This window comes from Phascolarctos cinereus, unplaced genomic scaffold, assembly GCF_003287225.1.
Source record: "Phascolarctos cinereus isolate Bilbo 61053 unplaced genomic scaffold, phaCin_HiC Scaffold_5;HRSCAF=322, whole genome shotgun sequence".
Taxonomy (NCBI): domain Eukaryota; kingdom Metazoa; phylum Chordata; class Mammalia; order Diprotodontia; family Phascolarctidae; genus Phascolarctos; species Phascolarctos cinereus.
In genome coordinates this window covers 327342582-327414670 of record NW_027555958.1, presented here as the reverse complement: position 1 = coordinate 327414670, position 72089 = coordinate 327342582, and the positions used below count along the sequence as shown (strand labels likewise).

The 72089-nt window shown below is 36.9% G+C and overlaps 1 protein-coding gene and 1 pseudogene across 1 annotated transcript; both read left to right on the top strand.

Moving 5' to 3' along the window:
- The first annotated feature begins 25008 nt into the window (after positions 1-25008).
- On the top strand, positions 25009-25955 carry LOC110201886 (olfactory receptor 6K3-like). The gene is given in 2 exon segments (XM_020977756.1): positions 25009-25324; positions 25327-25955. Coding segments are annotated over 2 exon segments (945 nt in total).
- A 25298-nt stretch (positions 25956-51253) lies between these two features.
- Positions 51254-52659, top strand: LOC110201835 (olfactory receptor 6K3-like; annotated as a pseudogene).
- Positions 52660-72089: the final 19430 nt, after the last annotated feature.

Below are 72089 nucleotides of genomic sequence, written 5' to 3'. Positions count from 1 at the left end.
AGAGATGTAGGCTGGATCAGAAGTCATTGAACTTTGACCCAATGGCCAAATGTAGCCCACAGTTTGCTTCTGTACCACAATGAACAAAAAAAATGGCTTTTACATTTTTAAATATAATAAATCTTTCTTTAATACTGTAAAATCACTCTTAGTTTTCAGCCTATACAAAAGCAGGCAGCTGATTGGAATTCATCTCCAGGCTTGGGTCAGATGACAGTACAGATAGATGGATTCAGAGATAACTGAATTGACAGACTTAAAAAGTATTTAATCATCAATTATGTAATATTAACTTGGAATGAGGTTTCCAGGAGTCATATGATCTTGAGATCTGTGATGTTTCACTTTTTTTTTTTTATCAATGACTTGGGTAGAGACACAGGTTTGCAGATTATGGAAAACTAGGAGGAATAACTGACATATTGGTTGAAAGGATCAGTAATTATGATGATAACTAGCATTTACATATCACTCTAAGGTTTGCAAAGGACATATTATCTCATTTAATCCTTACAATAATCCTATGAGGTAGTTGCTACTTTTATCCTCATTTCATAGATGAGGAAACTGAGGCAAACAAAGGTAAAATGGCTTGCCTAGGGTCACACAGTGAGTAAGTGTCTGAGAGAAAATTTGAATTCTGCCCTCCTTGATTCTGAGTTCAGTGCTCTCTCTGCTATACCACCCCAAATATCTTGACAGGCTAAAATACTACTCTGTTGAATAAAATAAAATGCAAGAAGGACAAACATAAAGTCTGATATAGGAGTTCCAAAAATCAACCTTACATGTACAGGATTGGAAAGGTGTATCTATATAACGAATTATCTAAAAAAAAAAAATTGGGGATTTTGATGATCTGTAGATTTTTGTGTACTAGAGTTGCTAAAAAAATGTTAATGTGACTTTAGGCTGTATGAAACGAGTCATTATGTGCAATAGTAGAATGTGATAATCCTAGCCCTGCTCAGATTGTTTCCCAACATGGACAGTGTTATGTTCAGGTCTAAGTGACAAATTTTAGAAAAAACATTAAGCACAGTGCTTTGCATGTTCCGAGGCCTCATTAAATGTCCTTTATTCATTTATAAGTTGCAGTGTCCAGATGAATATAAACAGGATGGTAAAGCAACATTCAAGGACTGATTGAAGGAAATAAAGGCAAATATTTAGACTGCAAAATAGACAATGTAGGGTAGATGATCAATGCTTTCATGTATTTGAACGGTTATCACATGGAACACTGTCACAGGACTCATTTTGCTTGGGCCTATAAGATAGACTTCATGTAGGGAAAATCTCTCTAACAATTAGAGGTGTTCAAAATCAAAGAGTGGATGACCATTTGTCAAATATATCATAGAAGGGATTCTTAGGTAGGTATAGATATGTGTAGGCAGCCTCTCAGGTTTATTCTGACTCTGAGGTTCTTTGGTTCTATGACTCTGAATTAGAATTGTTGGAAAGTAGAATGGGTGGTCTTAGGAGTCACTGGAGTCTTTCACTAGAGGTCTTCAACAATGATTCAGTTACTACTTATCTCACACACTGTAATAAAGATTTCTGTTTAGATTGGGGTCAAAATAGATAACACTTTAAGTTTGTGCCAACTCCAGGAATCTCTTTTGTGTGCACTTTTTTGAAGGGAGTTAAGTTTGCCAAAGGATTAGAATTAGTGAAAAAAAGAAAATTTGCTTCTTTTTCTGAAAAATGAATAAATTTAATGAAGAACACTAAAAAAAATTAACCTTAGAAATAAAGCTTTGGAGTTCTGCTTCTGGGAGCCAAGATGTCAGAGTAAAAAGGTATTCACTCTCACCTTCTCCTATCAACCTCTGAAAACCATATCACCCCAGAAAAAAACCCTGGAACAGCTGAACTAGAAGAAAGATGGGAAACAGCAGTGCAGCAGCCCAGCAAATGGGTCTCCCAGTGCCTCAGCAAAAATAAAGGAAGCAGCACTACCAGGGGCCCCAGGCAGATAAGCATCCTGCAGCATTCATCTGAAAGGAGTTGAAGAAAGCAACCTAGAGTCTTCCTAAAGTCCCAGCCTTGCTGATTTCAACCCAACACCAGGCAAGCTGTCAGAACCCTACACCTGGACCTCCAAGTGCCTCAGTGAGGGCAGGGGAATCAGTGGAAACCAGCTTATAAAAGCACCAGGTGCCTCGGCACTCTACCTCAAAGGAATCTCCCAGTGCATTAGGAAAAATGAGGAAGGCAGCATTGCAAGGAGCCCCAGGCAGATAAACATCCTGCAGCACCCATCTAAAAGGAGCTGAAGAAAGCTAAAGGAAAGGAAAAGCAGTCAACCTAAAATTGCCTGAAACTTCCAGACTTGCTGATTCCAGCCCAATGTGAAGTAAGCTGCCAGAATCCTACAGCCTCCAATTGCCAACATAAGAGGCCCTAGCACAGAAAGCCAGTGACCAAGACCTAGGCTCCCAACACAAGAAGCTTGGGTGAGTGCCCTCTGTTCCCCAGCAGGAGAGCTCAATCTCTTTAAAGGCCAGGGAATAAAGAAACCATGAGTAAAAAGAAACGTACCAAAGATTCATATTATGAGAAGAGTGAAGATCAAGACAGAAATTCTGAAGAGGACAACAATGTCAACAAACCCACATCTGCAACAACGAAAGGGAATATGAACTGGGCTGAAGCCCAAAAAGTCTTCTTAGGAGAGCTCAAGAAGAGTTTTGAAAGTCAAATGAGAGAGAGGTAGAAGAGTCCTTAAAAAATACAATTGGCCAATTGGAAAAAAAGGACACTGAAGAAAACAAATCCCTTAAAAATACAATTGGCCAATTGGAGAATGAAGTACAAAAACTAACAGAAGAAAACAATCTGTTAAAAACTAGAAATTGGACAAATGGAAACTAATGACTCTATGAGAGAGCAAGAATCAGTAAAATAGAAACAAACAAATGAAAAAAAAATGGATGAAAACATAAAAATACCTCATCGGTAAAACAACGACCTGGAAAACTGATCCAGGAGAGACAATTTTAAAGTTATTGGACTACCTGAAAATCATGATGAAAAAAAGAGCCTGGACAGTATCTTTCAGGAAATCATAAAGGAAAACTGCCCTGAAGTCCTAGAACCAGAAGGTAAAATAACCATAGGAAGAATACACTGCTCACCACCTGAAAGAGATCCCAAGTTGGCAATGCCAAGGAATATAATAGCAAAACTCCAAAATTACCAGATGAAAGAGAAGCTGCTGCAAGCATCCAGAAAGAAACAATTCAAATACCATGGAACCACAGTCAGGATTACACAGGACCTTGCTGCTTCTACATTAAAAGACTGCAGAGTGTGGAACATGATATTCTATAAGTCAAAGGAGCTTGGATGGCAGCCAAGTATCAATTACCTTGCAAAAAGGAGTGCGATTTTTCAAGGGAGGAGGCAGATATTCAACGAAATAGGGGACTTCCAAATCTTCCTGATAAAAGACCAGAGCTGAACAAAAAATTTAATCTTCAAGTACAAGATTCAAGAAAGACATAAAAAGGTAAACGGGACAGAAAGATACAAAATATTGTTAATAAGGGCAGACTGTTTACATCCCTACAAGGGAAGATGACACTTGCAACTCTTGAGAACTGTATTGTTATTACACCATGTTAAAGGGATATGAAGAAAGGGAGGGGGTATTAGTTGACTTTGGTGTAATGATAAAAAAAAATCTAATCAAGTAGGTTAAATGGACTCAAGTAAGTGATCTTAGAAAATGTACTGAGAAAGGAGGAGGCAGACAAGGGTAAATTACATTACAGGAAAAGCAGAAAATCCTATTACAGCAGAGGCAAAGAAGGGAGAGGGGTGAGCATTGTTTGCACCTTACTCTCATCAGATTTGGTTCAAGAAGGGAGTAACATGATTAGGTATAGAAATCTAACTTGCCCGATAGGCATTAGGAGGGGAAAAGGGAAAGAAAAGGGAGGGGGGATAGAAGAGGGGGAAGAAGCAGTAAGGGTAAAGGGGAAGAAAAGGCAAAGGGATAATAGAAGGAAGGAGAGACTGAAGGAGGCACTGGTCAAAAGCAAAACACTAATATGGAGAGGGAAGAAGAAAGGAGAAAGAAAGGCATAAGCAGGGGGAAAAAAGGATGCAGAAAAAGACACAGATAGTAATCATAACTGTGAATGTGAATGGGATGAACTCTCCCATAAAACAGGAGCAGATAGTAGGATGGAGTTACAGGAAGAAAGAGACAGCAAAACTATACTAGTGGGGGACCTCAACCTCCCCCTCTCTGCACTAGATAAATTAACAACAAAATAAACAAGAAAAAAGTTAAGGAGGTGAATTGAACATTAGAAAAGTTAGGTATGATACACCTCTGGAGAAAACTAAATGGGGATAGAAAGGAATATACTTTTTTCTCAGCGGTATATGGCACAGACACAAAAATTGACCATGTACTAGGGCACAAAAGCCTCACAATCCAATGCAGAAAGGCAGAAATATTAAATGCATCCTTTTCAGATCATGATGCAATAAAAATTACATGTAATAAAGGGCCATGGAAAGATAGACTACAAAATAATTGGAAACTAAATAATCTAATCCTAAGAAATGATTGGGTCAAACAACAAATCATAGAAACAATCAATAATTTCATTCAAGAGAATGACAATAATGAGACAACATACCAAAACCTATGGGATGCAGGAAAGCAGTTCTTAGGGGAAGTTTTATATCTCTAAATGCTTACATAAATAAAATAGAAAAAGAGGAGATAATGAATTGGGCATACAACTAAAAAAACTAGAAAAAGAACAAATTAAAAATCCTCAACTAAACAAAATTAGAAATATTGAAAACCAAAGGAAAAATTAATAAAATTGAAATTAAGAAAACTATTGAACTAATAAATAAAACTAAGAGCTGGTTTTATAAAAAAAACCAAAAATAGATAAACCTTTGGTTAATTTAATTTAAAAAAAGAAAGAAGAAAACCAAATTACTAGTATCAAGAATGAAAAGGGTGAAGCTACCACCAAGGAAGAGGAAATTAAAATAATAATTAGGAATTATTTTGCCCAACTATATGCCAACAAATTTGACAATCTTAGTGAAATGGATACATATTTACAAAAATATAAATTGCCCAGATTAACAGAAGAGGAAGTAAAATACTTAAATAACCCCATCTCAGAAAAAGAAATTGAACAAGCCATTGATGAACTCCCTAGGAAAAAATCTCCAGGGCCAGATGGATTTACATGCAAATTCTATCAAACATTTAAAGAACAATTAATTCCAATACTATATAGACTATTTGGGAAAATAGGTGAAGAAGGAGTCTTACCAAATTCTTTTTATGATACAAATATGGTGCTGATACCTAAACCAGGAAGAGTCAAAATAGAGAAAGAAAATTATAGACCAATTTCTCTAATGAATATAGATGCAAAAATTTTAAACAAAATATTAGCAAATAGATTACAGCAACTTATCACAAGAATAATACACTATGACCAGGTAGGATTTATACCAGGAATGCAGGGTTGGTTCAATATTAGGAAAACTATCAGCATCATTGAGCATATCAACACCAAAACCAACAGAAACCACATGATCATCTCAATAGATGCAGAAAAAGCTTTTGATAAAATACAACACCCATTCCTATTAAAAACACTAGAAAGCATAGGTATAAATGGAGTCTTCCTTAAAATAATAAATAGCATATATCTAAAACCTTCAGCAAGCATTATATGTAATGGGGACAAGCTAGAAGCATTTCCAATAAGATCGGGGATGAAACAAGGATGTCCATTATCACCACTGTTATTCAATATTGTACTGGAAATTAGCTTTAGCAATAAGAGAAGAAAAAGAAATTGAAGGCATTAGAATAGGCAAAGAAGAAACAAAGCTATCACTCTTTGCAGATGACATGATGATATACTTAGAGAATCCTAGAGAATCAAGTAAAAAACTACTTGAAATAATAAACAACTTTAGCAAAGTTGCAGGCTATAAAACAAACCCACATAAATCACTGGCATTTCTATATATTACCAACAAAGCCCTACAGCAAAAGATAGAAAGAGAAAGTCTATTTCAACTTAATGTAGACATTATAAAATATTTAGGAGTCTATCTACTGAAATAAACCCAGGAACTCTACGAACACAATTATAAAACACTTCTCACACAAATAAAATCAGATCTAAATAATTGGAAAAACATCAGCTGCTCATGGGTAGGCCGAGCTAATATAATAAAAATGACAATCCTACCTAAGCTAATTTACTTATTCAGTGCCATACCAATCAAACTACAAAAAATTATTTTATAGAGTTAGAAAAAATAATAACAAGATTCATTTGGAAAAACAAAATGTCTAGAATATCAAAGGAACTAATGAAAAGAAATGCAAGAGAAGGTGACTTAGCAATTCCAGTTCTTAAATTGTATTATAAAGCATCAAAACTGCTTGGTACTGGCTAAGAAATAGAGTGGTGGATCAGTGGAATAGTTTAAATATGCATGACACAGTAGTCAATGGCTATAGTAATCTATTATTTGATAAACCCAAAGACCTCAACTTCTGGGATCAGAACCCACTCTTCAAAAAAAAAAAAACTGCTGGGAAAACTGGAAAAGAGTGTGGCAGAAACTAGGCATAGACCCAAATCTCACACCATATACCAAAATAAAGTTAAAATGGGTTCATGATTTAGATATAAGAGCTGATACTATAAACAAACTGGGAGAACAAGGAATAGTTTACCCATCAGATCTATGGAGAACAGAATTCATGACCAAATAGGAGATAGAGAACATTATGAAAAGTAAATGCAGTGTTGGTGGAGTTGTGAAATGATCCAACCATTTTGGAGAACAATTTGGAACTATGCCCAAAGGGCTGTAAAAACATGCATACCCTTTGACCTAGCAATAGCACTTCTAGTGATATATCCCAAAGAGATCATACAAATAGGAAAAGAACTCACATGTACAAAAATATTCAAAGCAGCTCTTTTTGTGGTGGCAAAGAATTGGAAACTGAGAGGATGCTCATCAGTTGGGGAATGGCTGAGCAAGTTGTGGTACATGCATGTAATGGAATACTATTGTGCTATAAGAAATGATGAACAGGCTGACTTCAGAAAAACCTGGAAAGACTTATATGATATGATGCTGAGTGAAGTGAGCAGAATCAAAAGAATGTTGTACAGAATAACAGCCACGTTGTGCGATGATTAATATTGATAAACTGAACCCTTCTCACCTATACGAGGATCTAAGACATCTCCAAAGGCCTCGTGATGGAAAACGTTATCTGCATCCAAAGATAGAACTATGGAAGTTGAATCGCTATCTTTTTTTTTCTCTTCTTTTGAGTTTTGTTTCCTCTTTCTGATGATTCCTTCTGTTGGTTTTAATTTTTACGTACAACTTCACTAATGTGAAAATATGTTTAATAGGAATGTAAATGTATAGCCTATGTCAGATTGTGTGCCATCTTGGGGAGGGTGGTAGGGAGGAAGGGAGAGAAAATTTTTAAGCTCCAAAGCATATGGAAGTGATTGTTGATAAATCAAAATAAATTAATAAAATAAATTAAAAAATAAAAGAAATAAGGCTTTGATCATAAATGGATTTAGTTACCCTTTTGTTGGGGATCCCAGTACTATATCCAAAAGATGTTACTAAAAATTTTTCTTAAAAAAAGTAAAAGACTTATTTATTTGGAATATTTCTAGAAGCTTTTTGTGAAACAGCAAACAAATCAAAATCTAACACAACTGGAAATGCCATATCATGACTGGACAATAGCTGATATATCAGTGTGATGGAACAATATGGAGCCATAAAAATGGGAAATATAGAAAGACTCAAAGATATGGAGAACAAAGAAAGTAGAGTCATAACAACATGTAAATGTGACTGTGTAAGAAAAATCAATGAAATCTGATAAGTAATGTACGGCAAAGAAAGAGATCCAGAGAAACAAAGAAATAAAGATCTTATTGTTATTATTTTGTTATTTTCTATGCTCATGTTCTTTCATTTTAACATGTAAAATAGTATTGAGCTTATAGTTTTCTATATGACTATCTTTTTTCATTTATATTTTTGTATTTATATACACACACACACACACACACATATATATATATAATTTGCTTTGCATTTGTATATATAACAAAAATAATTTTAAATCTTTGTCAAAAGATATCTCCAGTGACTTTCAGAGAAGTGAAATGTGACCAGTTTTCTTCATGTAGACGCAGATTTGTCTTCCCAAGTAACCCTTGTTCTGAGACCTGCCATGACTTCTAAGAAATAAGGGTAGCCTAGGTTCTAGAAGGAGGTTTGGTTTCTGCTTCGGGGAAGTTTACAACTGCCATAGAAATAATGAGTCAGATTTATATTTGTTTTATCTCAGTGACAAAATAGCTATCAAATCCACCTACTTTTCCCTCAATACCCCAATTTTTGTCTTTGATGCCACCATTTGTCTATTCTCCCACATTTGCAACTTTGGATAGAAGCCCATTTTTCACATCTGGGGCAGCCTTCTTAAAATTCAACTGACTAGGAAAAGCAGCTTGAAAGGGACCAGAAAATAACTTTTAGTTTGGGGAGAGAAGAGAAAACAGATCCTGAGGCATGAGCTCAGTGGGTAGAGACTCTGGGTCACAGTGAGACTATTGGGCTAGTTTCTTATTTTAACTAATTATTTTTACTAATAGTATTACCAGAATAATATTGATTTTTTTAAAAGATGGACCTTTGTTTCAAAGAGAAGCTTGTGCAAATACCCTGCAGCAATGCAGCTTTCCCAGGCTTAGAGTTTATCCAAGATGGATCAGCTTCATCCATTCATTCATTCATTCATTCATTTATTTATGTACTTACTCACTCATTTATTTATTTATTTATTTATTTATTCATTCATTTATTCATTCATTCATTCATTCATTTATTTATCTATTTATCTATTTATAGCTTTTGGTGTCTGTTAGCATCATTTGTCCATTTTTTCATGTTTGTAGCTTTGGAATAGAGTCTTGATCAACATGTCATACAACTGCATATCAAAATCTGGCCAATAAATATTCTTGATTTTGCACTTTGTAGGAACTTAATACATGTTTGGCTCAAAACTGAACCTAGTGTTTTTGGCTCTGGAGTCAGTCCTCTGTCTAGTATGCCATGATGGCTCTTTTATATGTAAGCATATATAGATAGACAGAGAGAAAGAATAGATAGATAAACAAAGGAAGAGAATAAGCATTTATATGCTACCTACTATATGCCAGAAACTGTGCTAAAAGTTTTACAAATATTATCTCATTTGTTTCTCACAACAACCTTGAGAAGTAGGGGCCATAATTCCTATTTAAACATTGAGGAAACAGGCAGATAGAGGTTAAGTGACTTGCCCAGGCTGGCACACCTAGGAAGTATCTGAGGCCAGATTTGAATTCAGAAAAATTCATCAGTATCCATTCTTCACACGAATAATAGATGCTTATATGTCTAGACCTTCAACAGAGGGTGTGTGGAGGGGATGAAGATAAGGATTTGGAAAGACAGAAAGGATAGGATTCAGATGAGAGTAAAGGCTTTCTTTGTGGCAGAAGTGAGTGTTTCCCTGATAGCTGTGTCATTTTTCTCCTCTCTATACTTCCCTTCCTCCCACTTGCACCAGTTAAAAAGTCCTGAAAAACTATTCTAGGAAGTCATCTTAAGGAGTGATAATGAGCAAAATAGGGAAGTGTGCCTTGCAGGAAAAAAATGAGAGAGGCATTTATGAAAGTGTTCAGGAAAGGTGAATTAGAGACTCTCAAGACTGGAGCACATCTCGTCTGTAGCACTGCATGTCCTACAAACAGTTGATTGATCAGAAAGATCAGTCCCTATAGTATCAGGTTATTGAATTATTTCCAGGAGTCTTGAGCTACTGTCTTTTCTGGTGCATTTTATATTGACTCAGGAGACCTGGGTTCTAGCCCCCCTCTTGCCATTAACTTGCTATTTGATCTTGGCTAGGTCAGAAACTTTCTGGACCTCAGTTTCCTCCTTTGTAAAGCAAGGCAGTTTGCTATCTGATCTATAAGATATCTTTCATCTGCAACAGTCTCAGATTCCCCAACACATTCTGGAATGTGCCAAGAGATTACAGCCCAGGCCTAATAACCCTAAGAGGGAGTCCCACTTGATAGAGGCTTGGATGGGTTGGGAAGGGCAAAGGGCCTAAGGGTAGCATTATGAAAACATGAGGAATCTGAAAAGAAGTTCAAGCATTCCCTCCTGGGTGAGTATATTGGAAAGGGAACTGGGTCTGGAGACCAAGAATCCAGGTTCAAATATTCCCTCTAATGCTTACCACTGTGTGACCTTGGGCAAGTCTCTTGAATACCCTTGGCTTCCATTTCTTCATCTGTAAAATGAGGGATTGGATTAGATGGCGTCTCAGGTCCCTCTACACCCTCTATGATCCCATGAATCTATGATCCTGTGCAGTATGTTACTTTCAACTCCTCGGTCCCTAAGACTTACCTTTGCCAAAAGAACCCCTTTCTCAGGATGCCAGCATTCCCAATATTCCTTCCCTTCACCAGGCACTATATAGACAGACATTTACAGAGATTCATTAGGGGATGACAGGAATGGGCAGGTTTTCTTTCCTGGGAGTTTCTCCTCAAGAGACTCAAGATCTAGAGGAAGGAGCATCTTTTCACTCCCTACCCTAATCCCAGTAGAGCTAATTAGGGGAAAAGAATACACTTGCAATTAGAAAAGTTTTAACTCCATTTCATGTCTCATTAAATGTCTAGCTCTTCCTATACATATAGGTATATGTATAGCCTTGGAGAACAACCTTGGGATTCCTATCCTGGGACAGGGAGATATATAAGTACTAGAATTTTCAATTAACTGTGAGAAGCACTAGAAAGGTATCCTGAAATCACTTCCCTGCTGGGGATATGCACTCAGTCAAAAAGAGGTGTCTTCCATAGAGGTGGAAAAGAGGAGAGATCTAAAGGACTGAGAGACAATCTCTGTCCTTAGGGAGGTTAAAAAATACTTGCTTGACATTAAAAAAATCCAACCCTTGATGAAGCACTTATTTCCTCATGGCACTGGACTACAAGTTATACAGAAGAGTAGATAGGCTCAGAATCTATGCTCAGAGTGCTCACATAGGAGAAAAATACAAATACGTGCTGTACTACTGAGTACAGGAACCAACTGCATTATATGTGAGAAAATAATTTATATTCAATTACTGATTTGATTCTGCTATTGAAGCTCAATTAAGACCTACAATTTATCATTGCTACCCACCTCCAAAATACACCATCTGCTAATAAACATTGCGTCTTTGTTTTATCATCTTATGGACCAGTGCTTAGCATAGTGTGGAATACATGATAGGCACTTAATAAATGCTAGTAGACTGACTAGTTAATTGTTGTGTCATTTCTTGTTTTGCTTTATGTTTTTATTCTGTTTGTATATAGAAATATTTAACTCTACTATGCCCTTGACTTATTTTACTCCCTCCTTCCCTTCTTCCTTTTCTCCCTCTTCTTCTCATTCTCCTACTTTCTCTCCCCCTCCTTCCCTTCTTCCCTCTTTTCCTCCCTCCCTCCTTCTTTTCATTTATCCCTTCCTTATTCTGTTCTTTCCTCTTTCCCTCCCTTTTCCCAAACAACTCTTCCTCCCTCCCTCTCCTTTTCTGTTCCTCCCTCCCTTTTCCCTTCCTTTCTCCCTCTTCTTCCTTCCTCCCCTTCCTTCCCCTCACTCTTCCTTCCTTTCCACCTTCATTTGCTTCTTTTGTTTAACCTTCTTTTTCCCAGGATATTTTACAACAAACCCTTTTAACTCTGTTAATATTCAGTTTTAACTACATTAATATTCAGTTGTGATGCCCTGTTTTCCTTCTAAATTTAATTTTACCCAATTAAGTAGCATTCATTTTCTCTCCTTCCTACCTCCATTTGAACAATAAAGAATAAAGACAACTTATACAACAAATAGTATAATCAGATAAAACAAATTTGCAAATTAGTCATGTGTAAAATTGTATCTTATCCTACAGTTTTGTCCGTTACCTTTCTGGCAGGAAGAGAGTGGCATTCTTCTTCAGCACTCTGGAATCATGTTTTCTCTTTGCACTTATCAGACTTCTGAAATCTTTCAAATTATTTCTCTTAAAAATGTTGGTATTGAATCTGCTTCTGGGAGCCAAGATGGCAGAGTAAGAAGTAAGTTGCTCTCACTGTCCCTTATTAACCTCTGAAAGCCCAGAAAATATTGCCCAAGGAAAAACCCTGGAACAGCTGCACCAGCAGAAATACAGGGTGCAGCAGTCCAGTAGCCCAGGCAGCTTGAGAGATTAAGGAGAAAGGCCCCTCTTACCCTGGGGGAAAGGGAGCAGTACAGAACAGGAGGTGTCCCAGCAAACTAGTGGAAAGCCCCACCTCAGCATACCAGGGTGAGATTCTGAACCCCAAGTGGTGGAGCAGGCAAATACCAACACCAGGACCCCTGAGTGCCTCAGTAAGGGCAGAGGAACCAGTGGAAATTGGCTCAAAAAGCCACCATGTGTTTTGGTGTTCTATGGCAACCAAGTATCCCAGTGCATCAGCAAAACCCTGGGAAGTGCTCCAACGGTACCCCCCAGATGGAAAAATATCCTTCAGCAATGAAACATCCATCTGAAAATAGCCTAAGAAAGCAAAAGGAAGGAAAAGCCCAGGTGAGCAGGCAACCTCCATGGGCCAGACTACCCAATCCTACCCCTAGAGTCCCAGTGTTGCTGATTCCAGCCCAATACCAGGTTAGCTTCCAGAATGCTACAGCCTCCAACTGCCAGCATCAGAGGCCCTAACATACATAACCAGTGACCAGGCCCTGGACTCCCAACACAAGAAGCTTGGGTCAGTGCTCCCTACTCCCTATCAGAAGAGCTCAATCTTTTTAAAGGCCAGGAAATAAGCAAATACCATGAGCAAAAAGAAACATACTATAGATTCTTATTATGGGAATAGTGAAGATCAAGGAAGAAATTCTGAGGAGGACAACATTATCAACAAATCCATATCTGGAACCTCAAAGGGAATATGAATGGGTCTGAAGCCAAAAAAACCTTCTTGGAAGAGCTCAAAGTCAAGTAAGAGAGGTAGAAGAAAAATTGGGAAAAGAAATGAGAGGCATGCAAGACAGTGTCAATAGTACGTCATTGCTAAAACAACTGACTTGGAAAATAGATCCAGTAGAGACAATTAAAAAATTATTGGTCTACCTGAAATTCATGATGAAAAAAAGAGCCTGGACAGCATCTTTTAGGAAATCCTCTGAGGTGGCTAGGTGGCGCAGTGGATAGAGCACCGGCCCTGAATTCAGGAGGACCTGAGTTCAAATCCAGCCTCAGACACATAACACTTTACTAGCTGTGTGACCTGGCAAGTCACTTAACCCCAATTGCCTGACCAAAAAAAAAAGGAAAACATCAAGGAAAACTGTCCTAAGGTCTTACAATCAGAGGGTAAAATAGCCATGGAAAGAATCCACTGATCACCTCCTGAAAGAGATCCCAAATTAAAAGCACCAAGAAATATAGTAACTAAATTCCAAAATTACCAGGTCAAAGAGAAAATACTGCAAGCTGCCAGAAAGAAACAATTTAAATATCACGTAACCACAGTCAGGATTTCACAGGACCTTACAACTTCTACATTAAAAGATCATAGGACATGGAATACAATATTCTGTAAGGCAAAGGAGCTTGGATTACAACCAAGGATCAACTACCCAGTGAAAATAAGCATGATCTTTCAGGGTAAGAAATGGACATTCAATGAAAGAGGTAACTTTCAAAACTATCTGCTAAAAAAACAGAGCTCAGCAAAAAATTTGATCTTCAAATATACTCCTCAAAAGAGACAGAAAAAGGTAAATGGGACAGAAAAACACCAACACCAACACCAACAACATGTTATTAATATGGGCAAACTATTTATATCCCTACAAGGGAAGATGACACTTGTAACTCCTGAAAACTGTATTGTTATTATACCACTTTAAAGGAGTATATATATAGGGTGTGAGTATGAGTTGACTTTGATGTAATGATAAAAAAAAGTCTAATCAAGTGGGTTAACTGGATCTAAGTAAGTGTATTAACCTTATCTAATTAAGAAAATGTACTGGGAGAAAAGGAAAGGAGGAGGCAGAGAAAGGTAAATTACAGTACAGGAAAAGGCACAAAAAGACATTACAGTAGAGGCAAAGAAGGGAGGGAGATGAGCATTGTTTGAACCTTACTCTCATCAAATTTGTCTCAAGGAAGGAACAACATAATCAGTTAGGCACAGAAATCTAACTTGCCCTATAGGCAGTAGTAGGAAGAAAGGAAAATAAAAGGGAGTGAAGATAGAAGGGAGGGAAGAAGTAGTAAGGGTAAAGGGGAAGAAAGGGGAAGGGGCTAATAGAAGGAAGGTGGAACTGAGGGAGGTGGTGGTCAAAAGCAAAACACTAGTGAGGAAGGAAAGGGAGAAAGGAGAAAGAAAAGTATAAATGGGGGGAAATAGGATGGAGAGAAAGATAGTAATCATAACTGTGAATGTGAATGGGATAAACTCTCCCATAAAACAGAAGCAGATAGCTGGATGGAATAATCCATAACCCTATGATATGTTGCTTATAGGAAACATATTTGAAACAGAGGTACACATACAGGGTAAAAGTAAAAGGCTGGAGTAGAATATTTTATGCCTCAGCTGATTTTTAAAAAATAGCAAGGGTAGCAATCCTGATCTCAGACAAAGCAAAAGCAAAAACAGATTTTATCAAAAGAGATAAGGAAGAAAACTACATCCTACTAAAAGGCACCATAGACAATGAAATAATATCATTACTAAACATATATGCACCAAATGGTATAGCATCCAAATTCTTAGAGAAGTTCAGGGAGTTACAGGAAGAAGTAGACAGCAAAACTATACTAGTGAGGGACCTCAACCTCCCCCTCTTGAAACTAGATAAATCTAACCACAAAATAAATAGGAAAGAAGTTAAGGAGGTGAATAGAATTTTAGAAAAGTTAGGTATGGTAGACCTCTTGAGAAAATTGAACGGGGATGGAAAGGAATATACTTTTTTCTCAGCAGTACATGGCACATATACAAAAACTGACTATATGCTAGGGCATAAAAACCTCACAATCCAATGCAGAAAGGCAGAAATATTAAATGTATCTTTTTCAGATCATGATGCAATAAAAATTATATGAATAAAGGGCCATGGAAAGATAGATTAAAAATAATGTGAAACTAAAATATCTAATCCTAAAAGATGAATGGGTCAAACAACAAATCATATTAACAATCAATAATTTCATTCAAGAAAATAACAATAATGAGACAACATACCAAACTTATGGGATATGGCAAAAGCGGTTCTTAGGGGAGGTTTTATGTCCTAAATGCTTACACAAATAAAATAGAGATAGAGGAGATCAATGAATTGAGCATAAAACTCAAAAAAAAAAATAAAAAACAAAACAAAAAACTAGAGAAAGAACAAATTAAAAGCCCTCAGTTAAACACCAAACTGGAAATACTGAAAACCAGAGAAGAAATTAAGAAAATTGAAATTAGGAAAACTATTGAACTAATAAATAAAACTAAGAGCTGGTTTCATAAAAAAAAAACACAATAAAATAGATAAACCTGGTTCATTTAATTTAAAAAAAGAAAGAAGAAAACCGAATTACTATTATCAAAAATGAAAAGGGTGAATCTACCACCAAGGAAGAGGAAATTAAAACAGTAATTAGGAACTATTTTACCCAACTGTATGCCAATAAATTTGACAATCTTAGTGAAATGGATGAATATTTATAAAAATATACATAGTCCAGATTAACAGAAGAAGAAGTAAAATACTTTTCTCTATCTCTGAAAAAGAAATTGAACAAGCCAGTGATTAACTCCCTAGGAAAAAAATCTCCAGAGCCAGTTAGATTTAGGAGTGAATTGTATCAAACATCTGAAGAACAATTAATTCCAATACTATATAGGCTATTTGGGAAAATAGGTGAAGAGGTAGTTTTATCATATTCTTTCTATGATACAAGTATGGTGCTGATACGTAAACTGGGAAGAGTCAAAACAAAGAAAGAAAATTATAAACCAATTTCCCTAATGAATTTAGATGCAAAAAATTTAAATAAAATATTAGCAAATAGATTACAGCAAATTATCACAAGAATAATATACTATGACCAGGTAGGATTTATGCCAGGAATACAGGGCTGGTTCAATATTAGGAAAACTATCAGCATAATTGATCATATCAACACCAAAACTAACAGAAACCACATGATCATCTCAATAGATGCAGAAAAAGCTTTTGACAAAATACAACACCCATTCCTATTAAAAATGTTAGAAAGCATGGGAATAAATGAAATCTTCCTTAAAATAATAAGTAGCATATACCTAAAACCTTCCTCTAGCATCATATGTAATGGGGACAAGCTAGAAGCTTTGCCAATAAGATCGGGGATGGAGCAAGGATGTCCATTATCACCACTGTTGTTCAGTACTATACTGGAAATGTTAGCTTTAGCAATAATAATAAGAAGAAAGTAAAGAAATTAGAATAGCCAACGAGGAAACAAAACTATCCCTCTTTGCAGATGATATGATATGATGGTATACTTAGCAAATCCTACAGAATTAACCAAAAAAAAGAAACAACCTACTTGAAATAATTAACAACTTAAGAAAGTTACAGGATATAAAATAAACCCACATAAATCATCAGCATTTCTACATATTATTAACAAAGCTCAGCAAGAAGAAATAGAAAGAAAAATTCCATTTAAAATAACTGTAAACAAAATAAAATATTTGGGAGTCTATCTGCCAAGACAAACCCAGGAACTATATGAACAATTACCAAACACTTTTCACACAAATAAATTCAGGTCTAAATAACTGGAAAACTATCATTTGCTCATGCGTAGACAGAGCTAATATAACAAAAATGACAATTCTTCCTAAATTAATTTATTTATTCAGTGCAATACCAATCAAATTACCAAAAAAAAAATTTATACAGTTAGAAAAATAATAATAAAATTCATCTGGAAGAGCAAAAGGTCAAGAATCTCAAGGAAATTAATTTAAAAATATTCAAAAGAAGGTGGCCTAGCCATACCAGATCTAAAACTATATTATAAAGCAGCAATCTTAAAAACTATTTCATCCTGGCTACTAAACAGAGTGGTAGATCAGTGGAACAGATTAGGTACATGAGACAAAGTAGTCAATGACTATAGTAATCTGCTGTTTAATAAACCCAAAGACTCCAGCTTCTGGGGTAAGAACTCACTATTTGGCAAAAACTACCAGGAAAACTGGAAAACAGTATGGTAGAAACTGGGCATAGACTAACATCTCACACCATATGCCAAGATAAGGTCAAAATGAGTACATAATTTAGACATAAAAGGTGATCTCATAAGCAAATTAGGGGAGGAAGGAATAGCTTACCTGTTGGATTTATGGAGAATGGAAGAATTTATGACCAAGCAAGGGATAGAGAATATTTTGAAAATCAAAATGTATGGTTAAATTAAATTAAAATGTTTTTATATAAAGTCAATACAAACAAGATTAGAACCAAAGCATAAAGCTGGGAAACAATTACTTCCAGTGTTTCCGATAACAACCTCATTTCTAAAATATATAGAGAAGTGAGTCAAATTTATAAGAATACATGTCATTTGCAAATTGATAAATGGTGAAATGATATGAACAGGCAGTTTTCAGGTGAAGAAATTAAAGCTATCTCTAGTCATATAAAAAAAATGTACTAAATCACTATTGATTAGAGAAAGGCAAATGAAAACAACTCTGAGGTACCACCTCACAACTATTAGATTGGATTATATGACACAAAAGGAAAATGATGGGTGCTGGAGAAGATGTGGGAAAATTGGAACACTAATGCATTGCTGGTGGAGTTGTGAAATGATCCAACCATTCTGGAGAACAATTCAGAACTATGTCCAAGGGACTATAAAACTATGCATGCCCTTTGATCCAGTAGTACCACTACTAGGTTTGTATCCCAAAGAGATCATAAAAAGGGAAAAGGACCCACATTATAAAAATATTTATAACAGCTCTTTTTTTTTGTGGTGGCAAAGAATTGAAATTGAAAGGATACCCATCAATCGGTGAATGGCTGAAAAAGTTGTAGTATATTAATGTAATGGAATACTATTGTGCTATAAGAAATGATGAGTAGGCAGATTTCAGAAAAAACCTGGAAAGACTGACTTGAACTGATGCTGACTGAAGTAAGCAGAACCAGTAGAACATTGTACATAGCAACAGCCACATTGTGGTGCAATGATTGACTTTGAGAGATTTGGCTCTTCTCAGCAATACAGTGCTTTAAGCCAATTCCAAAAGAATCATGATGTAAATACTATACTATCCACACATACAGAAAGACCTATGGAGTCTGGTTACAGATCAAAGTATACTATTTCCACCTTTTTTTTGTCATTATTGTTTTCTTTCTCTTGGTTTTTCCCATTTGTTCTTATTCTTCTTTCACATGACTAATGTGAAAGTGTGTTTAATGTGATTGTACATGTGTAACCTATATCAGATTTCTTGCCATCATGGGGAGGGGGCAGGTGAGGGAGGGAGGAAGAAAAATCTTTGGAAATCAACATCTCATAAAAGTGAATGTTGAAAACTTTCTTTAGATGTAATTGGAAAAAATAAAATATTATTACAGTAAAAAAGAAAAAATAAATTTGCATGATAACTTTTTATATATTTAAAAGGACTAGCAAATTGTACATCAAACAGGTTTGTAGCTTCATATGCAATCATCTTTTTTATTATACTATACTATGGAGATTTTTTTTTTATTACTCAAATCAAAAAATAATTAACTAATTATTTTTAAAAGTATGACCCTTACCCAGATAACCATTTACCCCAAATGGAACTCATTGTGACAACCTCTTGAGCATTATGGACTAGTAGGAGGTTAATCAATAGATAAAAATTTATTAGGCACCCACTATATACCAGGCCCTGTGTCAAGCTCAGGGACATACTTTGATTGCTCAAAACTGCTAAGATTTTTGGGGACATCCTATATACCTAAATAACTTTAATGCAGGATGAGATGTGAGAAAAATGCTTCACAACATCTTTAGATATGAAAGTCAGTTTCAAATTGAGAGAAAGGGGAAGAAGGAAAGTTTCATGGAGAAGCCACAATATATCATAGTGTTGTAAGGAAAGGGTTTAATAAACCATAAAGTGCTACAGAAATGTAATAGTTCATGGGATTATTGATATAGAGTTATAAGGGACCTTAGCTGTCCAACCCCTTCATTTTCTAGGTGAAGAAATCAAGACCCAGAGAAAGTAAGTTCCTTAATGTCACACAAATAATAAGTAGCAGAGTCTAAATTTGAATTCAGGTCTTCTGAATTCAAAGATAAAGCTGGCCTTTTTCTGCTTTATTATACTTTCAATATACTTTTTATTCATGTCTTTCAATTGTTATTTAATAGTTATAATTATTAGAATTTTGATTCTGTTATTCAGCAGCAAGGGCAGGGACAGGCAAGCTCTTCAAGCATCTGTTTCATCATCTGAAAAACAGGAACATGAATGACCAAACAGTGGTGAATAAAGTATTTTGCAAACTATTGTAGCATTCTTCTCCATTCTACAACTCTGGAGTGAGTACAGCTAAAGGCCATCTCTTAACAGTCCAAGCTGATGGGAAAAACTGAGGCAGGGGATTTGAATGGATCATGCCTGTGGGTTTGAGGTTTCCAGTGTGGCAAGGGTACTTTCAAAAGCTAATAAGAGAAAATAATACACGGAAAGATTGGTACACAATTCACTGTTGGTGAAACTGTAAACTGATCCAACCATTTTGGGGAGCAATTTGAAATTATGCTCAAAGTGTTATTAAAGTGCCTATAACCTTCGACCTAGCAATACATTACTATGTCTGTTTCCGGAGATAATAAGGGGAAAAGGAAAAGAACCTATATGTTCTAAAATATTTATAGCAGCTCTCTTTGTCATGGCAAAGAACCGGAAATTGTGGGGATGTCCATCAATTAGGAAATGGCTGAACAAATTGTGGTATAGGATTGTGAAAGAATACTACAGTGCTATAAGAAATGATGAGCTCCATGATCTTAGAAAAAACATGAATAAAATTGCACAAAATAATGAAGAACAAAATGAGCAGAACCAAGAGAATGTTGTATACAGTAACAACAATATTGTTTTAAGAATAACTTTGAGAAGGGGCAGCTAGGTGGCACAGTGGATAAAGCTCTGGTTTTGGAGTCAAGAGGACCTGGATTCAAATACGACCTCACACACATGACACTTACTAGCTGTGTGACCCTGAGCAAGTCACTTAGCCCTGATTGCCTCACCAAAAAAAAAAGAATAACTTTGACTGACTTAGTCATTTTGACTACCCCCAAATTAACTACAAAGGACTTATGAAGGAATATGCTATCTGCATCTAGAGAAAGAACTGAGAAATAGATGTACAGAATTGTTTTACATATATATGTACACATATACATATACATATATGCATGCACACATATTTGTGCCTAATGGTAGCCATCTCTAGGGTGGAGGGGGAGGGGAAAAAAGGGAAAAAAGAAAGTTACACGATAACTTTATGATATATTTAAAAGGAATAGCAATTTGTAGTTTCACATACCAAAAAAAAAAGTGAATAAGAGAAGAGGAAAAATGGTGAGCAGGATGCAACTGCCTTCCAGCTACTTTGTTTGATTAAGTGTTTGACAGAGAGATCTGAACCCTTTAAAGACCAAATGCAGGGAGTAAGTTCAATGAGTCATATCAGGAGCAGAGCTGTATTGGGATCATGGAAAGCAGAAAATAATGGCAAGGTGAGGCCATTACAACACTGTGCAAAAACTGTGTCTCTTTTATTGAGGGGCAAATGGGTCTGTCATACCCTTTCCACATTCCGCTTCACTCCTCTCCAAGCTTAGGTATGAACAGAATGAGGTAGCTTGGACTGAATGATTAAAGCTGGTGGCTTTCTGAATGGATTAATGAGAGTTGATGCTGACCATCAATGATATCTTTTTTCAACTTTTTTTTTATTGTTTTAATTAAATATTTATTTTAACTATGTGTGGAGGCTTGAGTAATTAGGGAGCACAAAATGGATCAAGATGATGGGGAGGATTTTTCCTAGAGTTGGATGGAAGTGTTCCATGAGCTTTGATTGTAAAAGATACACTTAAAAACCTTCCCAACATGAAAGGTAACACTACCCATAAAAAGCTTCACCTAAGAGGAGAGAGTAGCTAGCTCTCTGAGAGATGGAGCAATCTTTGAAGTTACAGAAAATTTCCCTCTACCCTAAGAAGGTATTCTTAATAAGTGGGGATAAGTATGAGCACTATACTCATAATCTTTACCATGTTATAGGATCAAGCACTTGTCTTCAAATCTACCGACTCCCAGCTCCTTAGGTGCTATGTATGTAATATAATATGAAATAAACTCCTACATAGTACTTGCAATGCGCCAGAGACTGTGCTAAACGCTTTACAAATATTATTTCATTTGATCCCTATAAAAAACCTGTGAAGTAGGCTTTCTTTGTCTCATTTTACAGTTGAGGAAACTTAGGCAAATAGAAGTTAAGTAATTTGCCCTGTATTATATGCCTAGTAAGTGTTGAAGCCAAATTTGAATTCAGATGTTCCTGACTGCAAACCAGCTTTCTATCTACTGCATCATCCAGCTGTGTCAAGTATGTGTTGAGCTGTGATGATGATGATGATGATGATGATGATGATGATGATGACGATGACAATGACGATGACAAAATAAGACTTAAAGTGATTTCTATATAACAATCCTTCAGGGAATACATTATTTTCCCCTTTTTAGAGATGAGAAAATGTAAACCTGGGGAGTTTAAATAACTTATCCAAGGTCACACAGGTAGTAAAAGGCAAGATTCAAACCCAGATCTTCTGAATCTAAAGCATTTTTTCTCTTTTACCATTACTACTCAATTAAAGCTGCTTTTGCATAACCCATAAGTCAATAAAAAAAACCCATAAAGTATTACTGTGTGTCTGATTACAGATCTATTTTGGAGTCTTGACTTCACTGTGATCTAGAAATCTAATGGGGAAAATGATGGGGAACATTTCCTTAATAAAGCTCATGGGAAAAGAAGTCATTTTCCTTCAGAATTATAGTCTCTAATGGGAGAAAACCACAGTAGAGACCGTTTTTTTGACCATGATATTCTCTGAGGAAGCTGTGGAGATGCCTATAACTATCCCACTGGTTGGGCTGAAGAGACAATGGGACAGTAGAAACGCAGTAAGAAGAGAAGAGAAGAATTCCACCAAAACTGGTAAAGGTGAGTGTAAGATATGACGAGGACTTTTTTTTCAGGATGGTTCCCAAGTTGGGGGTGAAAGAATATTCCTGCTCTGCTATGGAAAAGAAACTCACACAGTTGAATCCTTTTGGAAGGACATAGACATAGGTGGGTTTGAGAAGAACCAGCTCAGATTATGTGGGTAGATGAAGGGTTGGGAGAAATGGCAATGTCCCACAATTCTACTGTTAGGAAACAAAGACAATCACAGGAACACAGAAAGCCTGAGAAGTCAAAAGCTCATAGAGCTGGGAGTACCTTAGAGATTAATTTCTCTAACCTCTTCACATTTCATTGGAAGAAACTGAGCCTCAGAAAGGAAAAAGATTGAGCTCAGAATCACACAGGAATGAGCAGAAGCAGAATTCAAACTTCTAGATCCAGTGCTCTTTCCTTTATACCACTTAGCTAGTAGATTTCTTAGTATGTTGGAACTGGATAATTTTGATTTTTTTTCCCCCATACATATTATGGCTGCCTGGTGCTTTCTGGGTTTAACCACCACCACAACAATAATAATAGGCAAATTTTACATAGTGCCTACTGTGTGCCAGGTACTGTGCTAAACATTTTACAAATATCTCATTTTATCTTCAGAACAACCATGGGAAATAGGTGCTAATATTATCCCACTTTACAGATGAAGGAAACTGAGGAAAACAGAGATCAAGTAACTTGCCCAGACTCACACAGCTACTAATTGTCTAAGGCCAGATTTGAACTCAGGTCTTCCTGACCCCAAACCTGGTCACTCTATTCACTATGCCACTTACAAGAGAATATTTTATTAAGCAGGTTCCCATGAAGGCCTGAATTTTTTTTTATCCAGGTCAATAAAGGTCACCAATAAAGACAAAAATAAAGAGATAGGAAAGTCATTATGTTGATGAATGCATTATAGATCCTCTCTTTCCTCCTTATCAACCTTCCTCCAAACCCAAATCTATCTCCACTTTTATGGGCTTTTTGAATTTCACAGAATCTCTTAGTGGGAAGGTCCCTTAGAGATAAATTAATGCAACCCATACCTGAATGGAAATAATCTCCACAACATCTTCAGTAAATATCCAATAAGCCTTCATTTCAATGAAATGATATGGGGAGCCCATTACCATTTATTTCACTTTCATATAGCTCTACTTATAAGCAAATGTTTTCCCTGTAGGTGATCTTACTCTGCCTCTTTTCACTTTCTACTCACTGCTCCTATTTCTCCCTTTTGAGACCAAGCAGAACAGATTTAATCCCACTTTCAAATACTAACCCTTCAAATACATGAAGAAAGTTTTCCTGCTTTTGTTAAGTCCTCTTTTCTCCTTGCTAATATCTCCAATTCCTGCCCCATATGACATGAACTCCAGACCTTTTGCCATCCCGCTTGCCTCTTCTGGATTATCTACAGCTACAATAATGTCCTTCCTATAATGCGATGACCAGCTAAGGTCTGAACATGTCAGAACACAACGTGCCTGTCATTGTCTTCATCTTGCACACCTCATGTTTTATTGTTGTTGTCAAATTCTCTTTAGCTTCTTTTGATTGCCATATCACATTATTGACTCATTTTGAGTTTGTAGTTTACTCAAATTCCTAGATTTTTTTCATATAAACTGCTTTCTAGTCACACCTCTTCTGCCGTTTCTTAGGATCATAGACGTCCAGATCCAGAGCTGTAAGGGACTTTAGAGGCCATCTAATTTAACCTCTTCATTTTGTAGTTAAAGAAATTAAAACTCAGCAATGTCAACTGACTTGCACAAGGTTATACAAATGTTGTAAATGGCAAAGCTAGATTTTGAACTCTGACCTTTTGACATTAAATACAGCACTCATTCTACTGTACCATGTTGTTTCCAAACTTGTATGATTGCTTTTTTGGAAGACAAGTATAGGACTTTACATTTATCCTGATTAGATTTTATTTTCTGTGATCCACCCTAATGTTCTAACCTCTGGAGAATGTCTTCCTTTCAAATGTATGCTATTTCTACTGTCTTTATAGATCACATGCAAATTTGATTAATTTATTTTGTTGGGTCCTAAATGTTTCCCTGATAATTACCATAAACCTGACTCTCTCCTTTTTAACTGCTTAGCTCTTATGCTTACATGTTACTCACTTCCCTAACCCTGCTAGACACTCCTTTACCTCTAATCTTCTAATAGTGAGTCTGTGCTGAATTCAGTGACAGCTTCCATGATTTGCAAAAACCTCAAGAGTATGGAGAGATATCATGTACTTCTGCCACTCTTGAATTTAACATTTATTTTGGTAAGAAACGTTCTCAGTCTTTGAAACTAAATTTGGAGTCTTGTTATTACAAGCAGTTACAAAAATACATTAACAGAGTTGAAGATTTTAGGTTTGGTTCTCAAAATAAAACCAGGATCAGGTACCTGGGCATCTATCTATTCATCTATCTACCTACCAATCTATCTATCTATCTATCTATCTATCTATCTATCTATCTGTCTATCTCGGTTTTAACAGGTGAGCCTTCTGAGGATATGGAGAGGAAAAACCAGACAGGAATATCTGAGTTTTTCTTCTCTGGATTTCCCCAGTTCCAAGATGGTGGCTTCTTGTTCTTCATCCCTTTGCTCCTTATGTACATGTTTGTTGTCATTGGGAACCTCATGATTTCCATTGTTATAAGGCTAGATTCCCAACTCCACAACCCCATGTACACTTTCATTGGCATCTTCTCCTTCCTGGAGATCTGGTACACCACAGCCACCATTCCCAAGATGCTCTCCAACTTGGTTAATGACCAGAAGACCATCTCCTTCGCTGGTTGCCTCCTACAGATGTACTTTTTCCACTCCTTGGAAATTCTGAGGGCATATTACTGACCATGATGGCCATTGATAGGTACATTGCTGTCTGCAACCCACTCCGCTATCCTACCATTATGACACCTAGACTGTGTGGCCAGCTGATCACAGGTTCCTGCATTTTTGGCTTTCTCGTGCTGCTCCCTGAGATCATATGGATATCCACCTTGCCCTTCTGTGGTTCCAACCAGATTCACCAGCTCTTCTGTGATTTTGCTCCTGTGCTGAGCTTGGTCTGCACAGACACCTCCGTGATTCTAGTTGAGGATGTGGTCCATGCTATTGCCATCCTAACTGCTGTGCTGATCATTACCCTCTCCTACATCCGGATCATTGCTGTGATCCTGAGTATCCCCTCAGTTGAAGGCCGTCACAAAGCTTTCTCCACATGTGCCTCTCATCTCATTGTCTTCATCATGTTCTATGGCAGTGTATCACTCATGTATTTACGCTTCTCAGCCACTTTCCCACCATTCTTGAATAGGACCATTGCCCTCATGTTTGCTGTCCTTGCTCCCTTTTATAACCCTGTTATCTACAGTCTGAGGAATAAAGACATGAAAGAGGCCATCAAGAAACTCCTTTGTCCTCAGAAGGCCTTTAGCATTTCAGGGGCTTAGTTATGAGTCGTAGAAACTTGTTCAAAGGGGACCTCTTCCCCCAATACTAAGATAGATTCCCTGGTAAGTTATTCCCTGAAATCATGTTTTTTTTTTTCCCTTGATCAATGATTTTCTTTTTAGTTTGAATCCTGGCTCTCTGATTTGGAAGTTGGTGGGATAATGAGAAGCATTCTAAGGGTTGGGAAGCTGGGCAGAAGAAAATAATTTTCCTCTAAAATTTAAGAATGGTTGAGGATTTTCTATCCTTTGGAAACTCCAAGTGGTACATTGTTTTACCCTGTGCAGCCACCTAAGCTAAATAATAATAAATTTTATTGTATTGACTTCTCAAAGATTTTTCATTTAGCTCTTTCTATTTATTGGCACAAGACTCCTATGGTAAAAAGTGAGTAGAGATTTTCCCTATGTTGTAAATGAGAAATAAAGCTCAGAAGGATATAAGGATTTTCTCAGTGAGTTCCAGTTTGGTGCCACAATAAGAATTCAAGTTCCCTAACTCTCTGCTCAGGGACCTATTTAATTCACCTTACTGACTTTGCCTCATGCAAGTGCCACATGTTCTGAGGCGTATGTATCAGTCCTATCTGTAAAATGGTAGCATGTTGCTTCTGCAACAGTGACTTAGTGATGTCATTATGATGGGCACTGAGCAGACCATTTTGAATGGACTTGGAGTCAACTCTGGGACCCCATTGTCTCTGCTATTCATTGTACTCCAGAGGCTGTTCATTTCTAGATACTAAGTCTATAATGCCTATAGCTTCTCAGCAAGACAGAGGTGTCTGGTGAGGTTTTCACAGTCCAAATGGATATCCTCATCTGATACATAAATAATAATGGCAGAAACTTTACTTTTCTCTTTGAATTTATGCAGTTCCTTCTAGCATAGTGTTGCATGTTTGGTGAATTGATTTTTTTTTCAGCAAATAAAAGGAATATAGTTCAGGACTTTTGAGTTCTGAGCTCCAAGTTCCTTATTCTTTCCTCACACCCACTATAGAAAAGAGGAAGAAAGGTCTCATTATATCTTTGCTACAATTATCTAGAATATGATAGCCTTTTTGTAAGTCTTTCTGGGCTAGATCTTCATGGAACTTGCCTTTCTGTCATTCTCATCTCTCTCTCTCTCTCTCTCCCCAAAAGTCATTGACATGAGCGCACAATTGGAATGCTTTGTCTCATTACCAATTGCTGATCCTTGGCAAGTCACTTTTACTGATGTTTGCCTCAGTTTCCTTATTTGGAAAATGAGGATAACATTAGCACTTAACTCCCAGGGTTTTTGTGAGGATCAAATGAGATAATATTTGCAAAATGCTTAACACAATGCCTGCCACATAATAAGTACTATATAGATGTTACCTATTGGGACTTCTGGGAACCAATATGGAGGAGTAAGCAGTAGATCATCATAATTCTCCCATATCAAACTCCGAACAACCATAAAATAGTGCCCCCAAACAAACTGAATAGCAGAAAGAGCAAAAAGACAGGGTGAAACAATCTTTTCATCCAAGAAACTTGGAAAATAGGCGAGAAATGTCTGTCCAGTAAAAGGTGAATGCAGTCTGAAACAAGAAGTGTCCCATAAGCCACCAGCAAACCTCACCTCAGCAAACCAGTGGGAGATCCTGAGCCCCAGTGCAGTGGAGCAGGCAAATGCCAACACCAGGGACCCCCAAAGGGCTCAGTATAGGGAGAGGAATGGGCAGACTTCAGCTGTAAGAACCACCACGTGCTTCAGCAGAGACCTGGGCAAACAGACAGCCAGTGGCCAGACCTCCTCTACCTTTAGTATAGCTCTGATGAAACGCACTGGCCTCAGGATACAAGACACCAACACTAGGACCTGAGCTCAGCACCAGGTAAGCTTCCAGACCCCCACAGCCTCCAGCAGTGCCAACCACTCCCACCATATCCCTTCGGCACAGCACCAATATGAGGGTCCCCTGTGGGCCTCAGGACAACACTAGTGCACCACCAAGTAAATAGCCAGGGCCTGAAGCCCCTGGCACAAAAAGCCTGAGACAGTGCCACTTCCACTCCAGAGGCACAGCTCAAATTTAAAAGAAAGGAAAAAGCTCTACCCCCCCCAAAAAAAAATGAGCGAAAGAAAAAACAACAAAAAATAATCTGACCATAGAAAGTTATTATGGTGAGAAGGACAATCAAGATACAAACTCAGAAGAAGACAATAATGTCAAAACACCTATGGACAAAACCCCAAAGGAAAACAGGAAATGGTCTCAATCTCAGAAAGAACTCATGGAAGAGCTCAAAAAGGAGCTTAAAAATCAAATAAGATATGTAAAAGAAAAATTGAGAAAAGAGAGTGATGCCAGAGAATTATGAAAAAAGAGTCAACAGCTTGGAAAAAGAAAACAACTGCTTAAAAAGTAGAATTGGTCAAATTGAAAAGGAGATACAAAAATCCACTGAAGAAAATAACTCCTTAAAAATACAATTGACCAAATGGAAAAGAAGTACAAAAGTAACTGAGGAAAACAATTCCTTAAAAGTTAGAACTGGGAAATTGGAAGCTAATGACTCTATGAGACATCAAGAATCAATCAAATAAATTCAAAGGAATGAAAGAATAGAATAAAATATAAAATGCCTCATTTGAAAAACAAATGACCTTGAAAAGGGATCCAGGAGAGACAGTATCACTCATTGGACTACCTGAAAACCATAATCAAAAGGAAGACCTAGACAGTATATTTCAGGAAATTATCAAGGAAAACTGTTTTGATATCCTGGAACCAGATGGGAAAATAGGCATTCAAAGAATTCACTGATCACCTCAGGAAAGAGATCCAAAAATAAAAGCTCCAAGGAACATTATAGCCAAATTATAGAACCATCAGGTCAAGGTGGGGGGGGAAGACTGCAAGTGGCCAAAAAGAAACAATTCAAATATTAGGGAGCCACAATCAGGATTACACAGGACTTAGCAGATGCAATGTTAAAGGATTGGAGGCCATGGAACATGATATTCTGGACAAGACAAAGGACCCAGGATTACAACCAAGAATTACATATCCAGTGAAATTAAGCATGATATTCATGGGGTAAATGGTCATTCAATGAAATAGAAGAATTTTAAGCTTTCATAAAGAGACTAGAATTGAACAAAAAAGTTGACCTCCAATATCCAGACCCAAGAGAAGTTTAGAAAGGTAAAAAAGGGAAAAGAGAATGTAAGGGATTCAATGGAGCTGAACTGTTTACATTCTTACATGTGAAGATAATATTTGTAACTATATATATAAAATTATATATGTGTATGTGTATATACATACACACACACACACACACACATATAACTAATGCTATAGCTAGAAGGAATATTCATAGACAGAGGGTAGAGGTATAAGGTAAATTTGAGGAAATGACATAAAAATTTAGGAATGAGAAAGAAGAGTACACTGAGTGCAGAAAGAAGTGAGAGGTAGAAAGGGATAAATTATTTCACATGAAGAGATACAAAAAACCTATTACAAAGGAGGGAAAGATGTAAGGGTGGACACTGGGTATCACTTGAACCTTGGTCTCATCAGTATTAGCTCAAAGTGGGAAGGATATACACAATCAGTTAAATAGAAATCTATATTACCTGGCAGGAAAGTAGGAAAGGAAGAGATTATGTAAAGTGGGGACTGACAGAAGAGAAGGTACACCAAGGGAGTTAGTAGGCAGAAGCAGAACACTGTTGAGAAAAGAAAGGGTAAAATGACAATGAGGACATACAGGAGGAAAAATAAGATGGAGGGAAATACACAGTTAGCAATCATAACTATGAATGTGAATGGGATGAACTCTTGAATAAAATGGAAGTGGATAGCAGAGTAGGTCAAAAATAAGAATGCTACAATATGTTGTTTACCAGAAACACAACTAAAGCAGAGAGACACACAGAGCAAAGTTAAAAGGCTGAACAGCTGAAGTTAAAAAAAAAAAAGCAGGGGTAGCAATCCTGATATCAAAGTAAAAGCAAAATTAGGCCTAATTAAAAGAGATAAAGAAGGGAAACTACATCTTGCTAAAAGGTACCACAGACAATGAAGTAATATTAATACTAAACATTATGGACCAAGTAGTATAGCGTCCAAATTCTTAAAGAAGTTAAGTGAGTTACAGGTTCGTGACCAAACAAGAGATAGAGAGCACAAAATGCAAAATATTAATTTAATATAAATTAATAACACTTTTGCACAAATAAAACAAAAACAACCAAAATTAGAAGGAAAACAGAAAGCTGGGAAACAATCTTTACAGCAAGTGTCTCCAATAAAGGCCTCATATCTCAAATATATAGAGAATTGAATCAAATTTTTAATAAGAAATGTTATTCCCCAATTGATATATGGTCGAAGGCTATGGACAGGCAGTTTTCCGATGAAGAAATAAGTTATCTATAGGTATATGAAGAAGTGCTCTAAATCACTTTTCATTAGAGAAATGCAAATTAAAACAACTGCGAGGTACCACATCATATCTATCAGATTGGCTAAGATGACACAAAAGGAAAATGATACGTATTGGAGAGGATGTGGGAAAACTGGGGCACTGATGCACTGTTGGTGGAATTGAGAACTAATCCAACCATTCTGGAGAGCAATTTGGAACTATTCCCAAAGGGCAACCAAACTAGGCACACCCTTTGATCCTGCAATACCACTACTAGGTCTGTATCCCAAAGAGATCACAAAAAAGGGAAAAGGACCTACATGGGCAAAAAATATTTATAGCAAAGTATTTCATGGTAGTAAAATATTGCAAATTGAGGGGATGCCCATCAGTTGGGGAATGGTTAAACAAGCTGTGGTATATGAATGTAACAGAACACTATTTTGTAGTAAGAAATGATGAACAGAGAGATTTCAGAAAAATCTGGAAAGACTTTTATGAACTGATGCAAATTGAAATGAGCAGAACCAGAAAAACTTTATACTCAGTATGAGCAACATTGTATGATGATCAACTATGTATGACTCAGCTCTTCTCAGCAGCACAATGATCCAAGACAAATACAAAGGACTCAAGAAAAAATTGTTTCCTCATCCAGATAAAGAACTGATGGAGTCTGAATGCAGATTGAAGCATACTTTTTTCACTTACGTTATTTTTTTTTGTGCTTTTTTTAATCTTTTTCTTCTTTCACAACTGTGACTAATGTGGAAATACATTTTGCATGATAGCACATCTAAAACTTATATCAAATTGTCTACCATTTTAGGAAGAGGAGAGGATGGGGAGGGATGGAGAAAAATTTGGAACTTAAAATCTTGTGAAAAATGAATGCTAAAAATTGTCTTGACATGTAATTGAGGAAAACATAAAATGCTATTCAAAATAAATGTTAGGTATTGTTCTTGTTATTGTTAAGTAAATGGAATCCTTTAATACCTCTTGAAGGAAATAACCTCACATATACTTTATTTTGCCCTCTCTACTTTACTAAACATATAATAATAAATATTATAATTATTTGTTCAAGTTCTATAAAAATAGGAGCCTAATGTTACGTACCCTTTGTAACTCCCACAAGGCCTAGCACAGTGCTCTCCATATAGTAACTCTCCAAACTATGCCTGTTGAATTTGACAGAACAATCGTCAAATATAGATCTAGTGGTTTCTTCCTGCATTTTAACCTAGATTCCTCAAATTACACAGAAAATGCCTAGTATAATTAGCCAATACACAGATAAAATTGGCGATCCAGAATTGTAGACACATTTATTATATTTTTAAAGGAGAGAAAAGAAATAAAGGAGAAGAAAAAGGGAAGGAAATGGAAACTAAGCTGATGGAGCAGGCTTGGAAGGGGACAGGGAACAAAAAACCCTCCTTTTTTGGCTCGTTTGCCCACTATCTTTGTTTCTACCTCATTAGTGGTAAATGGCTTTGTTTCCATTCTACAAAAAGATTTTGTTAAACAAATACAATCAAAGTAACATACAAAACAAAGGGCAGAACCTTGCATAAAACATGTATGTAGAAGTGGAGATTTCTATGCTCATTTAAAATATAATCACAGAATACTTAGACATCTTGACTGAATTAATCAGTGAATCAAAAGTAAACTAGGCATAGATAAGACTTTTATCAGTTTGAAAGTAATATAGTGGCTTTGGGTCATTGGAGGAAAGAAAATGACGCCACACAGGAAATATCTTGTGAGGTAGCTAGGCCAGCAAGGCCTGAAGTCAGACATGCCTAAATCTAAATTCTGCCTCAGACACTAGTTTAGTGCCCCTGGGTAAGACTAAATCTTTGTCTGCCTTAATTTCCCATAATGTAAAATGAGGATAACAAAAGCACCTATCTCCCAGGATTGTTGTTAGGATCATATAAAATAATATTTAGACTGCTTAGCATAATGCCTGGTACATAGCAGATGTTATATAAATGCTTATCATCATCATCATTTTTAATTGCTTGAAGAGAATCAACCACTTCTTGTACGTCTATGGTTAAAATAAGTCAGCCTAGATGTCCAACCATTTCAGAATCAGGTCAGTTGAATGATGGTTGAAACTAATGGTGAAGGATTTCATAGAAATAATTGCCCTTGGGAAGATAGGCAAGTTTCTTAGCCTCCTTCCCCATTTACCACATGACAGCTTTGTGAACTTGCCCACCAATGCAAGTGAGAATCAGGGAAATGTCCTCTGAGCACATTATATACACATTTATTTTATACAGGTGTATATGTAGTTTTATTGATGATTTATGTGTTTTTTTACATGATAGTCACTTTATATATACACTTTATGTATATATGTAGCATTTTACCTGTAATTGAATCATTCCCTAGTAGCAAAGAAAAAATCAGTTAGGCAAAACCTAACAAATAAATAAATTTAAAAAAAAAGAAAATTAAAAAGAAAACATTCCTTGTAACATTGAAAAAAATAAATCAATTAATCAAAATCAATCCGTAGAGCAAATGCATCAGATAGCTATAGGTCATCCTCAATACTGTAGGGAAGCATTTTTTATCATCTGTCCTCTGGAGCCAAGATAGATCATTATAATTAATCAAAGTTTGGCCACCTTTCAGAGTTCATTTATTTTATAATATTCATCTTCTATATTCAATGGTTCTGCTTATTGATTAGATCTTCCCATACTTATCTGAATTCTTTATGATTTTTAGTCATTAACTTGGATAAAGTCTGGGCTTATCTAGTTTTTATAAAACACAAACCTGGGAGGCATGCAGCAGCTAACATTTGGATGACAAAATCAGGATCATCTGGAAAAAGCAGTAAATCTATTTTTTATTCCTATTACTTTTCACTCTAGTGGCTAATCTACATTTAACCCTATCAAATTTAATTTTGCTAAGATTAATTTTAATATGGTTGAATATAAATATGCTGTTAAAGTAAACATGAATAGAAACAAATATAAGCAATTGTACTTAGATTTTTAAAAATCAATTGCATCAAGGCAGCTAGGTGATGTAGTGGATAGAGCACTGGCCCTGGAGTCAGGAAGACTTGAGTTCAAATCCTGCCTCAGACACTTGCCACTTATTAGCTGCGTGACCCTGGGCAAGTAACTTAACTCCGTTGCGTAGCCAAAAAACCAAAATAAAATAAAAAAATCAATTGCATAAGCTAAGTTTGGGAGAAGAAGCTAAGCAGTGATTAATATGATTAAAAAATCTCAATATCAGTCAATGATTAGAGTTGGCAAACAAAAAAAACAAGTGTGGCTTCATGAGTGAAATGTAGGAGTTAAAAGCAAGGGAAGTAATAGCATCTTTTCACTTTGGTCTGGTTGGACCACACCAAAATAACCAGTTCCATTCTTTGTGCTATACTTTAAGTTTGAGGTTGAGAAACTAGAGTGCCTTTGGGCAACAAAAAAAGGTAAGTGAAGGGGCTGGAAATCATATTATATTCGACATAATTAAAAGAACTAGAGGTATTTAGTCTGAAGAAAAGAAGATATTTTGTGGGAAGGGTTCAAAAGCATGGTCACTATATTTAAAGACATTGAAGGGTTATCATGAAGGGAAGGGATTAGATTTCATTTATTCTCTGTTGCTCTATATGGCAGAACTTTGACTCATGAATGAAAGATAAAGAGAGTTAGATTTCGGCTCAATAAATGATCATAGGATCACAGAAAATAAATAATCAGTTATCTGAGAGTGGGATGGGCTGTTTTGTGAGGTTGTGTTATTTTTTTTTTGTCAGGTTTTGGTCAGGTAGTTTTAGTCAAGAAAAGAGCAGCAGATAGGAAGAGTTTCCTTGGTGCAAGAGGATTGAAAAGCTGTAGACACAGCATTACATGAAAGGTCATGGAGAGGAGTCAGTGAATTGAGTTGTCACACCAAAGGATATAGTCACTAGAGGAAATCCAAGTGCAGATCAAGACATTTAGATGGGAGCCATGTAAATCCAACAAATCTAGGAACTCATCCGTGACAAGAAACATCAAAGTGACTGTCAGAAGCCAACTAAAGAGAGGTCAGTTCAGGAGCAAGGCTTTCAATGAATGACAGAGTTTTTATTTTGCTTAGCACAATGTCTCTCACAGTGCTCTTTCATAGTAGATCTGCTTGTGCTGGCAAAGGTTCCCTGTGTTTCTTAAGGAACCCTGCTGTAAATCGTAAAAACAAAAATGTACGTATTCTAATGGTAGCCTGGGCTCCCTCCTAGAAGAGAAGGTGAAAGGAATGCCTCTATACTTCAGGTTAAGATTGTTGTTTGTGCTTCCTTCTTGAAGAGGACCAATGACATAAGGAGGGTGATGTCTTGACTTGCAAGTGAATTGGATTTAAGTGAGGCAGGACTGTACAAAGTCATCAGCCTCACTCTCTCCTCCAGGGTCATTTGAGTCCAGTGGCAATGCATAGGTCAAGACAACTGAAGACTCCCAGATGCAGTGGGACACTTGGCTTTTTTAAGCTAAGGTCTTTCCCAGGCCCCAGTTTGTCTGAGGGAACACCCATTAAGTGATGTAAGGCTAGGTAAGGTCTTGCCATGACTCACAAGTTCTCCAATTGCAGGATAAAAAGTAAAATTCTTTTACTTGATTATAACCTTCTATCACCTCTTCCTATGCCTTTTTCATTCTAAACCTATTCTTCATCCTTACCATGAATTCAATCCCTTCACATCTATTTTACAAGGCTTTTACCTGCTATGGCTATACTCTCCTCCCCTCCTGGTGTCAATAATGAGGTATACATCTTTAGACATGACAAATATGTGGATTTGTTTTGACTGAATAAACTTATTTGTGGCAAAGGAAAACTTTTGTTTAGGTCAGGGAGAGTTTGGGGAATGAGGTGGGAGGTATTCACAATGATGTAAAAAAGTTAGAAAAGAAAGAAAACATTCAAGTACTAAAATTACTAAGAAAAATGAAAAAAAGATCACAGATGGACATTCACAAGGGAGACACAGAATAGCAGGGCATATTGGTTCTATTGTATTAAATTTAATTTATACTTAAAAACAAAGTATGTTACAGATAATTATAATTTCATATTCAATTCTCTTTCTCTTGTATGTGGAAATATTCATGTTTGTTAAGTTTATAATAAAAAAAGTTCTAAAAACCAAGATAGATAAAAGCAGGTAAGTATGAGATAGCATTATAAAAAAGATGTACTCCAGGGGCAGCGAGATGGTGTAGTGGATAGAGCACCAGCCCTGGATTCAGGAGGACCTGAGTTCAAATCCAGCCTCAGACACATAACACTTACTAGCTGTGTGACCTCAGGCAAGTCACTTGACCCCATTGCCTAGCAAAAACAAAACAACGCACACATAAAAAAAGATGTACTCCTATGGATAAATTCAGAAAACAGAAGGTGAAAGCATGGTGGAGAGCATATGGGTGAAGATTAAAAGTGGGAGAATCAGAAGCAATTTGGTCAGTAAGACTAGGCCACTGGGATGGGCAGAGTTCCCTGAGTCAGATCAGGCCTTTTCAGAAATGTAAACTAGCTCTGTCACTTATCCCTACTTCTTTTTCTGCCATTAACCTCAGCTGTCAAATTTACTACTCCAATGTCCTATTCCAGTAGTGTCTACTCCGTTAACTGTGTCCTCTGGAATTACAGAACACCCATTCCATAATTAACAAACTTCCCTTCATTCTAGACCTCCATCTCTCCTGCTTCATTTGTCTTCTGGTTCTTACAGAGACCTAATTTCCCTCTGGAGACACTGCATGTCTTATTCTTTCCATTATTGGTTATATTATTCTTCACATCTGCTGACACACGGGTCCTGGAGAAGTCAGTATACTCCTTTCTCCCCATTTCTCTTTTCAGACTCTCACTACCACCATCATCAGCTTCTTCTTTCCTACTTTGAGGTTCACTATATCCAAAGTTATCCCTAATACAGGACCTTGTAACTGTTATCACCAGCCACCAGGACATTTTCTTTCCTTTTTCAGTGAATTTAATGGCTGGCTCATTCATCTTTTCCACTCTAACTCTTGCTTGACATATGATGTTGTTGCCTCAAACCTTCTAATTCCCAGTTCCTCAATCTACTCAGTTCCCAAGACCCACTCTCCTGCTCCAATTTAGCTACACACAAAGAAGTTCATACATTTGATCTTGCCATAACTCACAAGTGTTCCAATTGCACAAGGAAATTTTAAGTTCCTTTACTTGGTCATAATCTTCTATCACCTCTTCTTATGCCTTATTCATTCTAAACCTATTCTTCATACTCACCATGAATTTGATCCCTTCACATCTCGGCATTTTACAAGGCTTCCACCCCTGCTCTGGCTATATTGTCCTCCCTTCCCAGTGTCAATACCTTAATTAGTAGTTCAACTCTACAATATCTTCTGCTCCTAAATCTATTAATCCTTTCCCAGTCACTACTCATGCCTTGCCAAAAACACCACTAATGGATTATTCTCACCATGTCTCCTCCACTCCTATTTACATGTTGCTGACCAGAGCTGGAGGAAGTTATGTGACCATGTTGACTGGGTCCTCTACAAACTGATGCTATTAATTTCAAATGGGCCCTCACTGCAGTAAGGTTTACAACTTACAGCTTCACAGTCTACCCCCTACCTCCTACAACATGGTTGTAGTTACAAACCTCTTATCTTCTCAAACAACTCCGCTCTCAGAGATGAATATCACATCATCCTTTACTTAGAATTGAGGCCATTCACCTCCCATTAATGAGTTCCTTCAGGGACCTTCTTTTTTCAGAATAAGCCAACTATGCTTCATTTCTCTCATGGTTATGCTTCTCATTCCTATAGATTATGAGCTCCTTGAGGACAGAAACTGTCTTTCTTTTCACCTGTATTTTTATCCTCAGTGCTTAGCAAAGTGCTTGGCATATAGTCAGCTCTTAATAAATGCTTCTTTTCTGCTCTGTGTGTCTCCCTGCCTATTCTCAATAATAGAGATAAGGTTTCCATAAAATTTATGTGGACCTAGGGAAAGAAGTGATCATTCCCTCTTAGTGTTTGTTGTAGAGAAGAGCATAGGAAGACATATTCTTAATGTGACCAATATTTTGGGAAATCAAACCTTAACAGGTTTGGAAGAATAGGCACCATCCCATAGAGTAAAATTCCATCAGTCCAGAAGGGATAGAAAACTCTCAATAATGAAATTCTGGGAGATGTGTGTGTGTGTGTGTGTGTGTGTGTGTGTGTGTGTGTGTATAGCAATACTAATAAGGAGGAAAACATAAAAAGGAATTGTTTTAAGCAGCTAATGTGTATTAAAAAAAACCTACTTATATTTTCAAAAGTGCCAAAGATAAGAGCAAAGACAAGTAACAGAGGATGAGTATAATAAGAGCATGTTACAATCATGTAAAAACACCATCAGAATGCAGGCTGAATGACGAATATTAGGATAGCAAAAAAAAAAAAGGTTTTCTCTAGATACATCAAGGGAAAAGGGGTTAATCAGAAGAGATAGGGGTGGGGGCATAATGAGACAATGGCATTTGATAAAAGAGAAAAGATACAGCTGTTCAATTATATTTTGCTCTGTATTCTCCTGTGAGGAGACTAGCTTTTACACTGGAAATAATTGCAAAGCAAAAATGGCTAATGGGGAATTGGCACCCAAGATAAGTAAGGAGATAATGAGAGCACCTATCATCAAGTTACCCTTGATAAATCACCTGCTTCAGTTGAATCACACCCTTCATTACTAATAGAATTGGCAGGTGAAATTGCTACACTATTGTCAGTGATACAAAAAAAATCACAGAGACTCAACATTTCTCATAGGACTGGAGAGACAAATGTTGTCCATGACTTTTTTAAAAGGAAGAATAATAGAGTTTAAAAAAGCCATAGACCAATGAAATTAATTTGCATTGACAGGAAAATTATGGAATGGATCATCAAAAAGAGGATTAGTGAACATCTAGAAAAGGAAATGGTGATTACAATGAACCAGCATGTCTTCATTGGAGTGTTACACTACATAATTTTTGACAGAGTTAGTAAACTTAGAAATCAAGGGAATTCCATAGATACAGTTTACCTAGATTTTAGTGAAGCATTTGATAAAATATTTCTTATAATACTTTTGGAAAAGATGGAGAGATGTGGACTAGGTAATATAAAAATTAGATGGTTTAGACTGGTGAATGGACAAATTCAGAGTATTCAGTAATTGTTTGAGGTCAGCATGGTGGGAAGTCAATGCCTCAAGGTTCTGGGGTTGACACTGAGCTGTATAACTTTTTTTTTCAAAGAAGAAGTGTAGATGGGATGTCTTTAAACTGGCAGGAAAGGAAAAACTGGGAAGAATACTTAACACACTGAAAGACAGAGTCAGGATCCAAAATCTTTTGACAGACCAGAGCATCAGCCTGACTATAATATATGAAATTCACTAAGAAGAAATGCAAAGTCTTACATGGATTCATTTCTACAAATACAGGATGAGAAGGACATAACTCGATAGTATTTTGTCTGGGAAAAGATGTGGGGGTTTTAGTGAATTGTAAGCTCAATTAGTCAGCAGTGTGATATAAAAAAGCTAATATAATCTTGGGCTGCATTAAGAGAGACACAGAGCAACCCAATAAAGCAACCCAAAGAGGTTACTTATTACTAGATGTGATTGTCCTTTTGTACTCTGTTCTTGTCAGAACACACCTGGAGTACTGTGTTCACTTCTAGGCACTGCAGTTTAAGAACACTGCTAGCAATGAAAAGCATCTAAAAGAGGGAAACTGGGATATTAAGTGATGTTAAGTCCATGTTGTTTGAGTATCTGTTGAAGGAACTGGAAATGTTTAGCTTGGAGAAGAGAACATATCAGAAAGCATGCTAGTCCCTCAACTATATAAGGTGCTGTCATGTGGAAGAAGGATTAGACTTTTTATACATGCCCCAGAAAACAAAGACAGAAATAATGGGTAGAAGGTGGGGAAAATGGGGAGGATGGATTTTATGCTAGATATCAGGGAACATATCCAATCAATTAGACATATCTAATGTGAAATGGGCTGCCTTTGCAGGTGGTAAGTTCCTCCTCATAAAAGGCCTTCAAGCAGAGGCTGGATGAGTTTTTGTTGTGTATTTTATAGTGGGGATTCCTTTTGGGAGCATGGGTTGGACTAAGTGATTTCTGAGGTCCCTTCTAACTTGAAAAGAAAATCCAAAAAATAAAACCCATTGATTTTGTAGTCATTTGAACTGGTAAAAATTCAGGACAGAAACTTCAAGAAAAGTGGAGAGGCAAGAGGCCAGCTAAATAGAAATTAATCTTAGAGCAGTGCTTGTACTGAATAACAATTTAAAGAAAATCCCTTTTATTAGGTATCTGAACCTTTTTTTCTTCTAATGACTAACCATCCAGAGTATTTCAATTGTCAACTCAACTTCATAAGGATTAAGGACATCAAGTAAGTGGAAAGAGGCAGCCTTTAGAAGCTGCTTTTCTTTTCTCCCTCCATAGATGTCTATATCCTAGAGCCCAGGGAGCCCCTACATCACCAAGGAAACAGATATCTACAGTATTACTTGGAAATCTGTATGCTTAGTACATTTAGTAAAACCTGCCCTGAGCCATCATTTCCATTTGTTCAGAAGCCAGCTGTTATAAATTATAGTACTTACAAAGCCAAGCAGAGGAGAGATTTGCCAATCTGTTCCCTACCTCAGCTTCATGAATCAGAGCCATTTCTTCATCCAAAGACTGTTTTGTCCTTATGCCTTTGTCTATAAATCATGATCCGTGGGACGCTTCAATTGCCAAAAGTCCATGACCCAGGGAGGACAACCCTCTTCTAGGGGCTATGAAAATCAACACTCTCTTTTAGAGACTTTAACCTAGGACCTTTATGACAATGGGATAATTAACAAGTAAGTGACAATGTACATCCAATCCAATGGATTCTTTGTGGCTTTCAAACTATGTTAGAGGCATACACATCGCTTTGGGGGGTTTCCACAGGAACCAGGGCAAAGCCTTGTACTTAGAGACATTGTTCACACAGAACACATAATTCACCATATGCTCTGGGATTAATTTCTATTTAGCTTGTCTTTATCCCTCTGTGCTTTTCTTGATATTTTTATCTGTTCCCATCTCCTGAATTTTCACCTGTTCAGAGAACTACAAAATTACATTTTTTTAGTTAGAAGAGGACCTCGGAAGCCAAAATTAATCCCACCTATGTCCCCAAAGGAATCTCCAGTATAACATACCCAACTCAGCTGTCTTCTTATATTCTTCCCCATTCATGATTTGGCATCATTTCATCAATCAGGGAGGAGTGATCAAGAAAAACAAAAGATTAATATATGAGTCATTCTCAGGCTGAGGTACAGAATAATAATAATAATTCAAAATATTACTCTTTAGCAAGAAGGAACCAGATCATTTAATTCAATTGTTATTTATCGCCACAGACCATTGCAAAAGGACAAATTATGGGTCAACAGTGTCCCATGAAATTATGAAGGGATCATCACCTAGATTTAACAATACACTGAGTTATATTTTGTATCTGGTATTGTAACAGGAAATAAATAATTGAAGGTCTTAGATTACATCCATTTAGTAAGTTATTGTTCTTATACCTGTTTTTCGAAAAGATATGCTCATTATAAATGCCCCTATCTTGACCATTGCCTTTAAAAAATTCACATTTCTCTTGGCTTCTATGATTCTTCACTATCCTGCTTCAGCCTAATTCAGCTCAAATCAATAAACATTAATTATACACATACTACGCATCTGGGACTTTGGTAGGCCCAGGAAATAAAAAGACACAAGGTAACACTGCTTTCTGTCAATGAGTTTACCCTCTGAGAGCATATGCATGACATGTACACACAACTGGCATGATGTTTATAAGTGAGAGGTCTGGATGATGTACTTTGAGAAAATTTGAGAATGAAAAAATCACTTTCATTTGTGTGAAACAGATTTCCATGGGGTATACCATGTGAAGTGGGCCTTGAAACATGAGGATTCCAATAAGTAAAATAAGGAAGAAGTGTCTTGTAGGCATGAATAAAACCCTGTGTGAATGCAGAGTTCAGAGATCATAGGACACAATCAGGAAACAGCTCATCCAATTTGTCTAGAACATTGAGTTCATTAAGGAAATACTAGAAAGGTCAATTGAAGATGGATTGTTAAAGACCTTGAAGGCCAAGCTAATGTGGTTGTATATTATACAAACAAAAATGAGGACCCACGAGAATCATGAGATCATAGATAAGCTACTATTTGGCAGCTTCTCCCTGCTGCATTAGGTCAGGAGGATAATATCAAAATCTCTTTAAAGATATAAGATCTAAGAAATCCATGCATCACAATAAAATAAATTTATGCTTTTCCTCTGGCAACTTGAGTCCCATATGGTGTAGCCCTTTCTGTTAAGAACATCAGAGACTATATAACAAAATGAAGCTTTTCTTTTAAGTATGAGAGTCCCAGGAGCTTCCATCTTTGGACAGCTACTTTCTTCACCAACTTGTGTATCAGATACTAAAATTTATAGATGTGGATCAAGGAAAAGATCTGAAGCCATAGACTTTGCAGGCTTGGAGAAATGTATTCTAACTCTGCATTCTCAGCTAATATGTCCCTATATATTAGATTGACAGACAGCTGAATCGAACCCATATCTTTCCCAGAAGTCTTGCTTAACATATGTAAGTGTTGTGTATATGCTGTCCCTTGTCTTTCCTGCATATATACTGACTCATTACAAAACCATCAATTTTGAAAACATTTGCTAGCAAATGGTGGGGAAAGTGAACAAGAGAGGCTGATCACTCTCCTCATTCGAATAGCCATCTTGACGCCCTTTGCCCCAAATGTATAATATCCTCAAATTCAACATATATGTAGTGATGTCCAGTGGGTTATTAAACATACAGAACAGGCCCTCAGGAGAAGAATAAGTATTTCTCATCTCTACTTTCTGAGTATACTTTCTCCATTTATTCCACAATTGCTCATCTTTTTTCTCACCCTACATATGAATCTCAAGGATCATTCAAACCTCAAATGAAACAAGGTCATCAATGTTCATTAAAGAAATTAGTCTATAATTTTCTTTCTTTGTTTTTTTTTTTCTCTTCTTGGTTTAGGTATCAAAGCCATATTTGTGTCATGGATGGAACTTGGTAGAAATATTTCTTTAATTATTCTTTAAATGTTTGGCAGAATTTGCGTGTAAATCCCTTTGGTCCTGGATTGGTTTTGTTAGGGAGGTCATTTATGGCTTGCTCAATTTCTTCTTCGAAGATAGGGTTACTTAAGAATTCTATGTCTTTTTTCTGTTAATTGTTATAACTTCATTTTCATTGCTTGTGCATTCACTCTTTTAATTTTTGATACTGGTAATTTGTTTTATTTCTTTCTTCAAAAAAAAATTAATTAGCCAACTTTGTATCTATTTTATTGCCTGCCCCATAAAACCAACTTCTAGTTTTATTTATTCAGTGATTTTTTTTTTACTTTCAATTTTATTAATCTCTTCTTTGATTTTCAGGATTTTTATTTTGGCATTTAATTGAGGTTTAAAATTTGTTCTTTTTCTAGTTTATTTTAGTTTTATGCCCAATTCCTTGATCTGCTTTTTCTCCCTTTCATTGGTGTAAGAATTTAGTTAAGGTGGTACAGTAAATAGAGTGTTGGGCCTTGAGTCAGAAAGACTTATTTCTGGGGCAGCTAGGTGGTACAATGAATAGAGCTCTAGCCTTGGAGTCAGGAGGACCTGTATTCAAATCTGGCCTCAGACACTTGACACTTAATAGCTATGTGACCCTGGGCAAGTCACTTAACCCTGATTGCCTCACCAAAAAAAAAAGAAAAAAAAAGACTCATTTTCTTGAATTCAAATCTGGCCTCAGATACTTACTAGCTGTGTGATCCCAGGCAAGTCACTTAACCCTATTTGCCTCAGTTTCCTCATCTGTAAAATAAGCTGGAGAAGTAAATGACAAACTACTCCAGTTGTGTTTATTTTCTTTCCCCAAGGAAACCCCAAATGAGGTCTCAAAGAGTCGAACATGACTGAAAAATGGCTGAATAACAATAACAACAACACATTTCCCCCTAATTACTCCTTACGGCTACACCCCACAAATTTTAGTATATTGTCATTTTATTTAATGAAACAATTGATGTTTCTAAGATTTTTTCTTTGACTCTCTCATTCTTTAGGATTGGATCACTTAGTTTCAAACAATTTTTTTAAATTTATGCTTCCAAGGCCATTAATTGAATGGAATTTTTATTTCATTATGGTCTGAAAACGGTGCATTTAATATTTGTACTTTTCTTCATTTGTTGGTGAGGTTTATTACCTTAATATATGGTCAGTTTTTATGAAGGTACTATATACAGCTGAGAAAAAGGATACTCCTTTCTATTCCCACTGAATATTCTCTACAGGGTTATCATATTTAACTTAAATTCTATTTATCTCCATAACTCCACTCTGATTTATATTATCATTTGATTTATCTAGGTCTGAGAGGGATAAATTAGGGTCTCTACTAGTTTAGTTTTATTACCCATTTCCATATAACTCATTTAATTATTCCCTCAAGAATTTGGATGCTATTACATTTGGTGCATTTATCTTTAGTATTGATATTACTTCACTGTCTATGGTACCTTTTTAAAAAAGTGCAATCTCACTGATTATCTCTTTCAATTAGATGTATTTTTGTTTTGCTTTGGCTGAGATAATAATTGTTAGTTACTCCTACCTTTTTTACCTCAGCTGAAGTATAATCAATTAGGCTTCAGTCTTTTATTTTAACTTTATGTTTCTTCCTATCTCAAGTATATCTCTTGTCAAAAACATATTGTTGAGTTCTGGTTTCTATTCCATTCTGCTATCCTCTTCCATTTTATAGGTGAGTTCATGCCATTTCCATTTGTGGTTTTGATAGCTAACTGTGTATTTATCTCAATCCTATCCTCTTCTATTCATCCTTCTTTTTTTACCTTGTCCCTTCCATAAAAGTCTGTTTTGCCTCCGACCACTGTCTTCCTTTATCTAGTCTTCCTTTTATCACCACCTCCCTCCCTTTCTTTTAGTCCCTTCCACTATTACTTCCCTATTGTGTAAGATGAATTTCTATGCTCAACTCTGTGTGTGTATGTGTGTATAGGTACGTGTACATATATAGATATAGATATAGATACAGATACAGATACAGATACAGATACAGATACAGATACAGATACAGATATAGATATAGATATAGATATAGATATAGATATAGATATAGATATAGATATAGATAGATATAGACAGTTCTCATTTTCCATAAATTGGCATTACAAAATTTGACTCACTTGCCAGAGGGCAGCAGGAACCCTGGAAGGCAGTGGCAGGGACAGCTGCTATGGATGCAGGCAGCACCAATGCCTCTCTGAGCCAAGTGTCCTTCTCCAGTTACTAAAGTTTCCCTAGCTTTGGGAAGGTCCCAGATACTCACCTCTTTGGTGAGGGGTGGGGAAGACAGGTACTGAAGCCTCTTGGGTTGCAGAGAGTAGAGCCATGGAGGGGGAAAGGCCACATGGAATTCTGGGAGGGGAGGAGGAGATCTGCAGAATGGCCCACTTACAGTAAAGGAAAACTGTCTGTTTATACACAAATACATACATGCATACATATACATGTGTGTGTATTTTTCACTTTTTGAACTAATTCAGATGAGAGCATTACCTACACTTTTACATATTCCCTTCCATTGTAAAAACTCTTCCTTGCACACCTCTTTTATGTGAGATAATTTCCTCCATTCTTATCTCCCATTTCCCTTCTCTCAGCACATGCCATTTTCTTACACTTACATTTTTCTTTTGAGATCATCCCAACCTAATAAACTCTCACCTGTACCCTCTAAGTAGATTCCTTCTAACTGCCCTAATGATGGCAAAGTTCTTAGGTGTTACATATATTAGCTTTCTGTACAAGAATGTAAATAGTTTAACCTTATTAAGATCCTTATAACTTCTCACTCATGTTTAACTGTTTATTCTTCTCTTGAGTCTTGTGTTTGAATGCCATTATTTTCTATTCTGCTGTGGTCTTTCTAACAGGAATGCTTGAAATTTCTTGATTTCATTAAATATCCATTTTTGCCAAATAGGATTATACTCATTTTTTTTTCTGGGTGGTATATTCTTGATTGTAATCTTATCTCCCTTGCCTTCTGTAATATCATATTTTAAGGCCACCACTCCTTAATAGTGATAACTACTAAATTTTGTGTGATCCTGATTGTGGCTCTATGATCTAATTTTTCCTGTAGGCAGTTTTCCTTTATAATTTCTTGAAATAAGATTTTGAGGCTCTCTTTAAAATCATGGCTTTCAGGTAATCTCCTTAATCTATTTTCCAGATCCATTGTTCTTCCTAGGAGAGATTTCACATTTTCTTCTATTTTTTTTTATTCTTTTGGCTTTATTATATTGTTTCCCAGTGTCTTGTGGAGTCATTGGCTTCCACTTGATCGACTCTGATTTTTAAGGAGTAATTTACTTCAGTTAATTTTTGTAACCGCTTTTTTACCATTTGGTTCATTCTGATTTTTAAAGTATTATTTTCTCAATATTTTTGCACCCCGTTTGCAAGCTGTTAATTCTATTTTCATAATTTTATTGCATTGCTCTTATTCCTTTTCCTAATTTTTTCTACTCTTCTTATTTGATTTTTAAATATATTTTATTTCAGTAAATATTTCCCAATCACATTTTAAACTTTTAGCATTCATTTAAAAAATTAAGCTAAATTTTTTTCCTCCCACTCCTCTCCAATCCCTTGATCAGGCAAGCAATTTGATATTGATTACATATGCAAATTCATGCAAAACATATTTCCGTATTAGCTGTGTTGCAAAAGAGAACACACAGAATAAGAAAAGCAAAGTTAAAAAAATTCCAATTTGTAATAAGAGTTCATGAGTTCTCTCTCTGGAGGTATATAGGATTTTTCATTATGAGTCCTTTCAAATTCTCTTGGATCATTGTCTTAATCAAATTAGCTAAGTCTTCCACTGTTGATCATCATTACAATATTGCCATTATTCTGTACAGAGTTGTACTGGTCCTGCTCACCTCATTTTGCATCATTTTACAGAAGACTTCACAGGTTTTTCTAAAGTCATCCTGCTTATCATTTCTTACAGCACAATAGTATTCCATCACTATTATATACCACACCTTGTTCAGCCATTCCTCAATTGATGGGCAACCCTTCAATTTCCAATTTTTTACCAACACAAAAAGAACTGCTCTAAAGGTTTTTGTACAAATAGTTCCTTTTACCTTTTTTTTTTAAATCTCTTGGGGAGGGGAGATGGTGTAATGCATAGAGTACCAGCCCTGGAGTCAGGAGGACCTGAGTTCAAATCCAGCCTCAGACACATTATACTTCCTAGCTGTGTTACTCTGGGAAAGTCACTTAACCCCAATTGTCTCACTAAAAATAAATAAATAAATAAATACAAGCAAGAATAAAATAAAATCTCTTTGGGATACAAACCTATTAGTAATATTGATGGCTCAAAGGGTACACACAGTTTTGTAACCTTTTTGGCACAGTTCCAAATTGTCTTTCAAAATAGTTGGACCAGTTCACAACTCCACCAACAGTGCATTAGTGCCCCAATTTTCTCACATCCCTTCCAACATTTGCCATTTTCCTTCTTTGTCATGTTTTGCATATTCATTTTGACCTTATATTATATGAGATACAGCTATTGAATTCAGCTTTTAAGAGATCATTGATAAACTTTTACCTGCTATTCATGAACACTAGCAGGTTGGGTTCTCAGGCTAGACTATCTACATCTCCACTTCAGGGTTCTAAGGGTAGCATTATAGGGGTCTCTTTCTTTGGTATTCCAGCCCTTATACTGATGTGTCCCCTCCTCTCTTGATCTCTAGTGATCAGTGCTCCAAAAAGGAGTATATTTAATATTAATTTCTTGCATTATCAGAAAATCATATCAAATTAAACATTTATTAAGCATTTGCCATGTGTAAAGCACAGAAAGCATGGCACTAAAGGCATTTAGATGGTGCAGTAGAAAGAGCACTGGGTCTGGAGTCAAGATGACATAAATTCAAATTAGGCCTAGATGGTTACTAGCTATGTGACCCTGGGCAAGTCATTTAATCTGTTTGCCTCAGATTCTCATCTATAAAATGGGGATAATAATAGCACCTTCATAGGGTTGTGGTGAGGATAAAATGAGATAAGAGTTGTAAAATACTTAGCACAATATCTGGAATATATTAAGCACCATGTAAAAATTTTCTATTGGCATTATTATTAGCATTTATACTGTGCAAAACGCAGAGCTTGGCACTAGGGGAAGCTAGATGGCTGGGCCAGGAATCAGGAAGACCTCAGCGCAAAATCAGCCTCAGGTACTAGCTGTATGACCCTGGGCAGGTTACTGAACCTCTATTTGCTTCAGTTTTCTCAACTATAAAATAGATGCAATAATATTTATCCTGTAAGGTTGATGTGAGGATAAAATGAGATATTTGCAAAAAGTGCCTGACATATAGCGGGCAATACGCAAATGCTAATTCTCTTCCTCTTCCCTTCCCTAAGGGAGAATACACATATAAATATATACAAATAAATTGGGCCAGGTCCCTGGCTTCCTGGAGAGATAATCAATAGAAATGAAGAAAGTACACAATGTTAATACAAAATCAGATGTAATGGGTGCTCAAAAGAGTCACAAAGTGTATTGTGAGGTCCAGAGGTGAGAAGACCATTATCAACTAAGGGTGATTTGAGAGGGCATCACATAGGAAATTAACCACTTTTGAGCTCAGTCTTAATGGACAAATGAAATGGGCTCTAGGGGAGGAGAAGCAAAAACCATAAAGTGTTTATATTGAATATTTACCCTTGTTCACATCCTTGCCTTCACTGGGATCTAGTGAACTAATAAGAAGAAAATCCAACTTTGAGCAAATGAACATCCAAATAACTCCCTAGGAGAAGATTGTTTTCCTTTGGAATGTAGCCAGCAGAGACGAGACCATCTTCCAAATCTGGCTATTATCAGATAAATGGCCATACCTTTCCACTGTCTACATGCTATAAAATCATTGGAGATTCAAGAAGGGAGCAGAAAAGGAAATGCTTATGGTACTTGGCAGAGGTGAATGTGAGTAGGAGTAGGGGAAGGCTCTCTTCTTAAAATGAAGCTCGGGATCAGAAAAGGCTACTATATCAAGGAATCAAGTTTTCCAAATGAAGAAGTTTTCTCTCAGACTCAGGTACAGAAAGGTTTGGGAAGACACAGATGATATTGCATAATTGGGTATAATTGGGGACAATGTCCTAAGGTTCTGGCTTTTGGTGGCCATGCAGTTGGGAACCATATCCAATAATAAGGCTATCAGGACCTAGAAAAATATCTAGTTAGGTGAAAGAAAGCCCTTTCAGTCATCTTCAGGACTAATATTAAGTTCTACTTGGATAAAGGAGTGTGTAACAGAGCTACCAGTTCTGCTTAACAACAACAACAACAATAATAGTAAGCATCTATGTAGTACTTTAAAGTCTGGGAAATCCTTTACAAATATTATCTTGTTTGATCCTCACAGCAATACTGGAAGGTAGCTGCAGGTGCTTAGCAATATAACCCTTCTAGATAATTTGTACAAGAGCGGCTCTTAAACTTTTTTTGTGCCACAGATGCGTCTGCAAGTCAAGACCCTCTGCTCAGAATAATATTTTAAATGCATAAACTAAAATGTCTATTATTTAAATATGTTTAAAATATACTTATTATTTATTTTAACATTCATTTAAATTATTTTTGAGTTCTGAGTTCTCTCACTTGCCCCTCCCCCACTCTTTGAAAAGACAAGAAATGTGATATCAACTATACATTTGAAATCATGTAAAACATATTTCTATATTAGCCACATCGCAAAAACAAAGCAAGAAAAAAGTGTTACTTCTCCCTTCTGCATTGGAACTGAGCCATGGCTCCTGCTCTTTGTGAGTGACCACAAGCATTGTTCTCAACCCTGGAACTGTGACCAAAGTCCCTGCTCTTCTAGAGCCACAGCTGCCAGTACTCTTCACCCTGGCACCGGGACCCAGAACTGTGTATGGGCAATGCAGTAGGGACCTTCACCTCGTGTTAGCAAATGGTCCTCTGTAGTCTCTTTCTAACCAGTTTTCCAACCCTTTATCATCCCTGAATTAAAATCTCCCAAAGCTGCTGCTTCCACTGTTGTAGTTCTCTCCACGGCCTGCTGTCAGTGCTGGTAGTGCATATGCTCTGTGCCGGCCTTCATCTCCTGTGTCACAGACCTCCTCTCCTGACCTCCTAAGTTGTCTTGGGCTGGAAAACCTCTCACTCTGAACTTTTATTGGCTCTGACATTCCAGAATTAGACTTCAGGCATTACTTTGAAGTCATTGGGAGAGAAATATTGGGAGAGTTCAGCTGAATTCTTGTCTACTCTGCCATCTTGGCTCTCTTAAAATGCATAAGATTACAAAGGAAACCAATTATATTGAAATAAAGATGGACCTTTTTCTCTATCCAATTTCATGAACCCCCTGAAACCAAGTAAAAGATCCCTGTTCAAGAAGTAGTATTATCTTAGATAGGTAGAACATTATTTAGATAGGTAGAACATTGTCTCAATATTACTGATGAGAAAAATGGAAGTTTAAAGAGATTAAATGACTGGCCAAAAGTCACACAGGTAGTAAGTAGCAGAGCATGTAGTAAAGCATGGATTTAACTGTAGGCCTTCCTAAATCTAAGTCCTATGCTCTTCCCACTATATTACACTGCTTCTTCTTACAGTTGAGGAAACTAAGTCTTAGAAAGATGAAGTAACTTAACCAACCAACAAGAGTTGGGGATATAAAGGCAAAAACTATTCCCAGTCTCAAGGAGTCACTTTCTAAAGAGGGGAAGAACATGGAAACAACTATGTACAAATAAGATATATGCAAGTTATTTTGAAGATAGTAAACAGAATAAAGGTAGGAAAGTGAAGAAAGTGAGATTTTTAGCTGAGATTTGAAGGAAGAGATAAGAAGGTAAAGTCTCTCAAGCACAGGAGACAGTCAGTGACAATTCATCCAAGAGGCAGGAAACCAGTGTCACTGGTAGGACATATGGAAGGGAGTAAGGAACACATTTAAGGAACATTGCAAAGGTAGGAAGGGAACAGGTTGTGATGGACCAAATAGAAGATTTAGTATTTGATCCTTGAGGTGACAGGGAAGCACTGGAGTTTATTAAGCAAGTAGATTACATGGTCAGATGTGTAATTTAGGAAGATCAATTTGACAGTGGAGTGGATAATGGAGTGGAGGGGAGAATCTTGAAGCAGGGAGATCAACTAACAGGTTACTGCAGTCAGCCAAGTTTGAGATGATAAGAGCCTTCATAGAGTGGTGGTAAAGTCAAAGGAGAGATGTGGGAATATACTAGAGATTTGCAGGCACAGACAACAGATTGGATAAGGTGACTGGGAGGGTGGTGGTGCCCTTGGCAGTAATATGTTAGAAAGAAGAAAGGGCTTGCAGAGAAAAATAATGAAGGTCTTTAGTGAAGAACTTAGATATGGGAAAAACATTATTAAAGGTAAAAAAATAAGGGATGCTAGATGAACTCTTCATTCCCTCCCAAATCTAAACCATGTGAATTTAAGTGAATTGATGTGGAGAGGGGAAGAGGAAGAATAATATTGATTTCCATCTTAGAATAGACTAAAAGATCTGGCCTTATGACTCTGGGGGGTCAGTGTTTGTTCTTTCTTCCATTCACAGGTGAATCGGCCCATGATATGGAGAATAAGAACAAGTCAATGGTAACAGACTTTATCTTCTCTGTGTCCCCTTACTTCCAGGAAGAGGGCCTCTGGCTCTTCAATACACTGCTCCTTATCTACCCATTTATTGTCATTGGGAATCTCATGATTTTCATTGCTATAAGGCTTGATGCCTGACCCCATATCCCCATGTACAATTTTATCAGCATCTTCTCCTTCCCGGAGATTTGGTATATCATAGCCACCATCCCCAAGATGCTTTCAAACCTGGTCAGTGACCAGAAGACCATCTCCTTCACTGATTGCCTTCTACCTATGTATTTCTTCCATTCACTTGAAACCACTGAGGGCATCTTGCTTATGACTATGGTCAATAGGTACATCGTTATCTGTAATCTCCTTATATACCCAACCATAATGACCCCCTGGCCCTATGCCCAGTTGAAAATTGGTTTCTGTGTCTTTGACTTCCTTATGTTACTTCCTGAGATTGCATGTATCTCCACCCTATCCTTCTGTGTCTCCAATTAGATCCATCAGATATTCTGTGACTTTGTCCCTGTATTGAACTTGGCTTGCAAAGATACCTCTATGGTCCTGGTGCAAGGTATAATCCATGTTATTGCCACCCTCCCTACTGGCCCAATAATTTCCTTCTCTTACATTTGGATTCTCATTGTGATCCTAAAAATACCCTCAATAGTGGGTCACCAAAAGTCTTTCTCCACTATGCCAGCCACCTTTCTGTCTTTCTGTTGTTCTTTGGCAGTACAGCACTCATGAATCTGCCAGGCCATCACCAGTCATCCTGACCTGTCTTGCCTCTGGACATCATTGATTCCGACCCCTTTACCATCCCTGAATGGAGATCTCCCAAAACTGCTGCTTCCACTGCTGTAGCTCTCTCCATGGCCTGCTGTCTGTGCTGATAGTGCATACACTCTGTGCTGGCCTTCATCTCCTGTGTCACAGACCTCCTCTCCTGACCTCCTAAGTTGTCTTGGCCTGGAAAAAATCTCTCACCCTGAACTTTTATTGGCTCTGCCACTCCAGAATTAGGCTTCAGGCATTAGTTTAAGGTTGTTGGGAGAGAAATACTGGGAGAGTTCAGTTGAATTCTTGTCTACTGATGACTTTGCACAGCTCTGCATCACTTCAATCCAATTCACTTGCAAGTCAAGGCATCACCCTCCTGATGTCATTGGTCCTCCTTGAGAACAAAGGATAAACAAGAACAACAACTCATGTATCTGTGTTTTTCAGCTACTTACCCTCCATTCTGGGATACAACCATTGTAGTAATGTTTTCCTTCCCTGGCTTTGTTTTCAACCCTATTACCTATAATTTGAGGAACAAGAACATGAAGGAGACCATTAAGGAACTATTTTCTTTAAAGTGACAACAGTAGAAATTTTAAAAACTGAAATATCCATGGTATTTTATGATTTATAGAGAGCTTAGCCTTATGTACATTTGCTCTCTTGATCTTCACCATGGCCTAAACCTGTCCTCCAATCAACGATGGAAAATGGGTTAAAAAGAGACTGTACGAGATACGTCATATTAAGGAATCCTATCACAATATTTATTTTACCCTTCCTTGTCACCAGAACTAAGTCAGGATTAATCACACATTTTCTCCAGAGACTGAAATTTAGAAGGCATAAATTTTTAATTATTGAATACTTTGTTACATTTTTAATTCTGACTGTGCCTTCATTGCTTGAGCACCATAAAAATAGCCAAAATTTGTACCAAGTTAGCAAAAATAACTTATTAAAGTCTGAAGCTACCAAATAGTCTCCTTTGTTACTCTGTTGGTTAGATAGCAGGTGAGATTTTCCCCAGTCCTCCTCTATTTTTTTTTCACCTTTGAGGAGACACGCTGGCCATAAGTGACTTTATTATTTCCTAGAGACTTCACAGGATATTCCAGAGTCTTTCTTTCCTACCACCAGCACATTATCTCCTAGTTTTTCCTCCTCCTCAACTCAATTAATTTTATTTACCTTTGCATTATTTTCACAGCATGAATTACATTTTTGGTTTGAGGACAGGTTTAGGGCTGCTTGCCTCAGTCACCAAAATGACTCATTGTGGCTCTGCTTTTACTTTATTGTAATTTATTCCATGTTGCCTCAATAATCTATTCGCTCTTCTTTCTCAATCAAATAGAAGATGTTCAACATAAGTGCAGAAATTCTGCAAAGTAGTTGACCATTCCTAGATTCTGTCTTGCCTTCTTTGTAGAGGTGATGAAATTATACTCAGGAGTATTGCGAGATTATATTCCTAAACACAGATTTCTCATGCTTGCTTACTCTTTGCCACATAGTTTCTTCTATATGTAGCATCGCAGTGTTTTTAGATGGCCCTAAGCATAAGATTGCCATGTTAATGCTCTGGCATCTCAATTTAGGATGTGAAGGGAAATTTTGGTTGGAGATTTGGGACTAATGGATTCTAATGATCTATTTCTCATTGGTGTTTGTTGGTGTTTTTATTGGCACAATGACCTAGGACCATTATCCTTAAAAGTTGGTGACTTTTTAATATGGTATATGTGTTGGCTTAATATCACAGTGACAAGGTCATATATCTTTTCTTACTGCTTCCTCCAGGATACAATTTGAAGCTACTAATTGAGCCCTATATTTGGCACATTGTACACCTAAACAGGGATTCCTTAAACCAGGTTGAAATGTCTCAGAGCAAATTTCCCTGATCTTGCTTTTGGAAACGTTTTTTTCCTATTCCAACCCATTCAAGAAACTTCTATCCTTAATCTGTCTCTCCTGGCTTCTTGTCTTTTTAATGAGGGAGAATAATGGCTTATTCTCCTTTTAATCTCTCTTTCCTAAACAACTATATGAGCAGACATACACACATGCATACACTGAGACACATAAATATACATTTTCCCCATTCCTTCAGGAATACCTATAGGCTTACATCTGCATTTAAAACTTAATTATATTCCACTTAAACATCCCCCTAAAATTAACTTCTGCTATAGCTTGTTTTTTTATTTTTTAAATTTTTTTTAAAATTTTTAGGCAATTGCGGTTAAGTTACTTGCCTAGGGTCACACAGATAGTAAGTGTCAAGTGTTTGGCCTGAGGTAGGATTTGAACTCAGATCCTCCTGACTTCAGGGCTGGTGCTCTATCCACTGTGCCACCTAGCTGTCCCTATAACTTGGTTTTAGCAACATTTTTTTTCTATCTTGAGTAGTGATATTATTTCATTGATGTGTATACTTTGCCATTAATACAGTTCCCAACTCTTGCATTAATGAATAATCTTCAAGAAATACTATGACTAGAAAATTTTTCACTCTTTATCTAACTTTTTGATAAGCCTCTTTAAACTTTCTTAGACTAAAGAAACGAAAGAATGGATAGACATCATACTAACTGGAAAGGACTAAACATATAGGGGTAATGTGTTGGCAAAGCTGCCACTAGAGGACTGGAATCTATAGGGATGAAACAGCCAGGTCCTTCTTTACTTTGCCTTTCCACATCGCAATGACTTGAAGCATTGTAGATTCATTACCTCCCTCCTATAAAACACCATTTAATGATTACCCCGGGCATTTGGAATCTGCATAATGGATTGTTCTCCACCTCAACCCCCAGAGTTGGCCAGTAAGCTCCACTGCTTTTCACATTGGGAGCAGAATTAGTAACCAGCTACCGCAGCTTTTTGTTACTAAGAGTCGGTATGGTGTCAAGAGAGGGACAAGATGTTGCATGCAGTCTCCCATGATACATAGGAATGGATGTGTCCCCCCCAAAGGCCTAAAAAGGAAGATACGAGAAGAATGGTCTTCAATGAATGGAATGATATAGCATGACACCTGAGTAATAATAGAGCTTAACCTAACCCACGAGATAGTCAAATACCTTCTTCCTTGATTTGAGGATCTCTGGACTGTCCCTCTGATAGTCAAATACCTTCTTCCTTGATTTGAGGATCTCTGGACTGTCCCTCTGGTACCTCTCCATTTTATAAGTGGGTAAGATTGTAATTAATATCCTCAACTCAGAGTATGTAGAGATTAAATATCTGAACACAAATGGACTATCCTCTAAGGAAGTGACCTATTGGGTGCATCTCTTAGAGCATGTATAAGGTCCTAAATGGAATAAGCTTTTGCAAGAGGTAGTAGAGTCACCTTCATTGGAGTCTTTTTGGTAAAAGTGGTATGATCATTTGTCACACATGATGTAGTGAGGCTTCCTTTTCAGGTATGTTTTTAATTGGATGGTCACTAAAATCCCATCTGATTCTGAAAGTCTGTGATTCTTCTGCCATGACATCCCTACTTTTGGACAACTTAGAACCTTTTCTTCAATCAGTGGGAGAAACTGAAGATTGCGACAGAGCTCAGACAATGGTAATGACATTGGATGTGGGTTTTGGATTTATGCTTCTAGAATTCACAGAAAAAAAATGACTGTTTCAGTACCTCTAGAATGTGTTCTATTTTTTGGAGGGGATTTTGGAATTGGTTTTTGATCTCTCTTTCTTTTTGCTTGTTGAATAAAGTGGATAGTTTGTGTTTTAAAAAATATGTAACATAACTCAAAGTAACCCCAGTGGTCACAGCTTTATCAACAAACAAAGAGTGAAAAGAGATCATCTGTACAGATCTGACCCCTTCTTCCAGAAGGCAGAAGGGTATGTTAACAGAGACAGCTTGAGTGACTGATGATTATATAGGAATAACCACCAAAGTATTTCTAATTGAAATATTTAACAAGTACTTCAGATTAGGCAGTTGGGAGATCTGTGCAGAGGATGGAACAAAACAAATATTTTAAGCACCTAGTATATGCCAGGTGCTATGGTAAATGTTTTATAAGTATTGTCTCATTTGATCCTCACAACCCTAATATATAGGTGCTATTATTACCTCCATTTTACAGCTGAGTAAACTGATAGAGATATTAGATGATTTGCCCAGGAGCACACAAGCAGTAAGCCTGTGAGGATAATTTTGGCCTTAGTTCTTCCTGACTCTAGGTCCAGTTCTCTACTCACTGTGCTACCTAGTTGACTTTAGGTGGCAGAGAGTGCATTTGTAAGGGACACTAGTTGGCTTCATTTACTTCTCAGTGCAAAACAATGTCACCCCTGTGTTCAAGAATCATGACCCCATGATCAATCCATAGACTTACAGGATCATAGATTTATAGGTGGAAGAGAACTTAGAGATTATCTAGTCCAACTCTCTTTTTTTTTTTTTGCAGATGAGGAAATTGAGGCCCAATAAAGGGAGAATAACTTACCCAAAGTCACACTGATTCCTCTAAGCAGTTTAAATCTTCTAGGATTTAACTCAGGTCCTCTGATTCTAATTCCAACATTCTTTCCACTATGCTACACAATTTCTTATTGACAGAGGTCTCTTTTTTCTCTTTGCATGTAATGAGTGTTGTAAGCATGTCTCAAATCAAGACAGATGTGGATCCAGTTGGTTGTGTCATAGGCTATCACAGATCTATTTATCTTTTGTTTTGGTTTCAATAAAGCATAAGTTTCTTGGGAGTCTGAACCTTTCCTCTTTTGAAAAGCCTAAATGGATGATACCACTTGTTAACAGTATGTCTTCTTAAAAGTGGGCAATTATCTAGTGAAGGAGGCAAAGAAAGAACCCTCAGGTAGGAAAGGAAAGAGTAGAGAAGGGTCATGAAAACACAAGAAGGAAATTTCTTCGAAGAGATGATCAGTAGTGCTAAATGCTATGGTCAGAAATCCATTACCTGTAAGTTAACTTTCTAGTGATGTACCTCCAGTACTTAGCTAGTTTAATTTTCAGATAGCAAGCACTCTCTATAGTCAGACCTCTGCTTTCCAACAGTAATGATAGAAGTAACTCACATTTTACTACTGATTCAAGGTTTATAGTATTTTTTTATTCACAACAACATTAACAGGAAGAGATCACAAAAGTTGTTATTATCCCTATTTTACTGAAGAGCAAACTGAGTCTTAGCAACTTTCTTGGGGTCACTCAATTAGAATGAGTTGAACTGGAATCCCAACCCAGGTCCCTCCTCACTGTAAAACCAATTCTGTTTCTACTGTACCATACTGGTTAGCCAAAATGACCAGTTTGTGTTATGTTGGCATAGATTTTAAGTGGAAAGTAAGTTGATTTAATCAGTCAAGTAACCCTCAGCGTAATAAATGTAAGTGCTTAGGTACTTGATTTCATCCATAAGACAGTGTAAAAAAGTCCTTGGAACTAGAGTTATAGTAAATAGGAACTGAGTTTGCATAAGCTGAAGTGCTTGATCATATCTGAGGAGTTGTTTATAAAATTATTGAGTTGGTTTAGAAGCAGTCTTTGGAGAAAGAGTGGCTGTTAAAGCAAAACTCCTGAGGGAGAATTGCCTAACACTGAACTATACAGGATATAAACAGAAAAGGCCAAGTCTCTGCCCTCCGCAAGTTTAGAGTCTAGTTGAGAAGACAGGGCTCATAGGAAAGAAATGAGCAGGGTGTATGATAAAGTGTGAAACTATGCATTCAGTCTGATAGGTGGGACTGTAGGAATTCAGAAGGATATCTGGAGCATTTCAAGGGTCTGAAAGATATCTGATTTCCCATCTTCCCATCAGTTTCATAGTGGCATCCCCAGATCAGCAGAGAGTAATGGCTACATTGGAAGTCAAGATTACTGAACATAACTTCACAAGGAGAGTAGCAAAAAAATCACCTTGTGCTTAAGGGGAACTTCTTGAGTACCCTACAAATAGAATCAAGACTTCTAGAAAGCAGGAGTTCCTCAATTGAACTTTAGGCTCAAATTCAATTTTCATGGATTCTATGTATTTGTGGTGAGAGTGCAACAGATTTTGGGGGCATTTTTTTGTATCAACTCTCTTACACTACTATGTTAGTACATCATCTTTTCTAAATTCTACTTAAGGCTGGCTGACCAAAGCTATTTTTAAATGTTCACCTTGGACAGGGGCTAAAGTCCTCTGGTGGAAATGCAAGCCTGTGATGTTAGAGAATCCACCCTAACTTCTCAAAATGAGATCTAGTACCCTGATATGAAGATGTGTTCTTGCTCTGGGACCCAAGACTACTGTGTGAAATTGGAAATTGTGAAATCAAATGTTCTTCAGACCCTTTGAAGCTTGTAAGTCTTTTGAACTGAGGAAGGGACTGTGGGTAGGAGACCTAGGTAAGGGAAAAGCCCAGGCCTCTTCTTCCTTTCTCCTTCTCCCTCTCAGCAGGTTCCTCTTCAGAGATTTTTTTTCCACTGGAGTTGCCACTTTGCTCTAATTTCTTCAATGAATCCACTTACATATTAATTTGATAATTTGATAATTTGTAGAGGACTCCTAGGGCATGACTAAGTCCTTTGACTTCTCTAAAAAATTTTTTTATGCAATGTAAATCCAGTACCAAGGACTTTTTGCACTTGTTCTAAAGCCTATAAATCAGATTCATTGTTTGGGTATCTTATCACTTACTTTAACTGGGATAGGATGACTCCATTTAGAAAGTCAATCAACTCCACTGTTATGTAAGAGCTCAGGATCATTTCCATGAGAAACCAAAGTACAGCTTTTATGGAGAAATAAAAGAAGTAGAACAGAGGCATAAGCCTTCATCAAGGCTTTGCATGATTGGAAAAGGAGGTGAACATATTATAAGTGTTATGGATGGACAACAAATGGATTGTCTCAATGCTTCACTGGTATCTACAGTATAGCAAAAGATCCATGTGAGGTCTTCCATTGTGTTGGGTGGCAGCAGGAGCAGAGACTTGCCTTAGTGGGCCAATGTGCGCTAGTATTTAACTTTCACTTTAAGTCACAACATTAACATTCAAACTTGCAATTTCATGAAAAATTAGCTTAGACCATTGGCCTTCAACAATAGACAATTGGGAGATACTCTTGATTGGGTAATTCCTCTGATTGAAAAAAAATACCATCTTGTAGAGAGATTGTGGTGGGGGAGGTGGAATCTTAATGGATGGAGTTCAGATTCTGCCATCAGAAATATGATGCAGCGGCCAGGGTTATTTATTTAGGATTGTTAGGATTGTTTTAGAAAAGTTGCTGATACCAATGAATTTAGAAAGTGCTTAGCAATTCAACATTGGGAAGAGGCTGTGTTAGTGGAAATATTCAGAACAGAGTTGAAGAAAATGAAAAGATCCATTGAAGAGGCATTTGGTTCCTGAAAGGTTGGATGGAATGGCAAGAGCTTGCATTCAGCTGAATGATTGATGGAACAAAAACTCAGTTCTAGAATATAGGAAAGAACCATTGGTGAGGCAGAGCATGACTGAGATTATGAACTCATGAAACCAGAAGTAATTAGGGATCCACATCCCTGGTTGCAAGGCCAACAAGGTTGAGATAAAAGAATATTAGAATTTCAAGGGACTTTCAAAGTCACCTAGTCTAATCAGCATCAGTGATATTGCTTATATTGGCCACCCCCAAATAGTCCATATTTGTATGACTTTCTGTTTATTTGAAAGAAGTGAAAATATAAAGCAGGTTCTCACCCTATGTGAGCCCTTTCTGCTTCCGCATTGATGGCAGTAGAAGTGGTCAAAAAAGGGGTGCAGATTGCTGAAACCTCTGAAGTCATTAACTTAACTGTTGGTCCTCTAAATGTTGACCAGTTTTTGAAAAAAATTTTCCAAGAAGTATTCCAAGAAAAGTGGGGTGGCTATGTGAGCAGAGAGAAGGGCAAATGTGAACACACACAAACACACACACTCACACAGGAGACAGAGGTTGTGAAGGCAGAAACAATAAGAACTGACAACACATTGGGAGCTGATCAAGTGAGAATTTAAGGATGATATTGGAGTGGGGAGCCTGTGTAACTGAGAAGATAGTGGTGGTTTTGACAGTAATAGGACTAGAAATAGAAAGGTTTTGAGGAAAAATAGAATTATCTTTTGGATACATTGAGTTTAAGATCCCTTTGGGACATCAAATTTTAGGTTACAAAAAACAAATTGTTGGTGATGTGAGAAGGGGGTCTGAAGAGAAACTAGGGCTATATATACAGATCTGAGAATGATATACGTAGAGATGATAATTCGACTCATGAAAACAAGTAATGGGAATGATTTGAATGAGGATCTTGCAAAAGAGACTAAGGAATAGTCAGGCAGACAGAAGAATATCAGGAAAGAACAGTATCAATAAAACATAGAAAAGAGATTTCATCCTGGAGGAGATGTAAAAGACAACAAAGAGGTCAAGAAGGATCAAGCATGAGAAATGTCCATCAGATTTGGCAATTAGGGGGAATCATTGGTAATTCTAGAGGAAGGAGTTTAAATTGAGTGATAAGGTTAGAAATCAGGTTGCAGAGGATTTACAAAGAAGGAGAGGAAAGAAAGAAGTCAGGTCCCATGTGTAGGCAGTTTTCTCAGGGAATTTAGCAGGGAAGGAGGCAAGAGAGATATGATGGCCTGATTAAATGAGAAGGCTATTGTTTGTTTTTATTTTTAAATTAAAATGATGGAGATATAAACATGTTGTAGGCAACAGGGAAGCAAACAGGGAGAGATTGAAGACAAGAGAAGGAGTGGAAATGATAAGAGGGAAAGTCTACTAGAGAAGATAGAAGTAGATGGGTTCAATAGTGCTTGTAAAAGGGGTTGAAAAGGAGATGGGCTACCTCTTCATGTGAGACATAGTGAAGAAGAATACAGTAAGAGAAGATGTCTGAGATGAGGAGAAGGGAATAATAAGCAATTCTAGATGAATTGGAATAAAGGAAAATGTTCATTGACTGGGAAACAGCTAAGCAGTATGAATGTAGGTGAATGCAATGGAATATTATTGTACTGTAAGAAATAAGGAATGTGATGAATATAAAAAAACACAGAAAGATTTACATAAAATAATGCCAACTGAAGGAAGCAGAGCCGAGAAAATAATACATGCAATGACTACAATAATGTAAACAGAAAAAACAAAAAATTAAGTGAATTGTTGCAAAATTATAAAGAATAACATGGCTTAAAAGAAGTGCTATGAGAATGCACTTCCACCCTATGCCTTTGGGTGAGAGGTCCAAAAGTGTACCATATTACACATGTTTTTGGAATTTTTCAAATTTATTAGTCATGCTGATTTTTTTCTTCCTCTTCTTTTTCAAGAAAATAGTCTCACGCCTATCTGATTGGCTAACATGGCAAAATAGGAAAATGGTAAATGTTGGAGAAGATGTGGGAAAATTGGAACACTAATGCATTGTTGGTGAAGTTGTGAAATGCTCCAACCATTTTGAAGAGCAATTTGGAACTATACTCAAAGGGCTATAAAAATGTGCATACCTTTTGACCCAGCAATAGCACTTCTAGGGCTGTATCCCAAAGAAATCATACAAATGGGAAAAGGATCCACATGTACCAAAATATTTGTAGTATCTCTTTTTGTGGTGGCAAAGAATTGGAAATTGAGTGGATGCCCATCAGTTGGGAAATGGCTGAACAAGTTATGGTGTATGAATGTAATGGAATACTATTGTGCTGTAAGAAATGATGAGCAGGTGGACTTCAAAAAAACCTGGGAAGACTTGTATGGGCCGATGCTGAGTGAAGTGAGCAGAACCTGGAGAACATTATACACAGTGAGAGCCAAATTGATACGCTTTGATCTTTTCAGCAATGCAAGGCTCTAAGACGTCTCCAAAAGACTCATGATGGAAAATGCTGTTCACATCCAGAGAAAGAACTATGGTTCTGAATGCAGATCAAAACACACTATTTGCTCTTTTTTTTCTTGTGTTTTGTTTCTTCTTTCTTGTGGTTCCTTCTATTGGTTCTAATTCTTCTTTACAACATGACTAATGTGGAAAAAAGAAAAGAAAATAGTCTTTGTTATATGGAATGGCTGTCTGGGAGGAGTAAGGGGACAAATGCTTGGAGAAATCTAGACAATGTAAAAAGAAAAAGTATCAATACAAATTTAAATTAAAAAAAACCAAATTTGATCCTAAAAAGAGATATGAGAAGATAGTCCCTACCCCATTACTTTGCAGAGGTGAAGGATGGGTCCTAGATGTGGCACATTATACATACCATCAGATTTTTTTTTCTAAATATTGATCAGTTTTGCTGAATTTCCCACCCATCCCAGTATCATGGGTATAGTGATAGATAGCTAACAGAGTTAAAAAAGTAATAACTAAAGCAACAGTCATAGCAGCCTTGATGACACAACAGAGTTATTATCTTTCAGGAATCCATAGATTAAGCAATAGTCAATAAATATTTATTAGGCACCTACCATGGATCAGGCTCTATGCTAATGCTGGGAATACAAAGAACAATAAAAGATAGTCCTTGCCTTCAAGATGCTCACAATGAAGATAACATACAAAGAAAACAAAAAAATGAGGAAAATTGTATCTAAGAGTATGTGTGTGTGTGTGTGTGTGTGTGTGTGTGTGTGTGTGTAAATGATGAAGTTCTGTAGTCAGGATGGGAAATGATGAGATTATTGCCCTGGCAGGTCCTCCTTAGATAATAAAGGATCTAAGAGGAGTTCTCTAATGTCCACCCCCCACTTTCTCTGCTCAGATGAAGGAATTGGCCCCAGGGGCAAGGGATATTGAAGAGATGTGAGCTTCAAAGTTGATGTCATCTTTCAAGATGATGAATTTCTAGAGAGCATGAAGTCTAGGAGAGCAGCCAGGAATGAAATGATCAGCAGAATATGGAATGCTAACAGCACATGTGTTTATACACATATTAACAAAATATTTAACTGTTTTCTCTTAGGTTTCAGATACTATAATGTCAAATATATAGAAAGACCTCGTCTTTGAAGTACTCCTCCAAAAGCCTAGGTCCTGAGGATTCCAACAGGTACAAGCTGGTATCAGATGTTGAGACTTTTGAAACACCTCACCAACCTGATAAAACTAAAAGATCCCTTGTGGGTAAGGTGAGTGAGTTTTGCCCTGGTTCATGCACAAAGACTTCCAATGCTACATTAGTAATAAGAATAGGTAATGATGGAGTGTAAGAGATCCTATTTTTCATGTGTGTCACAAATTATACCATGATCGGAGGTGAGAAACAGAAAGAATCATTCATGGTTCAGGGAGCCGTGTAGCAGAGATCAGAGTTTGTGCCGCATGTGCAGGCATGCCGGCATACTCCAACTATAACTAGGCAACTGAAAAACTTCCCTGAGATTTTCTCCAACTTATCCCATCCATATCTTGGCTGTACATTTGCATGTTGTCTTCTCCTTTGTACTGGGAGTTCTTTAAATTCAGGATCTGTCCTTTGCCTTTCTTTGTATGCATAACAGTTAGCACAGTGCCGGGCCCATAAGAAGTACTTGCTCATGCTAGGGTGCCTGTTAACTTGACTATATCCAAAAAAAGGTGGTTCTCTGTGTAGCAAAAAAGGGAACCCAAAAAGAAACTGAAGCCCATCGTAAGCTGACTTTATTTGTGAATGGCAGCATTGACCATAGCCCAGATCAAGAATCATTAGTTCATTTTCATGAGTTATTTTTTTAAAAAAAGTTTTATTAACATGTTTTCAATATCACAAACATTTAATGATTACACCCCCCCGAGGTCTTTTGCAAAAAAAAACAACAAGAAAAACTAATAATATTACATCATCTGAAAGTCCATGCAATATTTCATATCTGTAGTATCCCTACCATCTCTCTAGTTTTAATTGTTCCTTTAAATTGACAGAAATCTGTTTTCTCTTCCTATCATTCTCACTCCATGGAGGAAAAAAAAAGAAAGAATAAATAATTTCTTGTAACAAATGTGCAAAGTCAAACAAATCAAATTACCTCATTGGATGTGTACAAACATGTGTTTCTCCTTCTGCACCTAAAGCACAAGTCAGATTATGTCATCGTCCTGCTCAATAAACTCTAGTGCCACCTTGTCACCACTAGGATCAAATAGAAAATGCTCTGTTTGATATTCAAAGCTCTTCATAACCTAATTCCCTCCTATCTGTCCAGTTTCCTCATTCCCCAATGCATGTATATTCACGTTCATATTTTTTGCATGTTGTCTCTCCCGTTAGATTGTAGTTTCCTTGAGGGCAGGGATTGTCTTTTGCCCTTTTTTGTCCCTAAAATTTAGCACAGGGCATGGCATAAAGTAGGTACTTAATAAATATTTATTCATTGATTGATTAAATCTATCTCTTTTCTATCATGGATAGCATGTCTAATAATATGTACTCTGGAAATCATGATTGTCATTGTCTTAATCAGTTTTTAACTAACACCCTTTGAAGTTCTTCATTTTTAGTGTTGTTATTGAAAAGGGATCAGAGAAAGAGGAAAAAGTCTGTTACAGAAAATATCTATAACAGCTCTTTTAGTGGTGGACAAAAAAGTGGGGGGGGTTTCCAATATTATTATTGTAATTAAGAAAGGAGGAAATAGATGATTTCAGATACATGGAAAAACTTACATGAACTGGTGCAGAGTGAAGTAAGAAAAACCTGAAAAATGATTTGATCTGTAACATTAAAATAATAAAAATAAATATTTTGAGGATTTTTATAAGCTAATGAAGCATGAGCAAAACCATAACAATAAGCAATGTTAATTCATATTAACACCCTGAATCATAGGTAGATTGCTTTCTTTTTCTTTGTTTTTGTACTTTTTTAACGAGAGTCATCCTCTAGGGACTGGAGACTCTGATGATGTTTAGGTTTCTAATGTAAGTGATTATACCTCAATGGGAATTCCTAGCCTAGAAGAAAGGATCTGTTTATACATTCCCTCAGAATCACAGGACACAGTTCTACCTCTGATGATTATAGGTAGCGATAAAAACTCCCTATTGGAAAGGAAATGCTCTTCATGGATTTCCTCACCTCCATAGAATCAAGGTGCTCTGGAAATCCAAATATACCCAGTAGTAATGAGAGATGTCCAAGGCCTACAGGCCCTACAAATTAGTATCGACTTTATGGTCTCTCTTCAAGCACCTCAATAGATACCAAGGTTGCCATCATAACCTTCTTTGCCCAAGGCACCTGATGGTAAGGATCTGGACCCTGAAATATTTCTTGAAAGGATGATGAGAGAGGAGAGGCCCATAAAGTGTTTTAGGGTCATTGAACCTGACAAGAAATTTTGGTTGGCCAACCTAGAGAAGCTTAGAACCTTTACTCAGGCCTTGTCTGTCACCACAGATATTCAATGATTTTTGGACAGAATCCAAAAGTATACTGAAAGTGAAACTTTTGTATAGATCCAGTTGGGTGGTACAGGGTGAAATGCTCCTGTTCTCAGAAAGGAAAAATGTTTGAAAGCTAGATGATTAATGGTTCCTATACAATATTTCAAAATGATTCAGAGATCCAAGATTTTTGGGAATCACCTCTTGAGATTGACAGCAACTGTGGTTCAGAATACTAGGGAGGAAAGGGGTGGATCACACAGAAAGTTAAAACTGGTCATCTATAGCATAGTAATTGATTGTGAAAGGTGACATTTGGTGGATAGCAATTACACAGGTTGTAGAACTAACTTGTGCTTTGCCACTGATCTCTTGTTCATACCCAAAAGCAATCATTCAGATCCTTGGTGATTGGCAGAGGCCCTACTATCTCACCAGACCCTAGGATTTATAGCTCAGAAAGAGATCTGGTTTATGGATATGGCTTTTTGGAGGAACACTCTGAGGTAACAATTAGTGTGCTACCCCATGATGAGAGAGAGTGCCAATCATTCATCACCAGGGCACAACCTTACTCATCAATAGACTTTAAGCTGTTATCTGATGACAAGTATTATGGAGACCTAGATGTAAAAGAATTTCTGGGTGCACACTATACCTGTGACAGGTGCACCACAGTCTTCATGCATAATCAGAACCAAAGCTGTTTCTATTTTTGCAGCATCATCAACATGCCAAATGGGGAATAGTTGAACTGTTTACTGCAGGGCCTTTTGTCACTTAGATGCCTGTCTGGATCAGCACAGAGCTTTGGCAGAATCTGGGGAAATATCTTGCCAGGATCAAACATTTTGTGAAGGCTATTACAAGATCATGTGCCCACTAACCATCACCATTGTGAGGGTGTGTGGTGTGATCCAGTGAGATAGTAGACACTTCTATTACCTGGGCCTGATCAAATAATCTGAACACACTATACACACACACACACACACACACACACACACACATTTATATATGTGTGTATATATATATATATATATATATATATATATATATATATATATATATATATATATATATATATATATATATATATATATATATATATCCAGTATGATTCTGAATACATGCAAGAGATGGGAAGGCATATCACAATGTTATTTATGGCGCACACATGTATAAGCCTTCCTGGGAGTGGGAATTTAAGGGCTCATATCATATGAAACAATCATCAACTTCAGGAGCAATAATTCATCAATACCAAATTTAAAACCTTTATATTCATTGCCCATAATTCAAAATCTCTTGACGTAAACTTTATAGTTCAACAGCTCCTTTCTAAGAAAATGGAACCAGAGGCTATATCACAAGTGGAGACAGGGGAGAGAAACTAATGTGTATATAGATTAAGGTCTTAAACATGCACTCCATTGATCCTTTATATTAATTTCTTTTAAACTAAATGGATAAAAGAAATAGGAAAAGGTCCTGTGGGTATAAAAATATTTACCACAGGTCTTTTTGTAGGAGCAAGAAAATGGAAACTAAAAAGATACCAATTCATGATCAAGGAATGGATGAATAAGTCGGAATATATGAATGTAATAGAAGACTGTAAGAAATGAAAAAAATAATTTTTTTTGAAAAAGACAATTTCAAAGAGACAGGGAAAGACACATAAACTGAGGCAGTGAAGTGAGCAAAACCACAACAAGTTACTATAAAATTGATATTATAAAGTGAATGATTTTGAAGACTTTTATAAGCTGATGAATGAAATGAACAGAATCAAGAGAACAATTTATAAAAGAGCATCAACACTGTAAAGACAAACAACTTTAAAAGCTGCAAAAACTCTGATCCACACAATGACCATCCACCTGACAGAGAAGTGATGGCTTTAGGGTATAGAATGAGAAACACAAACACATAAATCTACATGTGTGTATTTGTGTGTGTGTATGTGTATGTGTGTGTGTATGTATATGTGTATATATGTATACATATATAATTTTTACACAATATGTATGTATACATATATGCATGCATATGTACATGGCCAATGAAGAAATTTGTTTACTTGATTAGAAATGTTTGTTATAAGGAATTTTTTTTTCCCAAAGGGGTTGGGAGGGGAGGAAAAATTCATTTCTGTTAACTTTTTGAAAGTTTAAAAATAAAATAAAAATAGAGATGGGGGGATTGTTACAGATATGGAATGTTACATGAACTTTCAGATGAAGTCATTTTATGGTTAGTTTTGCATAATTGTTTTACTTTGCTATGAGAGACTTCTCACAGACTGGTAGTAATCTGTAGAGGTTTGTAAAAACAAAACATCAATATTTTTTAATTAAATAAAAATAACAACAAAGAAATAGCTGGAAAATAAATGAACAAATCAGTGAATTAGTAAATGAATGAATGAATACATGAACTAACAAACTTTCTGTTGATGAAGCTCAGCAAAGTCCTCAGTTGATGGGTTTCCTGGATGCAAAGGTCATTTATTTACCAGACTTTTCCAATAAAACCTTGAATCAGGATTATATAGGATATTTGCCTGATTTAAAATCATAAAGACCTAATCAGCTGCTGCCTGATGAGCAGTCTGATCTCATGCAAAGGATCCCAAAAGTGGGGCCTCTGAAAAATGTTTCTTTCTCACAGTAGCAGATGGGACAACCACGGGAAAAACAACATTGAAATTTAAAAGTTATCCTCCTTCAATCTACTAAAGTAAAACCATTCAGAAACTTGGAGTCTGCAGCAACCTCTTCAGCTTGGCAGGCATAACATAGAGGAATCCCTTCGTAGTGAGCTGTGTGCATTAGTCACTGCATAGCAAGAGGGGAAAACATTTTCTCATGTAGCAATAACTACTGGGCAGTAACAGCACTATTTGACTCTAGAAAGGTAGCTAGCTAAATGGGTAGATAGATAAACCTTGACATGGCCATGCATCTCCTAATGCTACTCCCCTCTGAGTAGATAAAATCATACATACTGGTCGGAGCTATGCTCTCAGGGCAATATAACATACAGGGATATTTTATGATCAGCATATTCTGCTTGTAATAATACCACAAGACCACAGATTCTACCTTTGTACTTTCTCATTCCTTTGTACAAGCTCAGTCGGCTCATCAGGCAGCAGCTGTTAAGTTCCCTAATATCTGAGGTCCTCTGTGGTATGTACTAATTCTTAGTATACTTCCGAGAGATCATGGCCATATCATCGTCTATGAGGTAAAAGTAGAAAATGTAACAGGAAAACGAAAAGGCATACTTGAAAATCTCCAAAGTTTCCGTTATGGGAGTACCATTGGGAAGGTTGCTCCATCACTCAAATTTTCCCTATGGGGAATTCAGAAACAACTTGGCAATCTGTATCCTGGAGTGGTTCACACTGATATGGGAAAGGGTTGATATTTATGCCTTCTCTGCAGCTGTAATCCTCTATTCATTGAGCATCCTGGCTCAGTGTCTTACACCGGCCAGGGTAACCAGAAGCCTCCTGTTACTGGCATTGATGGAGAAAAATTCCATCACTAAGGAGATGAATGGAACTTTTCAGAAATTGCCAAACTTCATAAGTCTTAGCAAACTGGTATCCCTTTCATTCAGAGACATTCAATTACATACTGTAACAGATCCCCTTCAAAGCAATTGTTTATCATCATGTCTTCAGGATTCTTTCTCTCTCTTTCTCCACAGATCCTGAAGAGCATAAACATCAACCTACTGTCTCCTCTGGAGAATGGGCAAGAAATACCACTACCCAGTGGGATGACTTTACCTTTTTTATAGTCTATCTCTAGATAACTAAGCATTAAGTACAAGGTGGCAGGTGACAGGCTCGTAAAGTTATAATTTTGCACCTCCCAAACTTGTGCAACAATATGAAAATGTATTGCATTTGTGAGACTTTCCCCTCAGCCTCCACAAAAGACAACTGCAGGTCATGTCCTCTCATATGAAGCAGGGGGGTCTTCCTTCAACATTTTCCCCAAAACTTATGAAACTGAATTCTGGCTAACTTTGATGACCAGTTTTAGTCCTCAAAAAATGTACCTACCTTCTCATTTTCAGGGGTAGATGCTATCCGTCTAGAATATTGAATATGCTATTACCCATAGTTGATTAAATAATTAGTCTTTCTGACCTTTTTCTCTTTATTTTTAAAATTCCTTTTAAAGACTGGTTGGGTAAGGAAAGGAGAAAGGATATATTTGGAAAAGAAAATATCATAAAAGGAAAAGATATCAATAAAATTTTGTAGTTATACCATGGACTTTCTCTCTGAACCCACATATATTAGCAGTCAGGTTTCTAGAGCTAAGTTATTTCCATCTCCATCTAGTGGCACCCTCTAAGGCTAGTAGGGGTGTCTTTCTCCAATGTTATTAGCTAGAACCCTGATTTGGCTATTTTCCTCTCATTTTTAAGATTCTAGTGATTAGCACCCCATTTCCATGTAACCAATTAACATCAATTAGTTGTTATTGTTGTTGTTGTTGTTTTAATGAAAGGACAATTACTGTGAAGATATAACAAAACCAGGAGTTACAAATATCTGCTTCCAACACATAGGGACAAACTCTCTCCTATACCAACTCAGTCCCTGGGTAAAGTGGGCTCAAAATTAAAAGACTGATATATCAATTTTATTTCCAAATTTGACATAACTAGTGAATGAATTAATTTTTCACACTTTTGACTGTCTTTGATCTGTGCTGGGTTAAACAAGTCACAGAGAATTCACTACTCATCTTCTGGTTTGGCTACCAAACTGGGATGGACTGTGGCTCACAGGATCATGGTGGCTCATTCTACTGACCTGTTGAAGCTCACAGCCATTGCCAATATTCTGCACCTAAACGCAAGAAAGAATAGACAAAACAGAGACCAAAGAAACAGCAGGGTTGTGTGCTCATAGACCACATTAATGGTCACCCAAGTGGGACATAAAAGTTCAAGGCATCTTCTCTCCCCAACTCAGAGACTTGCAGCATTTATTGTATCCAGAAGAGACTTTTAACACCCTTCTCCTCGATATCACAAAATTATTTTCACTAATAAACAAAAAATAAAATGAATGATAATAATAATGATAGCCAGAAAAGTAATGCAGTGAAAATCTTCTTGTATTGAAATTTGTATATATAATCATGCCAGGAAAAAAAAATATTACAGTAGACTAAAAGTAGCAATAAGTAATGGATCAATAACATTAAATTGCATTAATGCAATGTCCCAGGGCTGTTTCCTTTGAAGAAGAAGTACCTCTGAAATTCTGGGCAGCTGCCCATCATCAGGCCCTGGAAATTCTTATGTTTGGTTCTTAGGGTACTGATTCCTTCGGGGGATGCCAGGGATCTCTGATTCTTCTCCCTTCCCCCACTTCAAGAACTCTGCTTTGGGTTTCAGGGTAGAAAAACATGAAATTCTTACTCTGCCTACCAATACCTAAGTGCTACTCTTGAACCAATCTCAGCAATCCACTCCTCTTGCTTTCATTAAAGACCTGCTGAGAAGAAATTCCTTGTCCTTAGACCCTCCATTTTCCTCAGAGCTTTCCTCTCCAAAGTACCCCCTTATTGCCTGCTCTGACGGTAGATGGACACCATTACCAGATCTATGGCATCCCTCTAGCTAGAGAGGAAAGACCAGAGCAAAGAGGCTTGTTTTGATTGGTTTAGTGCCTTTTGAATGCATTTGGCTCCTCCCAAAAGCAGCAGTTCATCCCTTCACCATCTGGAAAGCAGACAGAAATGAGTTACAGAATTTCTACACATGCTTCATATCAGTCAGCTGTGTCCTTCCATTACATGTCCCCTTTTCTTTTTTTAAAGTCTCCCCAGCCTCTTCAGTGTGTACAGGCAGCAGATAGAGCAGGCTGAGCATATTCTGAAGACAGAGCTTCCATTAGTCAGTATCTTACTTTACAAGACATAAAAAAGAAAAAAAAAAGCCCATTACATTGACATCCTCAGAAGTGACTGAATATGATCATGATAGAACAACTTTTATAGTTACATAAGAGTTATTGCATAGTGGAGACAACACTGGCATTGGAATCAGAGAACCTGGTCCAAATTTCATCTCTGGAGCTCACTATTTGTGCAATCTTAAGCAAGTCACTTAACTTGCCCAGTCCTCAGTTTCCTCATCTGTAAAATGAAGAGGTTAGACAATATTTCCTCTACATTCCTTCAACTTTCAATCTATGATCCTTTGATTGTCTACAAAATGAATGGATTAAGTTAGACAAGGAGTTGATAGTTCGGAGAGTCTATTACTTACCCAAAGTCACAGATAATTAGAGATGTAATTAATACTGTCATTCAGCTACAATTGAATCCTACCAATCCAACAAGCATTTACAAAAGTCCTCGCTCCTGAACCACCATCTGTTTCTGTTTCTACTATTCCAGACTGCATGACCAGGAAGCAACTGGAATTGAATAAACATTTATTAAGCAGCTACAATGTGCTTGAGAATGTGCTAGAGAAAGATAATGTTTAAGCAGTGCCAGATCCCTGACTTCTAGGGCATATAGTCAAAGATGGATAATACAAGTACACAAGTAATTTTAATGAAAAATAAGATGTGATAAATGTGCAAGAGAGTTGAAAA